At 33.3% G+C, this 61,077-nt stretch overlaps 4 protein-coding genes and 1 long non-coding RNA gene across 6 annotated transcripts; all 5 read right to left on the bottom strand.

The window, feature by feature from the left end:
* Window positions 1-1,975: 1,975 nt before the first annotated feature.
* On the bottom strand, window positions 1,976-5,375 carry LOC149958776 (uncharacterized). The gene is made up of 5 exons (XR_016478339.1): window positions 5,253-5,375; window positions 5,119-5,186; window positions 4,552-4,664; window positions 4,353-4,485; window positions 1,976-2,985 (listed from the first exon to the last, which is right to left on the bottom strand). It is a non-coding gene; the product is annotated as an uncharacterized LOC149958776 (long non-coding RNA).
* Window positions 5,376-9,644: 4,269 nt separating this feature from the next.
* On the bottom strand, window positions 9,645-26,964 carry LOC149958777 (retinol dehydrogenase 13-like). Its single transcript, XM_090165030.1, has 4 exons — window positions 26,747-26,964; window positions 21,045-21,287; window positions 15,132-15,461; window positions 9,645-10,099 (listed from the first exon to the last, which is right to left on the bottom strand). Exons 1-4 carry the CDS (start codon window positions 26,898-26,900, stop codon window positions 9,786-9,788), a joined length of 1,041 nt encoding a protein of 346 aa, XP_090021156.1. The 5' UTR covers window positions 26,901-26,964; the 3' UTR covers window positions 9,645-9,785.
* Window positions 26,965-40,992: 14,028 nt separating this feature from the next.
* On the bottom strand, window positions 40,993-44,107 carry LOC149958778 (protein NipSnap-like). The gene is made up of 8 exons (XM_090165031.1): window positions 43,980-44,107; window positions 43,640-43,782; window positions 43,530-43,575; window positions 43,376-43,467; window positions 43,103-43,314; window positions 43,013-43,044; window positions 42,771-42,943; window positions 40,993-41,758 (listed from the first exon to the last, which is right to left on the bottom strand). Exons 1-8 carry the CDS (start codon window positions 44,063-44,065, stop codon window positions 41,694-41,696), a joined length of 849 nt encoding a protein of 282 aa, XP_090021157.1. The 5' UTR covers window positions 44,066-44,107; the 3' UTR covers window positions 40,993-41,693.
* Window positions 44,108-44,253: 146 nt separating this feature from the next.
* Window positions 44,254-55,149, bottom strand: LOC149958779 (G patch domain-containing protein 3-like). 2 transcript variants are annotated; one of them, XM_090166166.1, is made up of 6 exons: window positions 54,774-55,149; window positions 46,210-46,622; window positions 45,422-45,665; window positions 45,200-45,342; window positions 44,551-44,678; window positions 44,254-44,490 (listed from the first exon to the last, which is right to left on the bottom strand). In XM_090166166.1, the coding sequence occupies exons 1-6, from the start codon at window positions 55,141-55,143 to the stop codon at window positions 44,298-44,300; spliced, it is 1,491 nt and encodes a 496-aa protein (XP_090022292.1). In that variant the 5' UTR covers window positions 55,144-55,149; the 3' UTR covers window positions 44,254-44,297. The 2 variants fall into 2 exon arrangements, with proteins under 2 accessions (XP_090022292.1, XP_090022294.1); XM_090166168.1 differs by lacking the exon at window positions 54,774-55,149 and adding an exon at window positions 47,290-47,430.
* Window positions 47,316-49,577, bottom strand: dgo (ankyrin repeat domain containing protein 6 diego). The gene has a single exon (XM_090166165.1). The coding sequence runs from the start codon at window positions 49,151-49,153 to the stop codon at window positions 47,438-47,440; it is 1,716 nt and encodes a 571-aa protein (XP_090022291.1). The 5' UTR covers window positions 49,154-49,577; the 3' UTR covers window positions 47,316-47,437.
* Window positions 55,150-61,077: the final 5,928 nt, after the last annotated feature.

The raw sequence follows: 61,077 nt of genomic DNA on the forward strand, positions 1-61,077 counted from the left end.
ATTGAGAGCTATTCACAGGGTGATGTAATAAGTGAAAGTGAATCGACCCCCAAAAATGATCAGTATAAAGTTTTGTACGTGTCATATTTATGGAACAATATTTATATGCTTTTGCTCGCATCAGTTGTCCTGGTAGCCCAATGGCTCCACAGCTTATAAAATTCAATTTAATAATGTTGATATTGGATAATCAAGAAATACACCACTCCAGCGCCATCTGATATCAAAAAAGAAAAATGCTTAAAGGAAAAGTCCAGGTTGGGTAAAACTTGGGTCTATTTGAAAAATCATGTTTAAATAAACTCAAAAATATCAGTCGTAAAATTGTATCTTTTTTTAATGACGAGAAATTAATTTTTAAACGAGCCAAATTTACCCGCCAAGCGATCTGCCATTTTGTTTCGCGGTGACGTTTTGGACTTAAATCACGCGCTGTTCGCGCTATAGCAGCGCTCTGTTCCCTGCGAGCGCTTGCTCCGCGTGCGGTCTGCGGAGGGAAGGCGAAAGAAAATGGCAGCTCACTTGGCGGGTAAATTTCGCTCGTTTAAAAATTAATTTCTCGTCACTAAAAAAAGATACAATTTTACGACTGATATTTTTCAGTATATTTAAACATGATCTTTCAAATAGACCCAAGTTTTACACAACCTGGACTTTTCCTTTAATATGTAATTTCATTTTCTCCCGTTTTTTTACAAATTATAAATAGCGTCCGCTTTCGAATAACCTTTCGTAGATGGCGCCATAATAAATACTGAAATGACGCCATCTATTACCGAAAACGATAAATGCTCACAATGTAATTTCCTTTTTCACCAATTTCGACAAAACATAAATAGCATCTGCTTTCGAATAAACTGTCGTAGATGGCGCCTAAATAAGTACTGAAGTAGCATATTTTTATTTTAAACCAGGGTTATTCAACTTTAGGAGGTTAGATTAAGGAAGCATTCGGATGTCGACCATAAGTCAGATTTGCTTTCCTCAAATTACCCCTCTTTTATCGTTATGGCGCAAAAGCGCCATCTAGGTTAATTACATTAAGCAAAGACACCCACAATTTTAAATAAATATTTACCGTAAACATTTATTTATTTATAGAAGTAAATGAATTTTATTAAATAATTTTCATGATTAATTGTTTACGTATTTGTGTATCTGTTGTTGACAAATCCTCCTCCTCCAACAACATTAGGCGGACAAATTTATTTTTCACGTGTTTCTATATTTGTGTAATAGAGGGCGCTGTTGACAAATCAATATAAAATAAACATACCAAAAGGCTGGTTTTCACTAGGACCAAAATGCCACAACGCAAAGAAATCCCGTTAGGCCTAATACAATATTTTTGCGTCTACGCTTGGCGTTTTGGCATTAGGAAAGGGGAAAGAAAGTTTAAATTATTGTTATTGTTTTGGCTTCGACCGAATAGTTATTGGGCTGGAAAAATTAAAGGTCCCATTCGATTGAAAAATAGCCTTCCCATTCGACCGAATATTTTCGAGCCCAAAGGGTTAGAAAATTCAAACGTCCGATTCAATTTAGGTTAGGTTAGGGTGGGTTAGGCCAAGTTAGGGTAGGTTAGGTCAGATTAGGTTAGGTTAAGTTAGGTTTGCTTGGGTTAGGTTAGGTTGGGTTGGGCTTGGTTGGGTTGGGTTGGTTTTGGTTGGATTGGGTTAGGTTAGTTTAGATTGGGTTGGTAACGTTGGTTTTGGTTGGATTGAGTTAGGTTAGTTTATGTTAGGTTAGGTTTGGTTGGGAAGGGTTAGGTTAGGTTAGATTGGGTTGGTTTTGCTTGGATGGGGTTAGGTTAGCTTAGGTTGGGTTGGGAGGGGTTAGGTTAGGTTGGGCTGTAAAGGGTTAGGTTAGGTTGGGCTGTAAAGGGTTAGGTTAGGTTGGGTTGTAAAAGGTTAGGTTAGGTTGGGTTTGGTTGGGTTGGGTTAGGTGTAGTTAGGTTAGGTTAGGTTAGGTTAGGTTAGGTTAGGTTAGGTTAGGTTGGGTTGGGTTGGGTTGGGAAGGGTTAGGTGTAGTTAGGTTAGGTTAGGTTAGGTTGGGTTGGGTTGGGAAGGGTTAGGTGTAGTTAGGTTAGGTTTAAAGCCTCCGTAGACGGTAGTAAAATGGAACTTAATTTCGGGCGAATGGGACCAAAAATATATTAAACTACAAATCTCACATTTGGGCTTTTTTTGGTCGAATGTGACACCAAAAACAACAAAGCATTCGTTCAAATGGGACCAAAGCATTCAACCTATTAAACGTTGGAGGACACTTGAGCCGAGCTTGACCGACGCTGACCCAGCAAGCTAGGGCTATTGTGGTCAAAAGGGTCAAGTACATCGGAGCGTCGCGTGCTGCCTCCCCTTTAGCGTCGACGTAAACACCAGCAATGATATTTTGTCCATAACCAACTTGGACCAGTTCTCTCTCAAGTCTTTATGAAACATGTTCCTGTGCATATCTCCGGACTTAATAACGTTATGGCCGTTGCCCGTAGTCTCCGTCGTCAACTTCGAATCTTCCAGCAATCCTTTCCGGTCGAGACGACCATCTTCCTCGCGTACCGTTACCATTTCGGTAGAACTACTTTCTATGCCGTTGTCCGTTTTATTCGTATCTATCCGCTGTACGATACACTCGCGCGTTGATCTTCCGTTCAAAATGGTATTACTTTTTAACGCGCACTGATATCTGGAACGCGTTAACAGGCGGGACATTTTTCTTCGTGCGCGGATGAATTTTCTCTTCGTTATCGACATGCTTTTATTCCTGTATGTTGTTTTAATGATTATTGTTTAATTTTTACGCAAAACTATATCCTTCTACGCCATCTAGGGTGTAAATATAGCGACGTAGCATAAGTTTAATTAGCGATAGTAATAAATAAATGATCATTAATTTAACTACGATTGTCGTAACTCGGGCTGATTTGGCCATATTCTATTTCACGATTTCAGTTGTTCCCATCTTCAATTTCTCAAGATTCTTCTGAAAGGAAATAAGAATTACAAATATTACCAAGATCGTACTTAAGGGGAGGTTGGTGAAATGGACCAAGGAGGAACTACTTTTTAACGCGCACTGATATATGAACCGCGTTAACAGGCGTAGATAAGGAAGGGTTAGGGAAAAAGATCAAGGGGGAACTACTTTTTAACGCGCACTGATATATGAACCGCGTTAACAGGCGTAGATAAGGAAGGTCTGGGGAAATAGATCAAGAGATAATTACTTTTTAACCCGCACTATTTTTCTTGTTTCTAAATAGATTTAGAATACCTTTAACAAACACGGGTAATTTTTCGAAAGGTATTTGTTTATAATACTTATAAGGCAGTTATATCCTTTAGAATTACTTGGGTATAATCACAAGAATATAACATATCTCTTAAGAGAGAAGTGAGCATCTCCTTATACTGTTAATGTTATTCGCTTGAAACAGGTTCAAGTTGATTTTCCCAAAAATTCATTTCCTATATCTATTAATTAAGTAGGACAAATATGGGTTTTAAAATGAGTAAATTTGACTAAACAGTGTAATTTCAACATTAAACATGTGACTATGAAAAGCAAAAAAGTTAAATTTTGAGCAGTGAGGAGGAAAATGGCTCGAGGTGCGTATTTCATAATAAAGACTTTAATGGTCTCTTCTTACTGCAACCGTAAGATGTTCATTAGCGACCGAAAACTACAAAATTTTCCGTATTTTTCCGAAAAAAATATAATAAGTTTTCATTCTATGATTAGTCTAATAAATTGTTTGCAAATTGAAATAAAGTGGCATTTTCGCCTCATTTTTTTTCGAATCTACAAGTAAAACTAAACCTCTAGACTAGTACTGTTTCAACTGATTAACAATGTAATACTACTAATGTTTTTTAGTATGTTTATTGATATTAGACATTTTATATCGGTAAAAAGTTAAAAACATTAAAAAAAAATTATTTTTCCGTTTTGCGGAAAATTTTCTGGAACTTTTGCCGCATTTTATTTTTCTGGAAAATTAACAACACTACCGAAAACTATCGCAACGCCCCCTTTGGTTCGCCATTGAAAGCTAGATAGGTAATGTCTAAAGCTATTAGTTTTTCCTCGTTGTTATTCGAAAATTTGTCTTTATAAATAATGATACTTGCATTTTAGTATAATTTTTGCTTATATTTTGATAAGTTTATTTAAGAAAAAACGTTCTTTGGACTTTTTAATTTGTCTGTAGCAGACGCTAGATCCTAGGCGCAACCTCGGAGAAACTAGCGCCGTTACGCCACCTAGACTCGTTTCAATCGCGAATTATAAACATATTTAAGGTTGATCAAGGAATTTCACATTCCGGCCAACAGGTTAAACCAAGTTACCTTAACAAGAATCCGTAGCGAATGTTAGCAGACGATGTTTCGATTCAGTTCACACACCCTTTAAGAACTACGGGCCATTCAAACTTTGCAAATTTCTCAAGTCCCGGGATTCGTGGATGATGCTTTAAATGATCTATATTCATAAATTAATTATTAATCAATTTTAAATAACACCAGAAGTTTATAATATATATCTTACGACAGAAGTATGCATCTAGGCCTTTAAAATGAAAGCAGTTCGCGAATTTCCCGCCAAATTGCGGATGCATACACTGCATCACGGCTTGCAATTTACCCAGCTTATTAATTATCCTAATCAAGTAAAATATTACCTATATATATATACTTCTGATAATAACTATAGTTGAACTTTTTTACTGAAATTAGGATTAGAATAAATACACGGGTCAAATTCGTAACAAAATGTTTATATGTTCAGTTATTTAAATATGAAATTAACATAAAAAACACACCCATAGCATTAAAAACAGTTATTTAAATATAAAATTAACATAAAAAACACACCCATAGCATTCAAAACAGTTATTTAAATATAAAATTAACATAAAAAAACACACCCATAGCATTAAAAACAGTTATTTAAATATAAAATTAACATAAAAAACACACCCATAGAATTAAAAACAGTTATTTAAATATAAAATTAACATAAAAAACACACCCATAGCATTAAAAGCAGTTATTTAAATATAAAATTAACATCAAAAACACACCCATAACATTTAATTAATTTGATTTAATTTACCTTTTATAATGAAAATAGACCAAGGCTTAATACATGTGGTAGTTCGTAAGCGAAAAACGGTTGACTATCTAAAAATATGTTTAAGAAAATATATTTTTATTACCAATAACATAATAAATATGATATTATCTTACCTGAAATACGGAATTATATAATTCAAAATGACATCAAAATTAGTCGCGAATAAACTCCGAGACTGGTTTAAAGCTAAGATTCGGTTTGTTCTGAGAGGCCAAAATATTGGCACATCTTGCCAAAAATTCCCCCCTGTTTCTTAAATTAGAAACAAAAAATGTTTACAGTTCCACCGAACCTTTTTCCAGGAAATGCAACAGCTGATTTAATTTTATACGTATACAGGGTGTTGCAAAATCCGATACCTCCAGGAAAGTGTTGCACAAATATGCTATATATTATCGCGATTAAATCGTGATATTATTAATTTCGTATAAAATCCCTTCAGCGATTCGTTAGAAAGTATTATTACATAGTCTTGACTTTATTTTCCGAAAGGACAAAATCACGCTTAATTTTAGTTCAATTCGTACAAACATGGCGTCGCTTAAGTCGATTTCAAAATTATATTTTTGCGCGTGACGTTGTGAGGTTTAACAGGCATAATTACCCGCTTTTATACCCTAACATGGCGGCGTATTTTCACGCGCAAAATGAATTTTAAGATCCACCAATTTTGACAAAATGGTGCCGTTGTTGTCGGTAAAATGATAAGGCCAAAATTGTCTTATAAAATTGTTTTAGATTTCGGAAAAATCAGTGTCTTTCAAGCGAATAACTTTACCTACGTACGAAGATGAATACTTATCTTTAAGCCTTTTATTATATACTTTTGGACGTAGATATTTCGCTTTCGTAAGTTCGTAACAACGATGCTTAAAAGTGAAATTTTTTTTACGTTTTCTGATTTAATCGTAACTTTTTAAGTAAACACGGTTAAGACGTCATATTTATATAGCTTAATTCCGGTTGGTGTGACGTGTGGAAAGGTCAAAGTGTTGGTCATTAACTCTGCCCGTGTGTAAGTGCGATATTTTGGAGTTTGAAACTAACCAGATTCGTACCTCGAAATATTTTCTCGATTCTATTCTGTTTGTTGATTGATATAAATCAGCTTTGCATCTCTTTCGCGACTGCTACACGACGTTAGTTGCAGTGTTGCCGCTAGGTATTTTCAGAATGTACCTTATAGAATACGGAAACGTACGTTTTGTACTTTTGCTTTAAAAAACAGGGCGCCACCTATTTCTGTATATTTTTAATGCCAACAAGTTTTAATAGATGACGCTTAACTTTATTTTTCCTCAGAAATGTTTCAATTTTAAATTGAAATGTGGTACAACCAAAGATAATTTAAACTCGTACCCTAGATTCGAAATCACTCTCTCGCGCGTTGCCGATAGCGTTTAACCACTTCTCGCCGGAACTCAGAAAAAATTAGCTCCATGGTTTGCGCCTTACCGCAACCACGGCCAACTTCGATCACGCGCTGCCGCACTATATAGCGCGGCAGCGCGTGATCGAAGTTGGCCGTGCCACAACCGATGGAGCCCGATTTTTCTGAGGTCACGTGCCGGAAAAGGGTAAACGCTTCGTAACAAAACCGTCAATGGGAAAGCTCTCAGTATTCGAATCTAGGGTACGAGTTTAAATTATCTTTGGTACAACCAAATTTGGGTAACTTTGAACATGTGAGTCTCAAAAGCCTAATTTTGTATATTATTGTAAATCTAACCTAGTCAGGAGCTTCTTAATGGTCGTTTTTATCATAATTTTACGGTTTTTTAAAGACCTCGAAGGAAAATTTCCCAAAATTCTAAAACGTACTAAAATTCTCCTTTTGTACTTGATTATTTCAAATCGTACCGAAAAAGTACAAATGTACGAGTTTCGGCAACACTGGCTAGTTGCCATGATAGGGTGGGACCTTTGCCAATAATTGACACATGGGCGCTTGCTTTAAAGGGGAACGGCCAAGCTTTTCCAAATATGGCCTTATTTCCGTATCAAAAGATTAACAAGACGTTCAATATACTAACACGTACCTTTTTTTGCCTTGAAAAATAGCTTTTGGCCCAAAAAGTTGAAACGAAAAATAACGCCAGGTGTTTGAGTTTCAATCTTCCCCGCCATCTTAGGGGCTGCCGCCAGCGCCCCTAACCCCGTATGAGCGATTTGCGAACTATCCTAGCTTTTAAAATCGCGCAATTTAGGCTTAGGTCTCTTATAAATGGAACGCGCCGCGCGTGCAAAACAAATTTTTTGCGTCTTCAGCAGCGTGCGCTTTTACGTTGTTTTTCCGTCTCACCGACTTCTCACCAGATGTCGCGGCGGACGCCCGCTTTTCGATTTCCCGAAATTTCTTTATTTTATTAAAAATTAACCACTCAATATTTTTTGATGCGGTTTTCGCCATAAATTTTAGTTTTTAATGGGCTATAGGGCTATCTAACTGGTTAAAGCTTGACCCAAGGATTCTATATTGTAAGACCGTTCCCCTTTAATAGGAAATACAGCAGAGGCTAAAAGATTTTACTTTTTATTTTTCTTTCATTTGGTTTTCACCATTGGGCACCATCTAGGGTTGTTTTCTGAAAGCAGATACCAATAATTTATTTATTTCTACGTGAGACGATTTTAAGCGTTGCTACCAAACCACCTGACACTCAAAGAGTATGTTAGTCAGATTCATAGCCCTGTTGCTCCTGGGATCAAGCCCTTATCTGCTGACAGTCACAAGTTCGACGCAAGGCACTCAACCCAGCAAAAAGTGCAACATTAGGTGGTTTCTTTTCGCTTGTTCCGGGATTTCGGAGTAGGGTAAGAAGAGTAATGCTATGACGTCATTTTACTCCGATTCTGTGCTGTCGGAGTAAAAACGTTTTTCCAAAATGGCTTCGAGCTAGGAGCAACAAACACAAGGAGAACGCAACTAGCCTTTAAACACGCTAACGCAGTGTTGTGTACAAATTTCATTGGACGAGCCTTTTTGCTGAACGTTTTACGGGCGGGAGGGAAAACAATTTCGGAATTTTCCCCTTCCGACGGCAGCAGGCCCTAAAGCGTCTAACCAATGAAAAATGTACGCAAGAAAATCCACGACTTTTGACGGGTTGCGGTCTCCTTGTGTGGGGTGCTGAGTTTGTTGCTCCTAGATGCCTGTGGCCTTTTTAGCAGATAAATTATGGCTAGCAGACGACAAAATCCGAATTACTCTCTTTACACCTCCTTTTCAGAAGGAGTAAAAAGAGTAGCCCTGATACTCCGGAACAAGCGAATAGTTTATGGGCCGGAGTAATTCTCATTGCCCTGGAACAGGTGAATAAAACGTTTTAGGGTCAAAAGAGTACACTTTTGGTCCGAGAACAGGCGAAAAGAAACCGCCTAATGGGTCGACCAACCCGTCACTTCGCGCACAGCTGTGGGAATAAGAGTAGATGCTCTAGCATCTCCAGTCTACTAAGATAAACAAGAATCGCCTCAACACAATATTCTTCCTAAGTAGAAATTAATACTATTTAAAGAAAGTATTTATCTTTTCTAATAGTAGATGGCGCGTTTGTTTCCATAGTTGCCTAGAACGTATTACTAAAGTGGTATATTTCACGACACTAACACTTTAAAGGGAGCAGGAACTAAATCGAAAAATCGTCTGCTAATCTGAAATTTGTTCTTAACCTAACTAGCGCCAAACACTTCAGCATTTATTACACCTGGTGTTAAAAAAATTGATCCACCATCAATATTATACTTCCTTTAAGTAGGTCAAATTCCATATTAATTTAGGCAAGTGTCGGCTTTACGTGAAATAACTCTTAAATTATAGTAATTTTTTGAATATATATTTTACATGGGATATATAATTTAACTTTAAGTCCACTAAATAGAGTATAAGTTGTCTAATTATAATACTCAACAATGATTCTCTTACGACATTATTGTTTCGCTATTTTGAAGTTTAGCTTCCTTGGCCATTAATAGATGGCACCACGCTCTCAGGTAAAGTCGTTTTTTCGAAGAATCGGATAGATTCATTGCCATCTCTAATAACAAGCGCCTTATCATTTTACAGGTGGAAATGATAGAGCCGACAGTTGCTTTAAACGTTATTTGTGGAACAAAGAAAAATAACAGATTAATTAGGATTAACTTTTATTTTATAAATACCAAACGATCGAGTAATTGATATAAGAAAGTTAAGTAGTATGAAATCTAATTAATGTAAATAATAAATAAGAATTATCTAGAAAACAATTAATAGTTTCAAAACAACCCTGACGCTAATGGAGAAAATTGGACATTGGAATTAAAGTAATTTATACGAAAAGAAACAAATGTTTAGTTAATTGATTTAAGAATTAATTTATAACGATGGACAAATTGAATTCAATATTGAAATTCTTCGGTTGTTTAATTAAATTCTGGTAAATCGGGTTGTTCGTACGACCCCCCAACGTGAGATGGCGCCACTTTAACGCGTAAAGCAAAACCAATAATGTATTTTTTATTTCCCCCATTAAAACATCGGCTTTAATTGCTGTTTGACATTCTAAGATAACCCAAATACATTCTTGGTAAAACGCCACATAGCCTGGCGCCATCTTACGGTGAAAGAACGCGACAAAACCCTGTTTTAAAATAGTTTAAAAAGTTTATTCTTCTCCGCTCCGTTCGTCTTCGTCGTCCATTTTGAGTGAGAAGCAGATTCCTTTGGACTTGATGAGTTCAGCGGTTTTGTCCCAGATGATGTTGCAAGCCTGGTCGTTCCAATCGGATTGGTCCATATCGTGCACTTGGCAATCCCTGAAGACTTTCCCGCAATAAGGGACGATGTCGGTCAACAGGGCGCAGTGCAGGATGGTCTGCATGGCCGAGTCGGGGGTCCGGTAGAGGGCTTTGGCCAACCAACGACTCACTTTCCCGGAACAGCCTTCGAGGCTTCGGTACAAACCGCTGTCAATTAAGCCTGCAACAGATTCATACACGAATGAGAAGGGTAATTGTTGTGGCGGAGTGCTGAGCTCAGGGGCGTAGGAACCGGGGGCAGGGGGGGAGCAATGCCCCACCCTAGAATTTTGCTGGGAGGGGCAACTAATATTATTGCCCCCTCCAACTTTTTGGTCAGTTGAAATCATTGAGTTGGGAATATTAATCTAGAGATCCAATCAAATCTGCTCCCCACGAAACAAGTTTTTGAAAATTACGAATGTGCCGTCTCCTCTAAAATGACGAGAAAACGTTATCATATGACCCGTGGCGCCATCCATTATTTTTGAAAAAAAAATCTTTTTGCCGGAAAACACGTCTTATTTGAACGAACCATTGAGAGATAGACGGCGCCACGGGTAGAATGATAAAGTTTTCTCGTCATTTGGGAGCAGACGGCTCGGCAGACGGCAGTATTCTTATTTTTTAAAAACTTGTTTCTCGAAATACTGAAATCCGACGTTTTGATTGAACCTCTAGATTAATATTAACAACTCAATGGTTGAAATCTACAAACAGTGATGGGCACCGCTCCTCTCATTGTGAGCGCTTTTGTTATTATGAGCGAAATTGAGCGGCAAAATGTTTTTTTAAAAGAGCGTGAAACGTAAATGAGAAGAGCGTCAATTTCACCGCTCAAAACAGAGTGGAAAGAGAGGAGCGCTTATTTTACCGCTCAAAACAGAGTGGAAAGAGAGGAGCGCTTATTTTACCGCTCAAAACAGAGTGGAAAGAGAGGACCGCTTATTTTACCGCTCAAAACAGAGTGGAAAGAGATGACCGCTTATTTTACCGCTCAGAACAGAGTGGAAAGAGAGGAGCGCTTATTTTACCGCTCAAAACAGAGTGGAAAGAGAGGAGCGCTTATTTTACCGCTCAAAACAGAGTGGAAAGAGAGGAGCGCTTATTTTACCGCTCAGAACAGAGCGGAAAGAGAGGAGCGCTTATTTTACCGCTCAAAACAGAGTGGAAAGAGAGGAGCGCTTATTTTACCGCTCAAAACAGAGTGGAAAGAGAGGAGCGCTTATTTTACCGCTCAAAACAGAGTGGAAAGAGAGGAGCGCTTATTTTACCGCTCAGAACAGAGCGGAAAGAGAGGAGCGCTTATTTTACCGCTCAAAACAGAGTGGAAAGAGAGGACCGCTTATTTTACCGCTCAGAGCAGAGTGGAAAGAGAGGACCGCTTATTTTACCGCTCAGAACAGAGTGGAAAGAGAGGACCGCTTATTTTACCGCTCAAAACAGAGTGGAAAGAGAGGACCGCTTATTTTACCGCCCAGAACAGAGCGGAAAGAGAGGAGCGCTTATTTTACCGCTCAAAACAGAGCGGAAAGAGAGGACAGCTTATTTTACCGCTCAGAACAGAGTGGAAAGAGAGGAGCACTTATTTTACCGCTCAGAACAGAGTGGAAAGAGAGGAGCGCTTATTTTACCGCTCAAAACAGAGTGGAAAGATAGGAGTGCTTTTTTACCACTCAAAACAGAGCGGAAAGAGAGGAGCGCTTTTTTTACCGCTCAGAACAGAGCGGAAAGAGAGGAGCGCTTATTTTACCGCTCAAAACAGAGTGGAAAGAGAGGACCGCTTATTTTACCGCTCAGAACAGAGTGGAAAGAGAGGAGCGCTTATTTTACCGCTCAAAACAGAGTGGAAAGAGAGGAGCGCTTATTTTACCGCTCAAAACAGAGTGGAAAGAGAGGAGCGCTTATTTTACCGCTCAGAGCAGAGTGGAAAGAGAGGACCGCTTATTTTACCGCTCAGAACAGAGTGGAAAGAGAGGAGCGCTTATTTTACCGCTCAAAACAGAATGGAAAGAGAGGACCGCTTATTTTACCGCCCAGAACAGAGCGGAAAGAGAGGAGCGCTTATTTTACCGCTCAAAACAGAGCGGAAAGAGAGGACCGCTTATTTTACCGCTCAGAACAGAGTGGAAAGAGAGGAGCACTTATTTTACCGCTCAGAACAGAGTGGAAAGAGAGGAGCGCTTATTTTACCGCTCAAAACAGAGTGGAAAGATAGGAGTGCTTTTTTACCGCTCAAAACAGAGCGGAAAGAGAGGAGCGCTTTTTTTAACGCTCAAAACAGAGCGGAAAAAGAGGAGCGCTTATTTTACCGCTCAAAAATGCGTGAGTGTGAGCGGTGAATGCGCTAAGCGGCTCTTTGACGAAAATGCCCAACAGTGTCTTCAAAAGGCTCAAATTATCATTTTAAAAGCATATACAGTTTATAGAACCTCAACTGTGTTTAAATTTCCGTCTTTTCCCGCCAATTGACATAGTAGTAAAATGCACGCATGCATTCGGAGAAGCTACACACCATTAAAAATTCAAAACCATTCTCTAGACCCCTTTTCGTTTCTCTTTGCCCCCTCCAACTTCTAGAACGTTCCTACGCCCCTGTGTGAGCTTGTGGTGAAAACCCGGAACCACTCCTTCCGCGTGGAGTTTGCAAGTTCCCTCTTCTTATTGGTTAAAGGGTTTTCGCCCAGTTCTTATGTTTCCCATTTCCATTAAAATTTGTAGAGGTGAGTGTCGGGAGACTTTGGGCACTTCCTTCGGCCATAAGTAACATAAAAAAAATAAGTTTGACAATTAACGAGATTTACAACCAAACTGATTTTCATAGTTATTGCGTAATCAAGATGTTTTCTCAGCACAGAGCCCTCTAGTGTCTAAAATACGCGAGACTCCCGCTAAGCCGAAACATCTGGTTTCCGATAGATAGGCGGAATATTAGGCTAAAATGAAAAAAATTAAAAACTTTTTCTCGGCGCCACGAGTTCATGTTTTTTTTTATCACGCGTGATTCGCACGCGGGCTTCGAAACAAAGCCAAAGCCCCTCGCGACTCCAGAACGTGCTCTCCGATACTAGGGGTACGTTCAGAAACAGTCAACGGAAAAAAACCGGTGGATTTATATTTTCCACCGATGAGCTTTTTCGTCATAATGATGTCGTAAGTTGCTGAACGCTTTTATTCAGTCATCGGTGTTTTTTAAAATGGCGTAGCTTTTATAGTAGTTTTACGTATCGGAAAAACCGACTATTATTTCGGTGACTTCGGTGTCTCACCGATGACTATCGTGACGTCAAAACCCGAAATTAAAATGCCGTTCAGTAAAACACCGGTGTCACCGGTGTTTTACTGAACGCAGCCTAGGCTTAAATTTTTATCAAAACGTAGTCATCCAAAACGGTAAGTCACGAGTCCAAGTCACAGATTGAAAAGAATATCAGTGCCGAAAAAAGGTTCGGTTAGAAAATTAGCATTAAAGCCATAGGAAGGGTCATTCATACTTATTGTTATTATGTTACTTATGCTTATACGCATTGTAACCCGGGAATTCGAGAGTTCACTATGGAAGCTAGGAGCAACAAACACAACACCCTAGATGGAAGGTTGGTTTCAAATGAAAAGCTTTTCTTCGAGTACGTCCCCGATACAGCGTTGCCAGTTCCTGAAACTTAAACTATCGTACCAAAGCCATAAAATTATCGATTTCAGAAATAAATTATCGTTCGCCTGGAAACTGGCGATAACTTGAATTTTGTGTACAATACTGACGTTAAACTTGTTAAATATTTATTTTTAATAACACATAAAGTTTTACCGATTGAAAACTTATGTTTTAAAGACGTTTATCGTACGTCTGGCAACGCTGCACCGAGGTCGTGTTCCACCAGTCACCTGATTTAAAGGCATTAAAAGTCGCTAGATGACTTGAACCTAAGGTATTAGCCTAGCTGAGTATTATATTAAGAGTAACGCTATTAAACTAATTAAGGTTAAATTTTTCAGTACGAAAAGTCTTACTAGATGGCGCCCTAATTTGTAAATTACATAAAAACACAAAAACCTTTTTTATTCTTTTTACCGTCGAATTTTTTATGAAATGCAATTTTTTATATAGATTAATTAGGAAAGTTGGTGGGGGAATTACTTTCCCCTATCTTGTGAAGATTCACTTCCCCTACGTCATAGCGTCGTCTATTCGTGCCACTATAGAGCCTACACTCATAAGGATACCATTGAGTTGGGAATATTAATCTAGAGATCCATTCAAATCTACTCCCCGCGAAACAAGTTTTTGAAAATTTCGAATGTGCCGCCTCCTCTAAAATGACGAGAAAACGTTATCATATGACCCGTGGCGCCATCCATTTAAAAAAAAATTCTTTTTGCCGGAAAACGCGTCTTATTTGATCGAATCATTGAGAGATAGACGGCGCCACGGGTAGAATGATAAGGTTTTCTCGTCATTTGGGAGCAGACGGCAGTATTCTTATTTGTTAAAAACATGTTTCGCGAAATACTGAAATCCGACGTTTTGATTGGACCTCTAGATTAATATTCCCAACTCAATGAAGGAGACTACCCGAGGTGTTTATCTCCGATTTGGTTCAAACTCCGGTGGTAAGTAGACCTTCATGTAACTTGAAAATCCCTAAAAGGGTGGACAAGAATGGGCTTTAGTTTTGCCATGGCAACCAAAAATGTTTTTCACAACTTAAAAACTGATTACTCGTATTTACCCAATATATGTATATTTACTCATATTAACCAAAATTGACGTATATTGGTCCAAATGTACCAGATTTAGCCATGATCTGAATTATGTATCTAATTGATGAACCTTTTTTAATTTTTGGAAAAATATTGTTAGGGGGGACCCATAAAATCTTCGATTTTCCCATGTTAATTTTCATAGAGAAAAAGTTGTGAAAAACATTTTTGGTTGCCATGGCAAAACGAAAGCCCATTCTTGTCCACCCTTTTAGGGATTTTCAAGTTACATGAAGGTCTACTTACCACCCGAGTTTGAACCAAATCGGAGATAACCACCTCGGGTAGTCTCCTTGTCAGTAATACCGTTAACCTTCACAAGTTTTTATAGGAAACCCCTTCAACCAGTTTGGAGAGAGCTTGCAAACTCAACGCGGAAGGAGTGATTCCATAAGCGGGGATCGAACCCGCTTCCTTCAAAGCGGTCAAAGCTGGTTCAACGTTTACCGTACCAGGGTCAACAGCGACGGACGTGACGTAGTCCTTGGGCATTCTTTTGGACATTTCCTTGCTGAAGAGGAGGAGGGCTAGTTTGGTGAGACGGTACTCCTGTTTCAAGTGGTACTTGCGTGTCCTGCATTCCAAGTCCTTCAGAAGGTCATCCGTCCTGGCGTGGCCGGCGCTGCTACAAATGACGTTGATAATTCTAGCCGGACCATCCTCTGGTTTCTTCGGACGCAATTTATCGGACAACAGGTTGACCAGTAGGAAGTGGCTTAAGTAGTTGACCACCATCATGCGGTCCAGAGCGTCCACCGTATCTTCTCGGTCGCACAGCACCCCTGCAATACGTTAAAGGGACCATTTTAAAGACACTCCAAAATGTATATCGAACGTCCAATAGAGCGATTCAGGTAAAAAAAACATCTAGAACGAAGCCCTTGAATGCTTTTATTTACACTAGATGGCGCTTTTCAAACTTCTTTGACTATTTTAAGTGTTGTTTTACATAAAAACAAATAAAGTTCACCTCAAAAGAAATTCATCATAAAAAAAACACGAAAAATATTAATATTTTTAGAAATTTGAATTTTTTAGTTTCCAGACTGCGGACGCCATCTGGTAAGACTTGGTGTATTTAAAGCAACTGTCTCTATCATTGCCACTTGTATTATGAAAAGGTCCCTGTTATTAGAGATGGCCATGAATCTACTAAAAACTTCGGAAAAAACCGACTTTACTCGAGAGCGTGGTGCCATCTATTAATGACAAAGGAAGGTTAAATTCAAAATAGCCAAATGATAACGTCGCCAGAGAGCCATTGTATGGTATTATAATTAGACAACTTATACTCTATTTAGTGGACTTAAAGTTAAATTATATATCCAATGTAAAAAATATTTAAAATTACTGTAATTTATGTTATTGACTAATTTACAAACGGTTCAATCAACGCGAGAGGTACCTATAATCTTGCTATAAGCATGGGCCAAATAATGATAAATCCAGGACATGACTCTGGTACCTTCATACGTACTAAATCGGTCGTCCACCAAAAGTAACGGGCGGCCATTTTAGTAGGCGGGGAAACGGTGCAAATAAAAAAAAATTGGGAGCAAAATCAAGCAGAAATTTCCGGTTTCCCGAACGCCATCTTGTTTTGACTAAGTCGAAATTCGGAAATAAGTGGCGGTTGAAATTCGAAAATCCTGCCATATTGGCCCCTCATTTTTAGATTATTGTTAACGATTCTAGGAAAGTATATGTTTAATATTATTTAATTATACGTATTATACTAATTATGAACCTAGTACGTAAAAAAGGTACTTACATTAATAACCACACGTAGATATGATAACCGTGAATATATATTCCAGGATATTTACTACGACGACCACGTGTATTATTTTTGAAAACTGCCCCTAAAAAATTTGCTCCCAAAATGACGTAGGTCCGCGATCGCGCGTTTTTCCCAATAGGGGGCAATAGTGATCGGGTGTTAGCGCTGTTGGACGGGTTTTTCGCATAGAGTCATGTCCTGGATTTATCATTATTTGGCCCATGCTATAAGTGGTCAAAATGTAGCTTAAGCTCGTTGCGAGAGTGGGATGTTTTTAAAGACCAATTAGCCACAAAAATAGACAGCTCCAACTAGGAGCAACAAACACAAGGAGAACGCAGCTAGCCTTTAAACACGCTAACGCAGTGTTGTGTACGAATTTCATTGGACGAGCCTTTATTTCCCCCTTCAGAAGGCAGCAGGCGCTAAAACGTCTAACCAATGAAAACTGTACGCAAGAAAATGCACGACTTTCGACGGGTTGCGTTCTCCTTGTGTGGAGTGCTGTGTTTATTGCTCCTAGGTTCCAACAACGCGTCAAAATGATGTCTATCAACGTTGCGGAGATTCGTAGACGTTCGCGTATCCGTCAACTTCATGCGTTGCTGAATCTCAGCAGTCTTAATGTAAAACATTTCGAGTTAGTAATAAATGCGAATCACCTACTGTAAAAACTGCAACCCGCAAAATAAATGCGTATAAATATACCAAAGTATTTAACATTGCTCTAACTAGAGAAATCTTCTTCTACCTAATCGTAGCCAAGGGTTGGACATAAGGCATTAGTCACGGCATTGGACTACTAAAATAAATGCTCTGAATACTAAAATTAATCGAAATCTGGGGGCTCACTAGGCAATTTGACTAGTGCCCGACTTCAAACCACCACTCCCCTCCGAGTTTGTATTCCTTTTACAGTCAAACAGTATCAAGGCTATCAACGTCGCCGAAATGGCGCAAGAAACTCTAAATGACGCAATACTAGCCACAGTCATGAAACTAGGGATGTTAATTTTCCGGAAAAATAAAATGCGGAAAATTTTCCAGAAAAGTTTCCGGAAAATTTTCCGAATTGCGGAAAATTTTACGCAAATCGGAAAAATAAAAATTTGAAACATAAATTACCTTTTAAAGGTTTTTAATTTTTTTAACTTTTTATCGATATAAAAAGTCTAATATCAGTAAACATACTACAAAACATTAATAGCGTTACATTGTTAATCAGTTTAAACTAGTCTATAGGTTTAGTTTTACTTCCAGATTCGAAAAAATGAGGCAAAAATACCGCTTTATTTCAATTTGCAAACAATATATTTGACAAATCATGGAATGAAAACTTTTTTTTATTTTTTTCGGAAAAATACGGAAAATTTTCCGGAAAAAAGGCCTCGGTCATTTTCCGGAAAATTTTCCGACTTACAACACTACAGGAAACTGACAAGATCGAACGGTTGGCCTCCAAACAGCAAGAAATTGAGTCAAGACCTTCGGATTTTCTTTCAGCGTCGACGAAACATTTCTATAGCCAGGAGATACTATTGATGGGAAAAAAAGTAATTGTCCCTTCCACGCTGAGAAGCAAGATTACACAGGATTTACATTCCACTCACCAAGGTCCTCGTTCTATGAAAGATTTGGCTAGAAGTAAAGTGTGGTGGCCCGGAATCGATGCCGACTTAGAAAAATTAACCCACGAATGCAAAATTTGTCAGCAAAATGCACGTATGCCGCCTCAAACGTTTTCATCTTGGCCAAAGGAGTGCGCCCCATGGCGTAGAATTCATATCGACTATGCGGGACCATTAGAAAACAAATATCTCCTAATCACAGTGGATTCATTTTCGAAGTGGATGGAGATTGATATTACATCAAACACATCAGCAACATTTCTCTCGTTTTGGGATTCCATTAAAGATGGTCAGCGACAATGGTACTTGTTTTACGGCCGAAGAATTTCAAACATTCCTATCCCGAAATGACATTGAACGCATCACCACGGCACCGTACCACCCAGCGTCCAACGGACAGGCGGAAAGGTCCGTCAGGACAGTGAAAACCACACATAAAAAAATCAATGGTGGCACGTCGCAAAGTACTGACATAGTCAATGAAGGGTTGGAATCTTACCCGGAAGGTTCGTTAGAACTACGCTTATCGCGAATATTATTGAACACCTGTAAATGGTGGTCCATCGCCAGCGGAGAAGATGTTACAGTGACCATTGTTAACACATCTAGACTTATTTCATCCAAAAATAAATGTTAGCGCAAAACCAAGCAACGGGGAAACGCGAACATTAAGGTTTGGGTTCGTGTGATAGGTAAGAAAGGACTTTGTAAACAAATCGAGGTAACCAGCGTAAAAAGGTAAACTTAACAGTATTTAAAGTCCCTGCTGCTTGGTTTTGGCGCTTGTTGCAGTCTACTTCCAGGGGCTAGTAGTAGGCCACACTTTGAAACTCTCTGGCGCTCTTTTTACTCATCGTAGGCAGATGGGAAAATAACAGGCATACTTCTAAATTCACCTCCTACAACCAAAAGCGACATAAGACCCAAAAGTGTGTCAGTACGGTATAATGTTTAATGAGAGCTTGTCGCGAAGTAAAAAGAGGGAGTGGGAGAGGGGGTTGAAAATACGTCATAAAATTTGAAATTTCCTCCACTTCAGCACCGCCGAGTGAGGCGTTTTAGGACGTATGTCTACGGGAGAATAAGAGATGAAATCGCGCCAGACCATAGACTAAATATACCGTTGCTAGTACTATTCCAACTAGTAGGTTATGTAGTCTGTTATGAGACTAGCTCTAAGTAAATATTCTAACGGGCGCAAAGGCAGAGTTGATACACTTTTGGTTCTTATGTCACTTTTGCTGCACACCCTTAACATTTTTGCAAAACCTTTTGAAACACCCTGTATATACCTTCTTATTGAAACACTGATCTTCACGAGGGGTCGGACATTTACCAAAATCCCGTACACTTTGTCTAAAATCGCAAAATCTTTTAACTCTCTCTATGGTAAATGAACATTGAAATCCCAAAATCACTTCAAAAAGTAACGATAAAATCGCCAAAATCTCTACGAAATCCCGAAATCCCGTACAAAATAATGGCAAGTGTCCGACCCCTCGGATCTTCACTTCGGCGCAAATTTCGAAACAAATCGCGGATGTATACAAAGCAACACGGCTTGAAGTTTTTGCATAATCATTTGAAACACCCTGTATACTTTTCTCGTAAGAGATATATTATGCTCTTCTGGTACCACTTCCATTACCATAAGAAGTAATTGCAACCCGGCCACCTGAATTAATTACTTTAAAAGTCGCTTGATGACTTAGGCCTAAGGTATTAGCCTAGCTGATTATTATTAATATTGTAATGTAAATCAAAACCAAAACAATAATAATCTAGAACCTAATAAAATGGCGCTTAAAAGGTTTTTTTAATGGCACAGGCAAATTGTCTATTTTAGCAAATTTGCAACCGTTCGATAGTTGGAAGTTAAAATTGGCACCAGTTTCCGCGGGCCCAAGGTTGGTGTAGCTACAGCGTGAGTCTCTTATTTCTGGTTCAACGTGCTACTGACGCTTCTAGATCTTCCAGATTCCGACACTTAAGCTGTCTGCGCATTTTTAAGCCCACAACTTACTTCCAAGGCCTAACTTTCGTACCTCTCGTTCTCCAAGGCCTAGCTTTCGTATTTCAAAGTATAGCTTTTCAGTTCCGCAAACTTCACCGTTTCACCCCGTTTCGGTTAGTACCGTCAACCCCTCGTAGTCGATTCTCTAAGACTTGTTATCCCGGGAAGGAATGATTTACAATGACGTCACTTTGTTTACCCTTATGATGAACTGAAGATTAAGCAAAAACACCTACGCCTATCGACCTGAGAAGGCATTGAAGTTGAAGCCGTTCCAGCCTCGTACACTGTTGTTACGTTATATTGGTTGGGTTCTATTTATAGAGCGCTCTGTGTCTTTGATCTAACTTGATAGTGCGTTTCCAAACGGCTGTTAACGGTATTTGAGGCTACCGCATTTTATCCCCTCTTGAAATTTCTAAAAATAGTTTGAAAACAAAATTTTGCCGTCGCTAACTTTTTGCGTTTAAAGAAATTTTCATGGCATTTTTTTTTCAAAATGTATATTCTAATATTTTAATATTTAATATATTATTTTTAATACAGGGTGTTTCGAAAGGTTATTCCAAAATTTGAAGGAGTTGTAGGGGTAAGTTGAGAAGTATACCTATTTTTTTCCCATTTTCCTATGATGAGTTAAAAGAGCGCCAGAGAGCTTCAAAGAGTGGACTAATTTTACTAATTTTACTTTTCGGCGCGCCGCCGACGTCGCCGCCGTTAAATTTTGATCCCGCCGCCGAATTTTTTTTTTAGATTTTCTATGTAACTTTTTTTTCCTTCAAAAGCATTTTGGAATTTTTTTTCCAAATTTCAAAAGGGGGGAGAAACTTTGGCCCCTTCGCGTCGCCGCCGCCGAAAAAAATCAACGCGCCGCCGCCGCCGCCGCCGCCGCCAACCTAAATGAAATCAGCCCCTCGATCGATCGTATCAGGGTCACTCTTACCAGCATTGTTGACGATCATGTCTACGCTGTCTTCGGACTCGGCCACTTCTCTGGCGAATTCCCAAATGGAGTCCAAACTCGAGAAGTCCACGTACATGACTCGCACGTTGAAGCTGCCCGTTTTGTTCCTCAGGAAGAAGCCCGTCGAGTCGCGCCTGGCCTTGGTCCGGCAGGCCACGATGACTCTGGCCCCTCTTCTGGCCATTTCCGTGGAGAGCGCTCGTCCTAAGCCGGAACTTCCACCTGCGAGACCCAAACCATATTACCTGTTATATCAGTCACCAAAACATGGCGCGCAGGTCACCGAAAAATTTACAAATTATTTCATTGGTATATTCCCATTCGACCGAATTCAATATGTTTCCGAAATATAGCCCAAAAGGCGGATTCGGTTCATTGGGACCTTTTGTTTTGTTCGAGGGGTCGGACACTTGCCATTATTTTGTACGGGATTTCGGGATTTCGTAGAGATTTCGGCGATTTTATCATTACTTTTTGAAGTGATTTTGGGATTTCAATGTTAATTTACCATAGCGAGAGTTAAAAGATTTTGAGATTTTAGACAAAGTGTACGGGATTTTGGTAAATGTCCGACCCCTCGGTTTTGTTTTTTACTTCTGCCCCGAGATAATATAGCAGGGTACGCAAAAAACGTTATACCTAAACAAAATTGCTACAGGTGTACTAACGGTAAGGTTAGGTTAGTCTCTCACTTCCCTAGGGTGGCGCGCTTTTATAAATATATTTATGCTTTGAACTTTTTATTTATATCAAGAATACAATAATTCGAACAATTTCATTTTTTAATGTGAATGGTTAAGTTTGTAGCAATTGCGTCGAGTAAGGCTAACGCGACTTTTCATTCGATTTTTTCGGATTTATTTGTTCTTCGTGATAGTTTTTAATTGCAAATCCGTATCTTTCGTTGAATTGCAAATATATATTTGCAAGTGGTTATGGGGGTTTACCAACATCACGATCTAATTTTTGGCCATGAAATTCCACTTGTAAATCACGAATTTCAGTGATAAATAAAAACAACGATGGTTTTACGTTGAATTTATTGTTTAATTTGTGGTGGAACCCTTCTAAATGATTATTGGTTCGTAGAGTGAATTCCAATAAGACTATCAACACTTATTTATGTAAGAAGTAAACCTATTTAAAAAAACGTCTCATAAAAACGAAATTTGATGTACTATAAAAAATAATATAAACGTGCAAAATTGGGCTGTAAACCGCACAATTGGGGTATTTTCGATCGATTGGGACTCAATGTTAAATCGTTTTCGAACGAATGGGATTTCGGTCGAATGGGACCAAAGCATTTCATTATTAATTTAATTAGTAATTTTAATTTTATTCTTAATGTAATTAGTAATTTTATTTTAATTCTTAATGTAATTAGTAATTTTCATTTAAGTCTTAATGTAATTAGTAATTTTAATTTAATTCTAAATGTAATTAGTTATTTTAATTAAATCCTAATGTAATTAGTAATTTTAATTTAATTCTTAATGTAATTAGTAATTTTAATTTAATTCCTAATGTAATTAGTAATTTTAATTTAATTAGTAATTTTAAATTTATTCTTATTTTAATTGTTAATTTTATTCTTATTTTAATTGTTAATTTTATTCTTATTTTAATTGTTAATTTTAATTTATTATTATTTTAATTGTTAATTTTAATTTAATATTATTTTAATTGTTAATTTTAATTTAATATTATTTTCATTGTTAATTTTAAATTTAATATTATTTTAATTGTTAATTTTAATTTAATATTATTTTAATTGTTAATTTTAATTTAATATTATTTTAATTGTTAATTTTAATTTAATATTATTTTAATTGTTAATTTTAATTTAATATTATTTTAATTGTTAATTTTAATTTAATATTATTTTAATTGTTAATTTTAATTTAATATTATTTTAATTGTTAATTTTAATTTAATATTATTTTAATTGTAAATTTTAATTTTATTCTTATTTTAATTGTAAATTTTAAATTTAATATTATTTTAATTGTTAATTTTAATTTAATATTATTTTAATTGTTAATTTTAATTTAATATTATTTTAATTGTTAATTTTAATTGAATATTATTTTTGCTGTTATTTCAATTAAATATTATTTTAATCGTTAATTTTAATTTAATATTATTTTAATCGTTAATTTTAATTTAATATTATTTTTGTTGTTAATTTTAATTTAATATTATTTTTGCTGTTATTTCAATTAAATATTATTTTTGCTGTTATTTCAATTAAATATTATTTTAATCGTTAATTTTAATTTAATATTATTTTTGTTGTAATTTTAATTTAATATTATTTTTGTTGTAATTTTAATTTAAAATTATTTTTGTAGTAATTTCAATTTAATGTTATTTTAATCGTTAATTTTAATTTATTCTTATAAGAGCCAGCGAAGAAACTCAATCCCTTTATATCCGGGCATGGAGCGAGAATCTTAGGGGACTCACTGTTCAGGCTTTAAAAAGGACGACTAAATATTGGGATTAGGAAAGTCACGGCTAATTTTAGTTCAATGTGGAAAAACTTGTCGTCGCTGTAGTCGATTTCCGGCGTAGTTTCGTAGAGAAGATGGGCGTTCACGTTCAATTTTGACAAAATGGCGCCGTTGTTGTCGGTTAAATGATTAGGCTTAGTAAGCTTTAGACCTTTTATTTTTGAAATTGGTTCTTTAAAAGTTTAATTAATGGTAATTAACTATTGTGTTAAGTAAAAATAACCAGTAAACCGCGTATGGCTGAGGTTTTTTTAATAATTTCACTGGAATCCGTGTAATTTATAAACTTAAAAATTTTAATGAACTAAGCCTAACCTAACTTTATCGCACGTACTGTCGCCTAAGCCCCGACTAAACCTCTCGTAGTGAAAATAGTTTAACAGAATTGTTGTACCTCAGTAAGCCTTCCGCTTTAAGCCACGCCTACCGTGTCACAATATTGGGAACACTGAAAAGGAGACTACCCGAGGTGGTTATCACCGATTTTGTTGAAACTCGGGGGTTAGGTAGACCTTATGGTAGTATGAAAATTGCCAAAGGGAAAAGTTGCAATGGGCTTTAGTTTTCCCATGGCAACCGAAAATGTTTTTGATCTCTCAAAACAAAAAAATCTCCATTTAAAAAAGCATGGGATTTTACGGTTTCACTTAAAAAAATTAAAAAAATTATATTTTCAAAACTTACCCAAAAAGATAAATTTGACCTATTTTGGGTAAAATTGATCAATGATTTTGGGTAAAATTGATCAATTTTGATTAAAATTTAACAAAATTTGGGTAACCGAGAAAATCCCATGCTTTTTTAAATGGAGAGGTCAAAAACATTTTTGGTTGTAATAGGAAAACTAAAGCCCATTGCAACTTTTCCCTTTGGAAATTTTCATACTACCATAAAGTCTACTTAAAGGGAATATAACCTCTGGTATTTCTGTCACCCTCCGAGGGTTCCAATATTTTCCGCTGCCTCCCATGGCTTTTCACACCTGCGGCGCTGATAATCGCTGATTGTGAAGGGAATAAACGAAATTTATGGGGTCTTCCATAAAGAACGCGTTGGAAGTTCTATTCCCTTTAACCCCCGAGTTTCAACAAAATCGGTGATAACCACCTCCGGTAGTATCCTTGTGAGTCCCCTATTAGATTCTTGGTCCGTGATCCGAGGAGCCAGTTTGCAGATATCCGTGGACGGCTATACCTCGGATTACCTGCTGCGCCAAATGGTGGGGCTACAATCAGCTAGCGGATAATTATAAGATCAACTAGTACCATGAACTTAAGTCAATAAGTTATATCAGAAGTATATGATACATCTTATAAGATAAGTTTCCATCTATAGACCATGAAAGTTCTACCCAGCGTACAATGGACGCCATTTTTACCATTTTTCCTAGAAACTGCGGACGAATACGCCTATATTTTTATAAAATTATAAAAATTATATTATAAAAAAAATTAATATTATTATAATTATTAAAATTTTGCTGGGTAGGTCGGCATTTTTACCCACCTTGGGGGAAGACTACAGTGGCCATTGTCTAGTTTCGCGCTATTTCAAGCTGAACTCCTTTAATTTTGTATTTTAAATTATATAATTAATAATTATGTGTAGAACAGCCTCTTGTTTAGTGATTACATTAATTTTACAATTTTAAATTTAAAAGTAATTAAGTTATTACGTTTTAATTCGGACCCCGGAGCTAAAAAAGTTGGGCAAGCGCCCAAACTACCCTTTAGTTAGGACCTTATATCCCGTTAACTATTAATATTACATTTATCAAAATTATTTTAAGCATTATAGGAAGGTTCAGCCTAATAAGAAAAATATAATTAAATTATGTAATTGTTAAAACAGAAACGTTCAGCTTGAACGAAAAAGAGGCTTTTACTGTATTCTTCCCCCTTAACATCGCGACGGAAAATTTCAAAATTACTCTGCTTAGGGATATTAACCTAATAATAAACCGTTTTCTTGATTTAGAAAGTCAGTGTATTTGGCCGCGTACAATTTTTATTTTTATAAACCAAGCGAAGATATTTATTTCAAGCAAATAATATTAGTAAAATTGGGAGATAGATACATCTGCCCATGAGTATGTATCATTCACTTCTGGTTATATTCAATATTCTGCAACATAATTTCGGTAAATCTAAATTAATTTTCAATGGAAACTATGAAATTTGGATTGAATTGAGATTAAGTATTATCTTTATAATTTAGATTATTTAAATATTAAATATCTTTATAATTTAGATTATTTAAATATTAAATATCTTTATAATTTAGATTATTTAAATATTAAATATCTTTATAATTTAGATTATTTAAATATTAAATATCTTTATAATTTAGATTATTTAAATATTAAATATCTTTATAATTTAGATTATTTAAATATTAATTATCTTTATAATTTAGATTATTTAAATATTAATTATCTTTATAATTTAGATTATTTAAAGATTAACTATATAATTTAGATTATTTAAAGATTAACTATATAATTTAGATTATTTAAAGATTAACTATATAATTTAGATTATTTAAATATTGCCTAAATAATTTAGATTATTTCAAGATTATCTATATAATTTAGATTATTTTCAAGATTATCTATATAATTTAGATTATTTAAAGATTATCTATATAATTTAGATTATTTTTAAGATTAACTATATAATTTAGATTATTTAAAGATTATCTAATTTAGATGATTTAAAGAGATTATCTATTTAATTTAGATGATTTAAAGATTATCTATATAATTTAGATGATTTAAAGATTATCTATATAATTTAGATGATTTAAAGATATTATCTATTTAATTTAGATTATTTAAAGATTATCTAAATAATTTAGATTATTTAAAGATTATCTAATTTAGATGATTTTAGAGAGATTATCTATTTAATTTAGATGATTTAAAGATTATCTATATAATTTAGATTATTTAGAGAATACATTCTTCAAAAACTTAAATTAATATCGTTTAAAACATGGATTTTTAAAGATAAATTTTGTTACAAACTCAGTTTATTTAGAAATAAAAATTAAACTTTTTTCAGTAGTCAAAATTTAGTTACTCTAAGTTAGTTTATTACTTTTCCACTGATATAAACTGTCATTCTTTCAATGTGGCCACGATTAAGTTCAAATAAAAGCACTTACCAGTGACTATGATGGTTTTGCCATCCAACTTAGCCTCAGAATCGCAATGACCAGTTTTTCTGATGAAATATCTGATAATTAATAATAAAAATAGCGAAGCCGCAATCGGGAAAAGTATCGTAAAAGCGTAAACCGCTAAATTCCCTTCCAACATTATGCAAATTTAAAAAAATTATTCTGTAATATTTTAAAAACCCCGATATTAATACAGTTTGTTAGAATTTCTGCGCATTTTGCGGGTCGAAAGATGTATCTCGGCAGTATGGGGAAGAAAAATTTATGATTTTTGTGGCAAAAATGCAGGGGGGGGATGGTGGGGGAGTACCAAACGATAAACCGGAAGGGGGCGTGACGTTGTGTGTCCGTGACGTCATTCTAACGTCAACAAAGTTTGCACCCCGTCCTAATATAGCTGATACTTCAATATCCCAAATATATTCTCCAGAAATGTTTCGCTGATGAAGATGCGTAGTCAGCCTTCGTTGACGGCGTCTTTGAAGCTGACAGAGCCGAGCTTAATTTAGCGCGGCGTTATGGACAAGCTAAGTTGACTATTTTAATGAAACTGACGCCTTTCACCCACTTCAAAAAATATATATTAAAAATATAATTTGGCAACCTGGACTACCCAAAAATATCGAAGTTTGTAACATGCCAATTTTTAAATGATTTGTAAAGTGTCAGCCCCCTGGAAACCAATTTAACTTAATTTTTTTTCCAAATTTGAAGTGGTTTGATTGATTAAGTTAGACTGTGTAAGCTTATATTATTAACCCTAGGTGTTAGTATTCATAATGAAACAAGATGGTTAACACCGCTATAAGCTTAACTTCACCATACTTTCGTAATGTTCGTAAATCAAAATATAATATTTAAAATTATTTTTTTGAATCCAAAAATAACGGAATTTGAAACAAACCAATTTTGAAATGATTTGTCAAACTCCTAGAAACCAATTTAACTTAATTTTTTTTCCAAATTTGAAGTGGTTTGATTGATTAAGTTAGACTGTGTAAGCTTATATTATTAACCCTAGGTGTTAGTATTCATAATGAAACAAGATGGTTAACACCGCTATAAGCTTAACTTCACCATACTTTCGTAATGTTCGTAAATCAAAATATAATATTTAAAATTATTTTTTTGAATCCAAAAATAACGGAATTTGAAACAAACCAATTTTGAAATGATTTGTCAAACTCCTAGAAACCAATTTAACTTAATTTTTTTTCCAAATTTAAAGTGGTTTGATTGATGAAGTTAGACTGTGTAAGCTTATATTATTAACCCTAGGTGTTAGTATTCATAATGAAACAAGATGGTTAACACCGCTATAAGTTTAGCTTCACCATACTTTCGTAATTTTCGTAAATCAAAATATAATATTTAAAATTATTTTTTTGAATCCAAAAATAACGGAATTTGAGACAAACCAATTTTGAAATGATTTGTCAAACTCCTAGAAACCAATTTAACTTAATTTTTTTTCCAAATTTAAAGTGGTTTGATTGATTAAGTTAGACTGTGTAAGCTTATATTATTAACCCTAGGTGTTAGTATTCATAATGAAACAAGATGGTTAACACCGCTATAAGTTTAGCTTCACCATACTTTCGTAATGTTCGTAAATCAAAATATAATATTTAAAATTATTTTTTTGAATCCAAAAATAACGGAATTTGAGACAAACCAATTTTTAAATGATTTGTCAAACTCCTAGAAACCAATTTAACTTAATTTTTTTTCCAAATTTAAAGTGGTTTGATTGATGAAGTTAGACTGTGTAAGCTTATATTATTAACCCTAGGTGTTAGTATTCATAATGAAACAAGATGGTTAACACCGCTATAAGTTTAGCTTCACCATACTTTCGTAATTTTCGTAAATCAAAATATAATATTTAAAATTATTTTTTTGAATCCAAAAATAACGGAATTTGAGACAAACCAATTTTGAAATGATTTGTCAAACTCCTAGAAACCAATTTAACTTAATTTTTTTTCCAAATTTAAAGTGGTTTGATTGATGAAGTTAGACTGTGTAAGCTTATATTATTAACCCTAGGTGTTAGTATTCATAATGAAACAAGATGGTTAACACCGCTATAAGTTTAGCTTCACCATACTTTCGTAATTTTCGTAAATCAAAATATAATATTTAAAATTATTTTTTTGAATCCAAAAATAACGGAATTTGAGACAAACCAATTTTGCAATGATTTGTCAAACTCCTAGAAACCAATTTAACTTAATTTTTTTTCCAAATTTAAAGTGGTTTGATTGATTAAGTTAGACTGTGTAAGCTTATATTATTAACCCTAGGTGTTAGTATTCATAATGAAACAAGATGGTTAACACCGCTATAAGCTTAACTTCACCATACTTTCGTAATGTTCGTAAATCAAAATATAATATTTAAAATTATTTTTTTGAATCCAAAAATAACGGAATTTGAAACAAACCAATTTTGAAATGATTTGTCAAACTCCTAGAAACCAATTTAACTTAATTTTTTTTCCAAATTTAAAGTGGTTTGATTGATGAAGTTAGACTGTGTAAGCTTATATTATTAACCCTAGGTGTTAGTATTCATAATGAAACAAGATGGTTAACACCGCTATAAGTTTAGCTTCACCATACTTTCGTAATTTTCGTAAATCAAAATATAATATTTAAAATTATTTTTTTGAATCCAAAAATAACGGAATTTGAGACAAACCAATTTTGAAATGATTTGTCAAACTCCTAGAAACCAATTTAACTTAATTTTTTTTCCAAATTTAAAGTGGTTTGATTGATGAAGTTAGACTGTGTAAGCTTATATTATTAACCCTAGGTGTTAGTATTCATAATGAAACAAGATGGTTAACACCGCTATAAGTTTAGCTTCACCATACTTTCGTAATGTTCGTAAATCAAAATATAATATTTAAAATTATTTTTTTGAATCCAAAAATAACGGAATTTGAGACAAACCAATTTTTAAATGATTTGTCAAACTCCTAGAAACCAATTTAACTTAATTTTTTTTCCAAATTTAAAGTGGTTTGATTGATGAAGTTAGACTGTGTAAGCTTATATTATTAACCCTAGGTGTTAGTATTCATAATGAAACAATATGGTTAACACCTCTATAAGCTTAACTTCACCATACTTTCGTAATGTTCGTAAATCAAAATATAATATTTAAAATTAATTTTTTGAATCCAAAAATAACGGAATTTGAGACAAACCAATTTTGAAATGATTTGTCAAACTCCTAGAAACCAATTTAACTTAATTTTTTTTCCAAATTTAAAGTGGTTTGATTGATGAAGTTAGACTGTGTAAGCTTATATTATTAACCCTAGGTGTTAGTATTCATAATGAAACAAGATGGTTAACACCGCTATAAGTTTAGCTTCACCATACTTTCGTAATTTTCGTAAATCAAAATATAATATTTAAAATTATTTTTTTGAATCCAAAAATAACGGAATTTGAGACAAACCAATTTTGAAATGATTTGTCAAACTCCTAGAAACCAATTTAACTTAATTTTTTTTCCAAATTTAAAGTGGTTTGATTGATTAAGTTAGACTGTGTAAGCTTATATTATTAACCCTAGGTGTTAGTATTCATAATGAAACAAGATGGTTAACACCGCTATAAGCTTAACTTCACCATACTTTCGTAATGTTCGTAAATCAAAATATAATATTTAAAATTATTTTTTTGAATCCAAAAATAACGGAATTTGAAACAAACCAATTTTGAAATGATTTGTCAAACTCCTAGAAACCAATTTAACTTAATTTTTTTTCCAAATTTAAAGTGGTTTGATTGATGAAGTTAGACTGTGTAAGCTTATATTATTAACCCTAGGTGTTAGTATTCATAATGAAACAAGATGGTTAACACCGCTATAAGTTTAGCTTCACCATACTTTCGTAATTTTCGTAAATCAAAATATAATATTTAAAATTATTTTTTTGAATCCAAAAATAACGGAATTTGAGACAAACCAATTTTGAAATGATTTGTCAAACTCCTAGAAACCAATTTAACTTAATTTTTTTTCCAAATTTAAAGTGGTTTGATTGATGAAGTTAGACTGTGTAAGCTTATATTATTAACCCTAGGTGTTAGTATTCATAATGAAACAAGATGGTTAACACCGCTATAAGTTTAGCTTCACCATACTTTCGTAATGTTCGTAAATCAAAATATAATATTTAAAATTATTTTTTTGAATCCAAAAATAACGGAATTTGAGACAAACCAATTTTTAAATGATTTGTCAAACTCCTAGAAACCAATTTAACTTAATTTTTTTTCCAAATTTAAAGTGGTTTGATTGATGAAGTTAGACTGTGTAAGCTTATATTATTAACCCTAGGTGTTAGTATTCATAATGAAACAATATGGTTAACACCTCTATAAGCTTAACTTCACCATACTTTCGTAATGTTCGTAAATCAAAATATAATATTTAAAATTAATTTTTTGAATCCAAAAATAACGGAATTTGAGACAAACCAATTTTGAAATGATTTGTCAAACTCCTAGAAACCAATTTAACTTAATTTTTTTTCCAAATTTAAAGTGGTTTGATTGATGAAGTTAGACTGTGTAAGCTTATATTATTAACCCTAGGTGTTAGTATTCATAATGAAACAAGATGGTTAACACCGCTATAAGTTTAGCTTCACCATACTTTCGTAATTTTCGTAAATCAAAATATAATATTTAAAATTATTTTTTTGAATCCAAAAATAACGGAATTTGAGACAAACCAATTTTGAAATGATTTGTCAAACTCCTAGAAACCAATTTAACTTAATTTTTTTTCCAAATTTAAAGTGGTTTGATTGATTAAGTTAGACTGTGTAAGCTTATATTATTAACCCTAGGTGTTAGTATTCATAATGAAACAAGATGGTTAACACCGCTATAAGCTTAACTTCACCATACTTTCGTAATGTTCGTAAATCAAAATATAATATTTAAAATTAATTTTTTGAATCCAAAAATAACGGAATTTGAGACAAACCAATTTTGAATGATTTGTCAAGCTCCTAGAAACCAATTTAACTTAATTTTTTTTCCAAATTTAAAGTGGTTTGATTGATTAAGTTAGACTGTGTAAGCTTATATTATTAACCCTAGGTGTTAGTATTCATAATGAAACAAGATGGTTAACACCGCTATAAGCTTAACTTCACCATACTTTCGTAATTTTCGTAAATCAAAATATAATGTTTAAAATTATTTTTTTGAATCCAAAAATAACGGAATTTGAGGCAAACCATTTTTGAAATGATTTGTCAAACTCCTAGACACCAATTTAACTTAATTTTTTTCCAAATTGAAAGTGGTTTGATTGATTAAGTTAGACTGTGTAAGCTTATATTATTAACCCTAGGTGTTAGTATTCATAATGAAACAAGATGGTTAACACCGCTATAAGCTTAGCTTCACCATAATTTCGTAATTTTCGTAAATCAAAATATAATATTTAAAATTATTTTTTTGAATCCAAAAATAACGGAATTTGAGACAAACCAATTTTGAAATGATTTGTCAAACTCCTAGACACCAATTTAACTTAATTTTTTTCCAAATTGAAAGTGGTTTGATTGATTAAGTTAGACTGTGTAAGCTTATATTATTAACCCTAGGTGTTAGTATTCATAATGAAACAAGATGGTTAACACCGCTATAAGCTTAGCTTCACCATAATTTCGTAATTTTCGTAAATCAAAATATAATATTTAAAATTATTTTTTTGAATCCAAAAATAACGGAATTTGAGACAAACCAATTTTGAAATGATTTGTCAAACTCCTAGAAACCAATTTAACTTAATTTTTTTTCCAAATTTAAAGTGGTTTGATTGATTAAGTTAGACTGTGTAAGCTTATATTATTAACCCTAGGTGTTAGTATTCATAATGAAACAAGATGGTTAACACCGCTATAAGCTTAACTTCACCATACTTTCGTAATGTTCGTAAATCAAAATATAATATTTAAAATTATTTTTTTGAATCCAAAAATAACGGAATTTGAGACAAACCAATTTTGAAATGATTTGTCAAACTCCTAGAAACCAATTTAACTTAATTTTTTTTCCAAATTTAAAGTGGTTTGATTGATGAAGTTAGACTGTGTAAGCTTATATTATTAACCCTAGGTGTTAGTATTCATAATGAAACAAGATGGTTAACACCGCTATAAGCTTAACTTCACCATACTTTCGTAATGTTCGTAAATCAAAATATAATATTTAAAATTATTTTTTTGAATCCAAAAATAACGGAATTTGAAACAAACCAATTTTGAAATGATTTGTCAAACTCGTAGAAACCAATTTAACTTAATTTTTTTTCCAAATTTAAAGTGGTTTGATTGATGAAGTTAGACTGTGTAAGCTTATATTATTAACCCTAGGTGTTAGTATTCATAATGAAACAAGATGGTTAACACCGCTATAAGTTTAGCTTCACCATACTTTCGTAATTTTCGTAAATCAAAATATAATATTTAAAATTATTTTTTTGAATCCAAAAATAACGGAATTTGAGACAAACCAATTTTGAAATGATTTGTCAAACTCCTAGAAACCAATTTAACTTAATTTTTTTTCCAAATTTAAAGTGGTTTGATTGATTAAGTTAGACTGTGTAAGCTTATATTATTAACCCTAGGTGTTAGTATTCATAATGAAACAAGATGGTTAACACCGCTATAAGCTTAACTTCACCATACTTTCGTAATGTTCGTAAATCAAAATATAATATTTAAAATTATTTTTTTGAATCCAAAAATAACGGAATTTGAGACAAACCAATTTTGAAATGATTTGTCAAACTCCTAGAAACCAATTTAACTTAATTTTTTTTCCAAATTTAAAGTGGTTTGATTGATGAAGTTAGACTGTGTAAGCTTATATTATTAACCCTAGGTGTTAGTATTCATAATGAAACAAGATGGTTAACACCGCTATAAGTTTAGCTTCACCATACTTTCGTAATTTTCGTAAATCAAAATATAATATTTAAAATTATTTTTTTGAATCCAAAAATAACGGAATTTGAGACAAACCAATTTTGAAATGATTTGTCAAACTCCTAGAAACCAATTTAACTTAATTTTTTTTCCAAATTTAAAGTGGTTTGATTGATTAAGTTAGACTGTGTAAGCTTATATTATTAACCCTAGGTGTTAGTATTCATAATGAAACAAGATGGTTAACACCGCTATAAGTTTAGCTTCACCATACTTTCGTAATTTTCGTAAATCAAAATATAATATTTAAAATTATTTTTTTGAATCCAAAAATAACGGAATTTGAGACAAACCAATTTTGAAATGATTTGTCAAACTCCTAGAAACCAATTTAACTTAATTTTTTTTCCAAATTTAAAGTGGTTTGATTGATTAAGTTAGACTGTGTAAGCTTATATTATTAACCCTAGGTGTTAGTATTCATAATGAAACAAGATGGTTAACACCGCTATAAGCTTAACTTCACCATACTTTCGTAATGTTCGTAAATCAAAATATAATATTTAAAATTAATTTTTTGAATCCAAAAATAACGGAATTTGAGACAAACCAATTTTGAATGATTTGTCAAGCTCCTAGAAACCAATTTAACTTAATTTTTTTTCCAAATTTAAAGTGGTTTGATTGATTAAGTTAGACTGTGTAAGCTTATATTATTAACCCTAGGTGTTAGTATTCATAATGAAACAAGATGGTTAACACCGCTATAAGCTTAACTTCACCATACTTTCGTAATTTTCGTAAATCAAAATATAATATTTAAAATTATTTTTTTGAATCCAAAAATAACGGAATTTGAGACAAACCAATTTTGAAATGATTTGTCAAACTCCTAGAAACCAATTTAACTTAATTTTTTTTCCAAATTTAAAGTGGTTTGATTGATTAAGTTAGACTGTGTAAGCTTATATTATTAACCCTAGGTGTTAGTATTCATAATGAAACAAGATGGTTAACACCGCTATAAGCTTAACTTCACCATACTTTCGTAATGTTCGTAAATCAAAATATAATATTTAAAATTAATTTTTTGAATCCAAAAATAACGGAATTTGAGACAAACCAATTTTGAATGATTTGTCAAGCTCCTAGAAACCAATTTAACTTAATTTTTTTTCCAAATTTAAAGTGGTTTGATTGATTAAGTTAGACTGTGTAAGCTTATATTATTAACCCTAGGTGTTAGTATTCATAATGAAACAAGATGGTTAACACCGCTATAAGCTTAACTTCACCATACTTTCGTAATTTTCGTAAATCAAAATATAATGTTTAAAATTATTTTTTTGAATCCAAAAATAACGGAATTTGAGGCAAACCATTTTTGAAATGATTTGTCAAACTCCTAGACACCAATTTAACTTAATTTTTTTCCAAATTGAAAGTGGTTTGATTGATTAAGTTAGACTGTGTAAGCTTATATTATTAACCCTAGGTGTTAGTATTCATAATGAAACAAGATGGTTAACACCGCTATAAGCTTAGCTTCACCATAATTTCGTAATTTTCGTAAATCAAAATATAATATTTAAAATTATTTTTTTGAATCCAAAAATAACGGAATTTGAGACAAACCAATTTTGAAATGATTTGTCAAACTCCTAGAAACCAATTTAACTTAATTTTTTTTCCAAATTTAAAGTGGTTTGATTGATTAAGTTAGACTGTGTAAGCTTATATTATTAACCCTAGGTGTTAGTATTCATAATGAAACAAGATGGTTAACACCGCTATAAGCTTAACTTCACCATACTTTCGTAATTTTCGTAAATCAAAATATAATGTTTAAAATTATTTTTTTGAATCCAAAAATAACGGAATTTGAGGCAAACCAATTTTGAAATGATTTGTCAAACTCCTAGAAACCAATTTAACTTAATTTTTTTTCCAAATTTAAAGTGGTTTGATTGATTAAGTTAGTATGTGTTAGTATTCATAATGAAACAAGATGGTTAACACCGCTATAAGCTTGACTTCACCATACTTTCGTAATGTTCATAAAACAAAATATAATATTTAAAATTATTTTTGAAAGCCAATTTTGAAATGATTTGTCAAACTCCTGGAAACAATGAAACTTAATTTTTTTTCTAATTTAAGGTAGTTTTATTGATTAAGTTAGACTATGTTAGTATTCATAATGAAACAAGATGATTAAGACTGCTATAAATCAAGCTTCACGTTGTTTTATTAATTTTTTAAACCAAATTCAGTATTTGAAATTTTTTTTTGAATCCAAAAATAACGAAATTTGGATTTGTCAAACTCCTGGATATAACTTTTATTTATTTAGAGGGCTTTTATGTAAGATTTTATAATGAAAAAGTAGGTTAAAACCGCTATAAACGATACGTTGATAACATTTTTAATTAAAATGTAATATATTTTTTATATACGAGTATGTTATGAAAATGGTACAGAGTAGTTAACATCAGAAGTTAATAATATAGATCATATTTCGTACGAGATATGTATCTATGCTGTTAATTTCAATGAAATGTTTCTAAATGCTATCAAATTTATGATCAATTATTGCACTTTGATCACTATGTTAAAGGGGAACGGCCAAGCTTTTCCAAATGTGGCCTTATTTCCGTATCAAAAGATTAACAAGACGTTCTATATACCAACACGTACCTTTTTTTGTCTTGAAAAAATAACTTTTAGCCCAAAAAGTTGAAACGAAAAATAACGCCAGGTGTTTGGGTTTGAATTTTCGCCGCCAGCGCCCCTAACCCCGTACCGTATGAGCGATTGGCGAACTATAATAACTTTTAAAATCGCGCAATTTAGGCTTCAGCAGCGCGCGCTTTTACATTGTTTCCTTTCTCACCAGGTGTCGCGGCGGACGCGCGCTTTTCGATTTCCCGAAATTTCTTTATTGTATTAAAAATTAACCACTCAATATTTTTTGATGCGGTTTTCGCCATAAATTTTAGTTTTTAATGGGCTATAGGGCTATCTCACTGGTTGAAGCTTGACCGTTCCCCTTTAATTAAAATCTTAAATATTAAGGCTATAGAAATATTTATGGAATTAATTTTTTAAACGATTGAGTTTAGTTTTGCCTGTTTACAGCCTCAACAAGAAGCGAAATACGTTATACCGCGGCAGACAGTGGCGGCGCTAGGGGGTAGGCCAGGTAGGCCACTGCCTACCTTAAAATTTTGAGGGGCCCCAAAATCACCGTATAAGGGGCCCCAAATTGATCTAGAAAAGGTGTCAAAATTGTCCCAAGAGATAAAAGTATTTATAAATAACAATGAAACAAATGTCGATAATGTATTTAGAAATTTTTTAGGTATATCCTAGTAAATAAAAATAGTTCTGTTATATTTGGACTCGTTTTACTGTTGTTAGAACTTTTTTGTTCGTCATGTACATCACCAGGCCCGTACACAGCCGCCAAAACTCGGGGGCGCTCAAATTCTTTTGGGGGGTGCCAATACCTTGAGTAATTTTTATCTCCCCACCTATGAAATTAGTAAATATACTAATCCGGTTGTAGCCCTAAAATATCCGTCAAAACATTTTTGATAAGCTGGTTCAATATTTCTACAATTGAAAAGTTTTTCTGGTTCAGTGAGACGCGCGAAAGCAATTTTCAAAAACTTTAGTAAAATGGTTTCAAATATTTACTGATACTAGCTCTCTAATAAAAGTAATTTTCCTTTTTGATTAATATACAAATATTTTAGATCATATCTTTCGGTAATTGAGCAATCGATTTTTTTTGGGTTAGTCGGATTGGGGATGCTCAAGTACTCATTTGGGGGCGCTGAGCATCCCCTGGCGCCCCCCGTGTACGGGCCTGTACATCACTACTTTATTTTATTGAAGCATTTCGTTGAGAAAAGGGGGGTCCCGGGTCGGGGGCCCATTTATTTGGTTTGCCTACCCTCGCTAAAATTCCTGGCGCCGCCAGTGAATTGAGAGCGTTTGATTTTAGCGAATCGGACTGAAACAATCCACTAAACTATCGTTTGATCGAATTGGTGAAATTACTAGTAAAACAGAGTCTATTTAAAACCAAGAATTATAGTTTTATTTTTCAGGACCTTTATTTTTTACAAGGTGAACGCTTTGGCGTCCGAAAAGTCAATGCTTTAGTTTTATCCGGTTTACAGTGGTTCTTTTTCATTGAATGCCAGAAGATACCGTTTAAAGCCCGCTCGTTCGCTTTCCACTCCCCCCAAAAGATAACACTTAACACTTGTCTTTCGCCTTCTAGAAAAGCATCGTCCGCGAACAATGCGGGGGTCCCCGGTCTCGACTGGCAGCCATTACAAGGGCTTGTCGAACTCGAAAACGTGTACGAATACATCATTAACGACAGAAAAACAAGTTTAAAAATACAAAATACTTTTTAAGAAAACCTTTAATTTTTATCTTTTAGACATTTAGTTTTGAAAATTTTAATTCTTATTTTTAACATTCCACATAGTTTTAACAGTTTCTTAACAGTGGTAGCAAATACGACAAATCTTATTCTGGAAACTAGCACGCGAAACAGGTCAAATTCAAACGCTGGTGTGGCCCTTGCACCTAGAGCCTAGCGCCGCCGATCCAACTCCGCCGTCGCCGATATTTTCTCTGGCGCCGAACCATTTACTTTTCAGTGCGCCGCCGACGATAAATTTTGAATATTTTTTGAGATTTTCTACGTCACTTTATTTTTTTTCCTTAAACAAATTTTTGAATTTTTTTTCAAACTTTTCAAAAAGGGGGAGGGGAGACTTGCCCCTTCACGCCAACGCCGCCGAAAATAAATCAACGCCGTACGCCGCCGCCGATTGATTTTCGCGAAATGCTGCCGCCGACCCAAATCAATTTGCACTACACTCAGGGCCAGATTAACCAATAGGCCGAACAGGCCTGGGCCTAGGGCACCAAGCCTACAAGGGGCACCAAGAGGGTTCGAAAAAAATAAAAGTACAAAACTTTAATCATTTGCTCTTCACAAAATATTTTCCGGAGTAAATTTAGTAAATGCGTCCACCCCTATGAACCAAATATAATTTACCGAAAATATGTATTTATATAAAAGTAAATAAATGTTATTAAATTATTTTCGTAATTTAATAATTATAGAACGTACATAAATCGCTTTTCTTCGATGTAGCTGTCGTAGTCTCGTAGAGGCTGGACTAACGTAAGTTAATCGATTTTTATGACGTGCTAAATGCTACTCTTGAATTGGCCCAAGAATAGCCAATAATGAATCATCGACCGGAGTGGTCATTGGCTGTTCTGCTGCCAATTGGATAGTTTCTCTTCTTTAACTATTTTGATTGCCAAGGCTAAGAGCAAAATTTATTTTGTAATCTCTTTCGGTTGGATGAAAATAGGTTAAGGCAAATACCTTTATTTATTTAATTATTAAATATTATTTATTTGTTTATAATTATCGACTGGTTTTGTAGTAGGGTCTTAATGTCGGTGGCGAGGGGCAAGTCACTATCATGATTATTAGGGCACCCTCAAAAGGTTAAATCATGATTAACTGAATTAAATAATGATTGAAATGATTAAATCGTTAGTGAAATGATTAAATCATTATTGAAATGATTAAATCGTTAGTGAAATGATTAAATCATTATTGAAATGATTAAATCGTTAGTGAAATGATTAAATCGTTATTGAAATGATTAAATCGTTAGTGAAATGATTAAATCGTTATTGAAATGATTAAATCGTTATTGAAATGATTAAATCGTTATTGAAATGATTAGATCGTTATTGAAATGATTAAATCGTTATTGAAATGATTAAATCGTTATGGAAATGATTAAATCGTTAGTGAAATGATTAAATCGTTATTGAAATGATTAAATCGTTAGTGAAATGATTAAATCGTTATTGAAATGATTAAATCGTTAGTGAAATGATTAAATCGTTATTGAAATGATTAAATCGTTAGTGAAACGATTAAATCGTTATTGAAACGATTAAATCGTTATTGAAACGATTAAAGATTAACTCATTATTGAAATTATTAAATCGTTTTTAAAGATTAACTCATTATTGAAATAATTAAATCAAGATTTGAAAGATTAAATCTTTATTGAAATGATTAGATCGTTATTGAAATGATTAAATCGTTATGGAAATGATTAAATCGTTAGTGAAATGATTAAATCGTTATTGAAATGATTAAATCGTTAGTGAAATGATTAAATCGTTATTGAAATGATTAAATCGTTAGTGAAACGATTAAATCGTTATTGAAACGATTAAAGATTAACTCATTATTGAAATTATTAAATCGTTTTTAAAGATTAACTCATTATTGAAATAATTAAATCAAGATTTGAAAGATTAAATCGTGTTTAATTTAGGTTAGGCTAATTTAAGGTTAGCTTAGGCTAGACTTAGTTTAATTTTAGGTAAAATTAGGTAACTATCATAAGTCCGATAACTTTTCAGTTTACGTAGCGGCCAACGCTAGCCAGTCCGGATGACCGCGTAGTATTAACCCGCGAGTTCGCCAGTCAGTTTTAACAATGTTGAGCAATGAAATTAATGGTAATTGGCAGGGCCGTGCAGAGGGGGGGGGCAAAATCCCCGGGGCCCGTAGCTGTAGGGCCCATCGAAAAAGCTCAATGGGGGGGGGGTGCAAATCAAGGTAACTTGGGAAAAAGTTTCAGGGCTCAAGGGGGGGGGGTACAACTCGAAGGGGCCCGCGGGTAAGTTTGACCCCGGGCCCCAAGATACCTCTGCACGGCCCTGGTAATTGGTAATAATAACTTACGTGATAAACGAAAAGAAAATCAATCACTAAGACAATTAGTTGAACAAGAACAAATTTACATATTAATTCTAATTAAATTCCAATAAAAGCAAACTAGGCCCAGATGACCAAAACTCCGTCCGTTGCAACCGATATCGAAATCCGAATTTTCGCGAAATGACCACGTGTGTTGTAAAGTTTCGTATTATCAAAAATTTGTCTCCTTCCGCGTTCAAAAATAGTACTATTCCACCCCCTTACGAGGCTGATGGAACCGTTTAACAGAAGAAAATCCAGCCGTGATGAGTTTCTTGCGTTGGCCGCTACGTGTTTTTACGTACACTGAAAAGGCTAATTTGTATAGACTTAATAGTCTTATTAAAATAAAGCAAGCATATTTGGTTATCTGATTTCGCAGAAACTTGGACGCAATATTTTAGATTCTAAACATTTTTTATTTATCCCCCAACAGATGTCCCCATTTGTAAAACAACTCTTTTTATATTACATACTATAACAAAACGAAACTGTACAAAATCAAAATTTTTCTGACATGATAAGAATGTATATATAACGAGCATATTAATCCGGTTTAAGACCGACTAAAGTTAAAAATTACCAATTTCCCTAAATTTTATGGGATTAGCCAAGAAATTAAAGCTCTAAGCTTCAAAATTATGTCTAATTTTTCAAATCAAAGTAAATAATTTTGCAATTATTTTTGGCACTGCGTTCAACTTTATCTTGTAAATTGTATTTGTGAGATTTTATTTTTTTAAATTATCTGTATTCAAGCAAATTAGACCGGATTACAAAATTCACTTATGCTAAGCATGTATAGAAAGGAAGATTTGTTTTAATTGAAACAAAATTTTCGACTAGAAGTTTTGTTATAGTCAAGAATTGGCTAAACCTTGGCTTTAACAACTTAAGCCTTGGTTCCCAAGGTAGAGTAACTAAGCCTAGACCAAATACATTTTGGAATATTTTAATTCATGACCAAATTAAACTAACGTGTTTAGAAGTAACTTTCGCAAATAACTATTTTATTTTATATATATTTCCCCGTAAATATATGATAATTTAATCCAATAGGGCAGGACTATTTTCTGTGTAAGGCCACTGAGTTCAAATTTCGCCTCCGATATCAGTATTTTTGATTTGAACATTTATTTGATTGGTGAAAATGAATTGGGTGACATCCAACGTGACCTCATTTCGCGGATTAAAGGAACTTCAAAGAAAAATTAAAAAAAAAATTCATTTAGTTTAAGATCGTGTAACCATAAATGTGAAATATGATTAATTAGTTTGCTGAAGGATGTTTCACTGTTAAAAAACACAAAAATATTTGGTATCTTCAGCCACCTAGCGCAAAGACTGCTAAATTATGGTTTTGCTACTCCTGATAATTTGTCAATAGTGTAAAATTTTGTTATTAAGAAAATACGAATGAACCCAGATACATGTCTGTGCATATGGGGGCTAAATTCCAAGGGCCCGGATAAAAAGAACCCAGAAGCATGCTTTTAGGGGGCCAGTACGACAGTGGCCTATCGCCTTGCCCTTCACCCCATTGAGAATTTCAGGGAGTCTGAAATGTCTTTGCACGGTCCTGGTTATACTGAAATTTTTATGTTATTTATGTTGTTTTTATAAGGAGACACAATGGTGTGGAAATGTCGTGTTGTCTGCAAACAATATAGTTATTGCACAACAGAAGTCATAGCAGATAACCCAAGGTTTTCTGTGGATCTTTTCCAGGGTTGGACATAAGGCACGACATTTGACTACTAAAATTAATTGAAATCTAGGGGCTCACTAGTCAATTTGACTAATGAAAAATTTAACTAAATATTAAAACATAATAGCAAATATGGCCTATCAATCCCATTTTATTTTAAAAAATCACATCATTCTGATTCAGAATGTCTATCTCAAATTAATTTTAATACGTCATTTGATGATAATATCAATGAAAAGAGTCTTGACTAGTTAAAAATATTTAGTTGGCTGTCTTTGTTGTTTTTATACCGCCATTTTTACCCCCACTAGTCAGTGACTACTAAAATAAATTAAGGTATGAAGCTCACTAGTCAGGCTGACTACTAAAAAAAATATCCTGTCCAACCCTAATCTCCCCTATTTTAGCTCACTAAGCCTTTCCCAATGCATAATGTAGATTGACTAGTTGAAATCAAAAATATATAGATATGTCTATTTATTTTCGTTGAAATGAAACATACCAGTGTAAGCTACACATTCATCCCAACCAGGTTTTCTCCAAGCTTCTTCACGAACATCTTTCCTTTTTAGAAGATCAGAATATCCCCATATATGATGTACCATATAAAGCTGCCCAATTTGTGAAAAGAATCCACCAATAGCATTACTTTTACGATACGTAATACCCCTGGCCCTAAAATATGAAAAAAAAAAAAATTTAAATAAAACTGGACTTTTTATCACCTTTCTTTGTTATAGTTACCAATTATTTCCCCATTCTATCATGGTTCCAGGCTAGAATTTAAAAGAAAATGGTAAAAATTATTTAAAAATAATCTTTCCAAATACATACTTTAAGAACGTAAGAACGCATCTCAAATTTGAGATTTTGATCTCGTGGCTCAGGATGCCCCCAAAAACTGAATGCCAACATAAATTGATTTTCTCTGGATCTTAGGAGTTTTAATCGCTCTTCGTCGAGTTTAATAAGACTAGGGTCTTTTCGGTATAATTCCAAAGTAGCTGAGGCGTTGGGGTAACCTTGAGTATGCTTTATAATATGACCTGAAAAGTTAAATTTTTTTTAATTATCACAATTTTGAGGGTGAATTACTTAGCTACATACAAACTTGATCTTGATCACCAATTTCTACAGTCCAGCTACCAACTAATTTTGTGGTTGAACATAACCCTTCTACTTGTTTAGTCCATTGCTCGCTTAATTATTTAAATTTTGTTAGTATTTACCTATTATACCTTTTCTAATAATAGACACTTACTATGATTTTAAATATGGTTCTAGCCTTCCCGGTTTTACATTGTGAACTTAAAAATTAAATTTAAATCAAAACTGAGTTTACCAATTGAGCTAATTTTATAGTTTGCATACTTTGAAGTTCATAAACAGTTTCAGTATCTGATAGTAATCGAGAATGAGAGTCTTTGCCTGGTTCGATTTTGCGAACCATCAGTAATTTACTTAACCATCCTTCGCCCCCATTTGATTGCGTTACTGGACTTACGCTTAAAGCTCTAAAATTTAAATTTGGAAATGAAAAGCACATTTATTATAGACTTTTAAAGGACAGAAGTTTTTATTTTTGTTGACCTTATGACCAAGACTATATAAAAACGTAATATTTTACACTATTTAGGGTAGATACTAAATTATAAACAATTAATTATGTAAGTATAAACAAAAATACAAAATAATAAGGTATAATAGTTACCTGGCAAGGACGGGTAATACTCTAGAAGTATTATTTTTAGCTAAGCTCAAAAAATTTCCTTTCCACAGAGCCGCCATTGTAATCATCCGATTAATGAAATGAAACAAATTTTCACTAGATGTCGATAGCTTCGCCACCAAGCTTCACGTAATCTATAAAAAACTACGGCCAACTAAAATCCATTCATATAGAGCTACCGAGATCTAACTTGGCTGTATAGTAAGTGGCGCTACCTTTAAATGACCACTTGCATTTCGCGTAAAAATGGATTAGATTTAATCAAAAGTATATAATTTAATCATTTATTCTGTACAAAAGTTAATCAGTATGGACGGTTTCTTTTAAAAATTCCTTTCTATATTTTAATCTAGATGGATAAGTGGATCGCAGTAGTGGTACGCTTGGATCATTCTCTGTAGGATCATCATACTTGGTTGATATTCTGACTGTATCTTCATCTCTTCTTCTCTTGTGACTAGCGAAAGTACGTACCAGTTTTTCACCATGAAACCTGAAAGAACATACTTTGTTAGTGTCAGTAAAATATAAAATGAAGTTAGAGTGAGCTTACCCAAAACCTTTTTTATCCCATGGTTTTTGGCCAACATCCAGAATTGGTTCTGCAGGACCAATGATGGTCTTTCCCAATCCTTGGCCTTCCTTCCAACCTTGCTGTTTCATCACTCGTTTACCAAAGCCCTGTGAGTAAATTTTTCATTGTTAGCATATTCATCTGCTTGTCCAAAAGGTACCAATGTTTTTGGGGCAGGGTTAGGATTACTAACATAACATTATACGCTTTTTTATTGCAAACATAACATTATCCACTTTTTTCTTGTAAATTGCGAGGTTAAGACTACTGACTAGGTGTGGATTTAAGATTACCGACATGATGACGGGTGAGGTTTAAATTATTGAGTGCTTTTATTTGCCCAACAAGGGGTTCAAGATCTATAATGTCAAGACAGAAAATAGCAAATCACAGAATGATACCAAATAATTACAACAATTAATTATACAGAGGTATCTAGAAAAACAAAGTTCCTTACGGAACTGGGAACTGACATAATGAGGGTTGGAGTTTAGATTATTGGTATGCCAAAAGTGATGCTTAGAATACTGACATGACGAGGGACTGATTTTGGAATACTAACAACATGAAGGCTGGAATTTAAAGTACTAACTTTTGTGTAGGGATCAAATCTGAGAACATGACAAACCTTAGTATATCGTTCAAAATCTCCAATTTTCCCTGACTCATTCTCAAACGTGTTTTCCAACAACGATGTAGAACTGTTTCCATTACGAAGACGTTCTTCTCGCCGCATAGCATGCAAATCTCTGGCATCTTTGTCACCCCCGCCTGTAATGTAACAAAACCAGTTATATAAATATATATGACCTTTATTATAACGATCAATGAAAGTCAGCTCCATAAATACCTGGCTCGTAATATATGCTCATGTCAACATCTAAATCATCAGCAGTTTTCTCATCAAAATCACCATCTTGTTGGTCCCAGTATTGGGCATCAGTGTAGAAAACGAGTCCCGAGCCTCCCTTTTCCCATTTGAGCTCAATCTCTTCCTCAAAGAGACGCTCTTTGGACCTTTCTTGAGTCGTAACATCGTTGTGCAGACTTTCATGGCGTTCCCATTCCTCACACGTGTCATTGTCATCGTCTGTCTGGCCAAAGGATAGATTCGAAATATAAGTATCTACCTCAAAAGGGCCAGCATTAACATTTGTCAATTTTTAACCCAGGGTCACTCTACTTCATGAGGTGTATTATTTAATTTTACCAGAGAGAAATGACACCCATTCTAAAACATTCCTATTAAATATCACTATACCAATTTGAAGCCCATAATAAAAAGCTACATTAATTTTTCCATACGAAAGAGCTGAATTCAAATTTAACAGTTCAAACTTCATTAAAAAAAGAGCTAAATTAAAAAAAACAAGAGAAATTCCGTATAATTGCCTACTTTCTATGAAAAAGAGCTAAATTCCACTCACTCTAAAAATTCAAATTCCATAAAATAAAGCTACATTTCCACAAAAAAAAGAACTGAATTCCCCTCTAACAGTACAATTCCATAAAGCAAGGGCAAAATTAATTCATATAATATAAGGTTAATTCCATAATATCATAAGTAACATAATAAACATAATTAAGAGATGAAAATCAGTAATTCCGACCAGCAACTTGTATAGTTAGTTTAGTTACCCCTGATTCTGATAAATCCTCTTCTTTCTCATTCTCCTCGGAATCATTCGGGGTCACTCTTTCAGTGTGTTTATCCGTAATGACATGTCCCCGAGATGTCCTGACTACCTCCTCCTCTTGGTGCTGTCTCCTCCTCTCTGTTCTATTAGGTCCGTAATCGAATGGGACGCTGCTGTACATGCGTTTGGCTCTCGATCTGGGAAACTCCAAGCCTAATTTTCCAATAACGGAGGATGGTAGACGACATTGTCGGATCAGCTCCAAGAACACTTTGGTTGGGGTCCCCACATTTCCATTAGGCATGCCAATAGGCGGGTGCATCTCAATCAGCTTGTCCAAATCGGTTTGCGTAAATACTTCTCGGTCAGCTGGTATTACTTTACGTTGTCCTCTAGTCATGAATTGTTTTGTACCTGCCAAAATTAACATTAGAATTAGCATGAATGCAATTTATGTAGCATTTCTACACCAAGGTTAGCCAAGAACAGAACTGAAAGTAGTCTTATTTTCGATAGGTTCTTAAAATTAAAATTTCTAATGAATAATTTTTCCTATGACCAGTGGCCAAATTTTCATATTTGATTAAACTGGGTGACCAGTGACCAAATTTTCGTGAATATTAATAATGAATAAATTTATCATTTAAAGGGAATATTAACCTCAGGTATATGGTGTGGAACACCAACGTTTGCAGCTCTGGCCGTTCTTGCCTTTGGCTTTAAAAAACTTTGGCGCCACTGTACAGGGAAATTTAAAAAAATCGAAGGGGTCTTCCATAAAGATTGCTTTGCAGGTTATATTCCCTTTAACCAGTGATTACTTTTTATGAATATTTCAAATGAACGAACTGGTCCTTTGGTCCAGGATCAAATTTCGACCAAGATGTGCCTAGGGCCCACCAAGAGAAGAGGCCTATGCACCACAAGGGGGAGGGGAATGTTGAGGGGCCCAAAGAAGCCTAGGGACCCAGCCACGGCACTGGTATTACTGAACAGTTTTGATCAAATAAACTTATTTTTGTTCAGTAGACTAGTCATTTGCAAGTCTGTTCTTTTAGGCTTTGGTAAGATCTAAACTAACCCTTTTTTTAGCGTTGACGGTCTGCATCGAAAAAAAAACCGTTTACTTGTATAAAACATTTTTGTACTTCAATAAATATATCACGACTATATTATAATATATAAATCTATATATAAATTTAAAACGTGGTTTTAAACGAGAGAAAAACTTATAAAAATTCTTCTAAAGTATGGCTTCGATAACTACTAAGTTGGTCCCCCGAGAGGGATAATTTTGGCATCAACATTAATTGGCGATTTTCCGGATTAGCGGGGACTAGAGGCCAACTGTTATACAAGGCGGCGTTGCTGTCCGTGTCCGTCAAGAGGATCTCGGAGCGGGCTTTCATGATGTACATCGACGCCTCGGACATTTTCTCTTTTCTGGAACGTCGGGCGAAGTCGTTAGGGTGGCTGTCCTTAATCCGACGATCGACGTAAGTTTTCATGTCCGTTCTGAAGACCTCGGCTTGGGCCACCTGTTGTTTCTCGAACTCTTGCCTTTCGCGAACCGCCCGGCGTTCCACCCGACCGATACATTCAGACCGTTCCTCGGCTAATTTTTCCTTCACAGTTTGATTAAGCAAAGAAAGTCGGTGTTTGGTGCGTCTCTCCAGATGGTTAATCCTAGTTTTCAAGTTCTGACACTGATTGTCGATTTCGTCCATTAATTCCTCCTTATTGACTTTCATAGTTTTTTCGATTTGTTGCAAGCGTGGTCCGCAGTAACAAGTGGTACCGACACCGATGGCTCCTTTACGTATATTCCCGGCTAGGTCCACGAAATATTGTTCCCCTTTACTCAAAGGTTCCGGCGGTAGGGTGTCCAGTTTCGGTTGAGGGAAATGGGCCATGTTGGGTTGAGTCGGACAACCGTAAGGACTGTTCTTACCGGGACAAGTGAATTTCTTATCGTCCCCGGAAAAGCGAACTCTATTTCCGGACTTGTTCTTCTTCTTGATGAAACTCTTTTGCAAGTCGCTGTCCAGTCCACCCAAGGATGTCCCGCTGTCTTTATCCGGAGGTTTCTTGGGTTCTTTTTTGACTACTTTAGGAGGTTTGGTATCCTTAGGAGGTGCTTTGGGTAAGGGGAGCAATGGCGGTGGATTGTTTAGGATGTCAACGACTTCCGTAAATTCCTTCCGACTGGCGATGTCCTTGGCCGTTTCGCCTTGCCTGTTCTTAATGCTCTGATCACAGTGAGATTCCAATAATATTTTGGTCAATTTCCGCCAGTTCATGGCCGCGGCTATGTGCAGGGAAGTGTCCCCATTACGGTTAATTTCGTTAACATTCGCGAAGGCACTCAGTAATATCCTTAACACACCGGCGTGTCCGTACCTAGAAGCCGTATGCATAGGGGTGTCTCCGTAATTGTTCTTAATATCTGGCTTGCAACCGGCCCACAGCAAAATACGGGAACTTTGGTTATGTCCGTTTTGGCACGCTAAATGTAAAGGCGAAAAGCCGGTTTTGTTCTTAACGTAAATATTGGCTTTACCAACGTGACATAGCGTCTCCAAGGTTTGACTGTAACCTTGCCAAGCGGCCTGATGTAAAGGGGTATTACCCCTCGTCTCTTCTTGACCGTCCGGATGGGCTCCGTGTTTCAAGAGTATTTTGACGACCTCCAAATGACCTTCGGTAGCCGCTTGGTATAACGGCGTGCGTCCCACCAGATCAGACGCGTTAACTTTGGCGCCATTGTCAATTAATTTAGTGGCTAGCTCGCAATCGCCGAGGGTCGCGGCTTGATGCAACGCCGTCTGATGGTAATCCTCACTTTTACGGTCGTCCGAGACGCTGTGACTTCGCGGACGTCGAAAACTGGGAGCTTTGTCGAATTTCTGCAGTATGCTGTTAGGGTTGATCCTGAACGCGTGCATATCTTCGCGATAACACCTCAGTACCTCCTATCAAATTTCACATTGTGCACCGATGCCCGACTAGTCCGTTTTGGTAGAATGTCATCCAACGCCGGCTCTTGGTAATATCCGTATCAAAACTGGTTTTATATTCCTCGGCGTCCTTGCCAAAATGTCTTCCTTTTTTCGCGTTAAGGTTTATCCAAAATCCGTTTATATATTTAATTATGGCTTTAAAAGATTCTTCGTTAATCGTTACGTTAATCTAATACAACGTTTAAACATAGTCACTGTTAGTTAAAACCCCGCGCGTGCCTCGAAATAGCTAGGCATAAAATTGTTCATAAAACTCGGCACAGCTAACGCGGAGTACTACACACCTGAACGAACACGGCAAAACCACCTTTGGAATGCCAAACTTGTCTCTACGCCGTCTGCGCGTGTAACCTGGTAGTGATTCTAGAAGACAATGGTCTACCTAAGCTCCCGTTCTTAAAGTTTCCACTTTACCGGCTTTGGGAGTCGAGTCAGGGGGGTAGTAAATATTTCAAGCGGAAACTATCTTGCCCCTCGGCCCCCGTCGATACCCGCCCCCTTCAAAGCCAGCCCCCCTGTTTTCAGAAAATGGTAAAAACTAAAGATATTCATACCGCCTCTCTCTTAGCCAGATCCCCAAAAATACCTGTTGCTTAAGATACACATGGTTACAGCTACCACAACTATCCTCGTGGTGCGTGAACTTGAATGAACCTTCTTTTTAGCTTTTATGAAATTAAGTTTATAACTATGTGTAAGTCAACGGTATTTGTAAGTAAAGCATGGACCACTTGTAGGAGTGGTTTAACTGAAGCAAAACATTTTGTTGGGGGCTTGGAATATGTTGACGAGGTTTTACACTACTTGTTTTAAGCGGTTGGGCTCATCACCAATTCGTGGGAAATGGAGTGAAACTTTTTTCATTGTTTGTTTATTTATTTATTGTGTTTTTTCTTTAGAAGAAACGGGTTTCTCCCCTTATTCAAAAGAAAATTGAAGTGTTATTTTTTTTAAACTGATGGGATTCCGTTTATGATTTTGAATAGGCTGTTATAAATGTTTATTAAGTGTGGATTTTAAAGTTTTTGTCTGTTCTTAGTATTTTGTTATTTTAATTTATTTTAAAATTGTCCTCATTTAATTTTGTTTCTATTCTTTTTTATTAAGATTTAACATTAATAATAAAAATAATTTAAATTATTGAAAAACAATTATATTAATACTAATTTTATTTTTTTAAATAAAGTACTAATTTTATTTTTTAAATAATTAAAGAAATTCTATTTTTAAATAATTAAAGAAATTCTATTTTTAAATAATTAAAGAAATGCTATTTTTAAATAATTAAAGAAATACTATTTTTAAATAATTAAAGAAATGCTATTTTTAAATAATTAAAGAAAAGCTATTTTTAAATAATTAAAGAAAAGCTATTTTTAAATAATTAAAGAAATTCTATTTTTAAATAATTAAATAAATACTAATTTTACTTTTTAAATAATTAAAGAAATACTAATTTTATTTTTAAATAATTATAATAATAATTTTATTTTAAATAATTAAAATTTATTTTTTAAATAATTAAAATTATTTTAATTATTTAAAATAAAATTATTTTAATTATTTAAAAAATAAAATTATTTTAATTATTTAAAAAATAAAATTATTTTAATTATTTAAAATAAAATTATTATTATAATTATTTAAAAATAGAATTTCTTTAATTATTTAAAAATATAATTTCTTTAATTATTTAAAATAAAATTATTTTAATTATTTAAAAAATAAAATTATTTTAATTATTTAAAAAATAAAATTATTTTAATTATTTAAAAAATAAAATTATTTTAATTATTTAAAATAAAATTATTATTATAATTATTTAAAAATAGAATTTCTTTAATTATTTAAAATAAAATTATTTTAATTATTTAAAAAATAAAATTATTATTATAATTATTTAAAAATAGAATTTCTTTAATTATTTAAAATAAAATTATTTTAATTATTTAAAAAATAAAATTATTTTAATTATTTAAAAAATAAAATTATTTAAATTATTTAAAATAAAATTATTATTATAATTATTTAAAATAGAATTTCTTTAATTATTTAAAATAAAATTATTTTAATTATTTAAAATAAAATTATTTTAATTATTTAAAAAATAAAATTATTTTAATTATTTAAAAAATAAAATTAATTATTTAAAATAAAATTATTTTAATTATTTAAAATAAAATTATTTTATTTAAATAATTAAAATAATTTTATTTTAAATAATTAAAATAATTTTATTTTAAATAATTAAAATAATTTTATTTTTTAAATAATTAAAATAATTTCATTTTAAATAATTAAAATAATTTCATTTTAAATAATTAAAATAATTTCATTTTAAATAATTAAAATAATTTTATTTTTTAAATTATTAAAATAATTTTATTTTTTTTAAATAATTATTTTTTTTTAAATAATTAATTTTTTAAATAATAATTTTTTTTTAAATAATTACATTTTTTTAAATAATTACATTTTTTTAAATAATTAAAATAATTTTATTTAAAAACCATTTTATTTTAAAAATAATTTCGATTAATTTATAGCACGATACCTTATATAACGAGATAGGTTTATTCAAATTAAGTTCAGTAATTACTAAGACTAATTTAAACGTTACAATAGTAAACTAGTTTTATTTTAAAAATAATCTATATTAATTTTTAGAACGATAATACTCGGATAATACCCAATAAAAAGATTTAAATTTAATAAAATTAATACTGAACTTAATTAAGACTAATTAAATTATTATTATTATTTTTAAATTAGATTTAAATAGTTTTAAAATAAACTACAACTAATTTTATCTTAAAATTTAAATTTGTGTTTAAGGAAAAAGTACAGTTTCTAGGAAATATATTTTTTAAATTAGCTTTAATTATTTAAAAATAATAAATATTAATTTCAAAACCAGTACGACTCTTAACTATTAATACTAAACTTAATCAAGGCTAATTAAATAGTAAAATAGAAACTACTGGCAATTCAAAATTACATCACTTTTAAAATTAATCCGGGATTACCCCGAAGTTGAATACGTCAGTAAAAACCAGTCTCTAATAAGCTCAACCCACCAATTATCCAAAAATTAACTTTCATTAAAACAATAGACGATAGGGATATTACTAAACCACGAAAACGGAATTACCTCGTAGTCTAAACGGTGTGTATTTTATAATTCATACTATAGTAAGCGGTATTCCTCTAAGACGTACCCAAAATCGCCTAAAGGGTTTTTATAAACCGAAGTACTTTTGGCAAAACACGCTTTATATACGAAGTTTATATATTCTTGGTACTTATACGAACATAATGTATAAAAACAAGTTTCCGCAAAGGAAAAAATATAGTATGGCGTTTAAGTCAACATTCGCGAAACCGAATACGGAACGAAAAAAAAAACAGTAACAAAATCTTAATATTAATTTAATTGTTAATTAAATATTAAGTTTATTCTAAAACTACGCTTTTAAATTTACCGTCTAGCACCACTAGATAGAGCGTTCCATATTCCGAGAACAGAGAAAAGCCCTTTATACCTTGGACACTTTCCCGCTTCTATTTAGTAACGGCGCGCGACGCACACTCGGTTGCAGTCTCGAATTAACACGTGACACAGAGCGTACGTCACGCGTCGTTATATTATCGGGAAAGCACCCTAGTGTTGGGTAGCGCCATCTATGGCGTACACGAACAGGGTTGCCACTGTTTCAGATTCAAATTTCCTGATTTTCCAGGTTTCCACTGAATATCTCCGGATATTTTCCCTGACTTATTTGGTGTCAAAATGTAGTAATTTTTAACCTTATTTTGTTAAAGGTTTCCTACTTTCAACCGAAATTAAATTCCTTGACATTTCCTTGATTTTACACCCATATTTAAATTCCCTAATATTTCCAGTAATTCCGGTTTTCCAGGTACTGTGGCAACCCTGTCGAGTGTCGAGGTAGAAATCTTCCTAATTTCTTCCTTTATCAGAGTATAATTCCGGTGCCATCTACGACGCGCCGTACTAAAAAGCGGACAATTTTAAGGTAGACTAGATAATTATCGCTTAACAGATATATCTTTGGGACACTCTCCAGAAGAAGAATTTGAAGAGGGATTGGATTTCGGCTATTAAATCGACGCCAACTTGAGGTGGGGGGGGATATGCTTAATACCCCCTCCCCTCAAAAATGATTTTACATCTGCTTCTTTTGCTTCTGTATTTACCATTTTTACCGCGGGCGTTTTGTAAGCGGGAAAAGAAGAAACCTAAGGCTTAATTGATACTTTATTAAAAGATATATTTAAGGGTAAAGTTTGTATTTAAATCTATCGGTTTTCAAGTTTCAGCTGAAGAACCGTATCGTCGTTTTCCAAAGATAAGCCCACCTATTTACACCCCCCCCCCCCCTTTTTTAGGTAGACAATTGAAATGTGCGTTTTTTTACGACTTTTTGTGGTCTAGTTTTCGGAGGTTTTAATACCGAGGGGTCCGGTTTTACGTTGGCATTATGTAGCGTGCCAAAAGCTGGTAAATGGGTTACAACTCTGACACTTTGGTGTTAGGATTATCTTCCCGAAAATGTGGCTTTGTTCAATTTTGTTGTAAAAAGTTTTAGAGGCAGATTTGCAACCCAGATTGGTTTGTTAAAAGGATACTATACTCTAGGAAGTGGAAAGTACTAAATTTAGACTGACATTTACTCAAATTGCTTTTTTTAGTTCAATAGACAATATGCTATGAAAATAATTTAAATTTAAAACATAGTTATTTAATTATTGTATAACAAATTTAATTTCTAAAGGCTCGTATTTTAATTTACGAAATATTTAAAAATCAAATATATTCTAATGATATGTATAAAATCTGTCCTTTTTAAAAATTTACCTATTTTCTCCTGTACAAGTATTCGACCAGAGTTACACAGGTGTACAGGGGGAAGATGACTTACAGGCTTTGGTCTACTATCTATATTAGGCTTCATATAAAAGTGATTTACTTTCAATTTATTAATAACACTTTTTTAGTGTGCATGGGTCTTTTATATATTTTACATACATACTATATTGTATAGTATAATTATTATTCCATTTTTATCAGTGTATCGGGGAATTACACTTCTCCCAATTATTAAAAGGATGAATGTATTTGTCAATAATATAACTAGTCATTCATACGTACACAACTTCTTATTTTGATAACCCAGGCAGTGAACAGTTAGCTGTAAAATTTCGATTTACCTTTAACCCTTTTTTTTTCAGGCTTTACATTAAAAACCACATATTAAACATAATAGAGTGCTTTCGTCTGATACTATTTTGAAAACTAGTAATGTCACAGCTGTAGTGTTAATAGTGGCCGCCATGACAGTTACCGTTTTTTTATCAATATGCAAAATACATTGGTGACGTATTGAGTTTCGAATGAAAAGCACTCTATTGTCATTCAAGACAACTTTCAAACTGGGTAGATTTACTGTACAAGAAATGAAATGCATATTGGTGGCAATAAGACCTTCATACCTTGACATTATATAAATAAACATTAACTTACCTTCAGTAATAGTTTCATTTTGTACTTTAATCCTTTTTATAAAGCACTTTAAAGGCAACGTGAAACCTTCTTTATCAAGCCAATGTTGTTTATTGTAACTTCTCAGGAAGTCCTCGAAACGCGAACTAACAACTCGTATAACACAACATGTAGACTTCGTAAGCCTCGGCTTACTGACGTCTTTGGCATTAAGTTCGTTATTTTTTACTTCCCTCACCTCCGGTCTGTGACGAAAATGGAAACACTTAAAACTATCCGTTTCGATAAATTCGGAGAAAAAATTTCTTAAATCGGAACTATGATATGAAGGTGGTATGTTGTTTATTATTGCTAAAATACCTTCGTTCGTGGGAGCGGCCATTTTTGTCATATTTTATCCCCTGTTACCGCGAGATGGCGATACCTCTCGGGCGCTGTTTGTTTTTAATAGTTGTCAGTTTCATTTATAGATGGCGGTAGTAATCCTGGGCTGAATCTTTATTATTGCGTTTTCCCTTTGACTGCTTTTTGCTTTCTTGGATCCGATCCGATAATTTTAAGACTGTTCATGGATCCTACCAACTGGAATAAAGGGAAAACCGGGAATTATAAATATCAGAGATACTCCTAGATACTATAATAGAGGAAAACTTAGAGGGAGTATAAGTAAATAATTTTCTGCTCCATGCCAGGAAGAGCTGTACCTATCGCAGATCTTTTCAAAGAAATTGTTCGGTAGAGTTATTGATTTTAATTTTTATTAACACTAGTCATTTATATTAAAAGTCGGAACGGCTTGTTTATCCACTTTTAAATGAATCGTTTAGTAAAGTCTAAAACTATTTTTCTCTCGTCAGGAGTTCCACCTTACGGTCAGGGCCGGATTAACCAATAGGCCGAATAGGCCTGGGCCTAGGGCACCAAGCCTACAAGGGGCACCAAGAGGGTTCGAAAAAAATTAAAGTACAAAACTTTAATCATTTGCTTTTCACAAAATATTTTCCGGAGTAATTTAAGTAAATGCGTCCACCCCTATGAACCAAAAACATTTGATTGTCACATTCTCTGACGGACTGCCGTCTAGCCCATGGCGATATACTAAATCTGGCAGCAAAATGAATTTTCCTTCCATTTCTCAATTATAAATTGAGGAAGCGCCTAGCTCGCTTCGCTCGCTATTAAAAGGGGGCACCAAAATTAACTTGGGCCTAGGGCCCCATAAAGTCTTAATCCGGCCCTGCTTACGGTCCTTACCAAAATCTCTATAATCCTTCTAAACATTTGCTTCAGCGCCATTTGATGCTCTTCCGTTTGGAAATATCAGGAAAAATTGGTTTTTCGCTGTTCCATTTACTGTCCTAGGGCGCTCCGAGATTGCTCGAATGTCGTGCAATCAATGACGTAGAGACTGATTCCGAGCGATTCTCGAGCAAACGCTAAATATGTTCAAAATGATAAGAAAATCTTTTTTTTTTAAGTTTATGGTATTACGAATAATTTAAACTTATCTTTTAATCGAAACATAGTTTAATTTAAGTCCAGATATGTTTTATGAAATAAAAAAACACAAATTAAAAACAATAACCCTCATTTGAAAATTAAAGAAAAAATGAAACGAATTTTTAATAGCCCAAATAGACCAAAATAATCACAAATCAAGCGTATTTCCAATAAAAATACGGAATCAAATGTTTCGCTTTCATAACAGAAAATAAAGTGTGAAATTAAATGTAAAACTACGATACGCGTGAGCGGACAAACTTGAGGAATAAAATATACAATAACCCATACGGGCATGGTCGCTACACCGGGAGTAGACGCAATGCAAACCCCCTCTTGTAAAAGACTTACGTCACCTTCTTTATACATGTATGGTAAGAGTCACGATTTGTGCGCCCCCCCTTTTTAACTTCCCGCTCCCCTGAGGATAAAACTTGCTCCTTTGGTTGGAAAACTAGGAAAGCTTTATATTGGATGAAAGTGTTCGAATTTTTTATCATAAGCGATGCGGCTACCGGCCACAACGCACCTATGACATTTAAATTTAAACTTTATTTAAATTAAATCTTAGTCGATTTAAAAAAAAATTGATATTACTTTAATCGAAATTACTATGAAAATACCCCTGTTCGTAAGTACTTTTTTCTTCATTTTCTGGCTTTTTAATACTTTTGAAGTAACTAAGGCTTAGGCTAGTTTAGTTTGTACCCTACCTGATGCTATGAGGAAAGGTAGGGTTGCGCTAAAGGTTACGGTTTTCAATATTTTTTATTTTAATATACGGTTAGATTTGACGGTCTTTTTCGACGATATTTTCTTAATTTAGATCTTTTGGGTCTAATTTGGATAATTTTAATTTAGACCTTTGTATCTATTTTAGATAATTTTAATTTAGACCTTTGTATCTATTTTAGATATTTTAAATTTAGACTATTTGGGTCAATTTTAGATTATTTTAACATAGACCTTTTGGGTCTAATTTAGATAATTTTAATTTACACCTTTTGGGTCTAATTTAGATAATTTTAATTTAGACTTTTCGGGTTTTTTTAGATCCGCTCAATTAAGACTTTTTAGGTTTATTTTAGATCATTTAAATTAAGACTTTATGGTCTATTTTTTGATTATTTCAATTTAGACCTTTTAGGTTTATTTTAGATCATTTATATTAAGATTTTTCGGGTCTATTTTAGATCATTTTAATTTAGACTTTTCGGGTCTATTTTAGATAATTTTAATTTGGATTTTTTGGGATTATTTTAGGTAATTTTAATTTAGACTTTTCGGATCTATTTTAGATAATTTTAATTTAGACTTCGGATTTATTTTAGATAATTTTAATTTAGATTTTTTCCTATCTATTTTAGATAATTTTAATTTAGACTTTCCGGGTTTATTTTAGATAATTTTAATTTAGATTTTTTTGGGTTTATTTTAGATAATTTTAATTTAGACTTTTTGGGTTTATTTTAGATAATTTTAATTTAGATTTTTTTGGGTTTATTTTAGATAATTTTAATTTAGACTTTTCGGGTCTATTTTAGATAATTTTAATTTAGACTTTTCGGGTCTATATTAGATAATTTTAATTTAGACTTTTCGGGTTTATTTTAGATAATTTTAATTTAGATTTTTTTGGGTTTATTTTAGATAATTTTAATTTAGACTTTTCGGGTCTATTTTAGATAATTTTAATTTAGACTTTTCGGGTCTATATTAGATAATTTTAATTTAGACTTTTTGGGTTTATTTTAGATAATTTTAATTTCGACTTTTTGGGTTTATTTTAAATAATTTTAATTAATCTCAACGTTAGACCCGAATGTTATGAGGAATTTTTCGGATTAATCGAAAATTTTAAACTAATTTTTAAGCGGTTAACTGGTGCGTTCAGTACTTTCCCCCGTGGATGCTTTTTATAACATTTTTGGACACCCAACACTATAAACTCCGGAATTTGCGCAATGATCCGTTACCCGAATTTTCTTTAATCTGTATTTTTCTTGTAAAAAAATACCGTAATTTACGATAATAGAAGTTAGTTGAATTACTTTTTAATTATAGTTGTTTTTTTAAATATCGGGTTAAACTGTCGTTTATTTATAATTAAAAGTATGTAGGTAAATGGGCTTTTACTGGTATCACGGTCTATTTTTAAAATTAAGCACTTTTAAAAATACCGAATTATTTTAACACTTTTGAAAATATTTTTTCTAGTTAGCTTTAGTTTGTAAAAATAATTGTAAATATATAAATTACGTAACTTAAATTAATGATCACAAAAGTAAATTTAAACACCTTTAATAAATACCTTATTAATTTAACTTTGAAAATATTTATTCTATTTATTCGTTTACGTCAAAATAAATAAAATAATTATAAATATATAAATTATCTAACTTATATTAATGGACAAAAAATTTCAAATTAAGCACGTTTAAAAAATAGTTAATTTATCTTTAAAAATATTTATTATGTTTCTTTAGTTTTCGTGAAAATCTTTAAAAATATTTATTATGTTTCTTTAGTTTTCGTGAAAATAAATAAAATAATTATAAATATATAAAATATTTAACTGAAATTATTGGGCACAAACAATTAAACGGGGTATAGCGAAGAAAATTACCAATTCACGACTTTTGGGATTTTTTCTTAAGATGCACGTTACCTTATTGGGTCATGACTTTGGAACTCTTTGTATGATTTCAACAATGATATAAAAATTAAGTGTGTTGTTAAAGAAATGATTAATTTAACTTAAATGTATTTTTATGAAGGAATTATAAAATTGCAAAAAATAGGTTCTTTAGCGATTCCAATTCAAAGCAAAGCTGAGCGAACCAAATTGTTAAATCATAAAGTTGGATATCTGCAAACTGACCGCTAGGGTATACAGGTAAGAGTACATAGACGGCTTCGTCGCTGTCTGTTCTAGGAATGTAGAGCCCTCTATCTAGTGGGGCTGAAGGTTAAACGTAAAAGCGTATTTCAAGAATTAAATTAATTTAACATTAAAGTTAAGAATTAAGTTAATATTACGTTAAAGATAAGCATCAAATTAATAATAAAGATTCAATTCAATTCAATTCAAATGTTAAAGTTAAGAATTGAATTAATATGTTAAAATTAAGAATTAAATTGATATTACGTTAAAATTCAGAGTAAAATTAATATTACGTTAAAGATTATAATGTTATAAATTTTACGTTAAAATTCTGAATAAATTTGATATTACCTTAAAATTAATATTACGTTAAAATTCTGAATAAATTTGATATTACTTTAAAATTAATATTACGTTAAAATTCTGAATAAATTTGATATTACTTTAAAATTAATATTACGTTAAAATTCTGAATAAATTTGATATTACGTTAAAATTCTGAATAAATTTGATATTACGTTAAAATTCTGAATAAATTTTATATTACTTTAAAAGTAATATTACGTTAAAATTCTGAATAAATTTGATATTACTTTAAAATTAAATACCTGTATTAAAAAAATCCTATGGATTTCATTTTTATTCAATTAAAATATAAGTCCATAGTTTTGTTAATTTTCCGGAAAAATAAAATGCGGAACAATTTCCAGAAAATTTCCCGCAAATCGGAAAAATGAAAAATTGAAACATAAATTATTTTTAAAGGTTTTTAATGCTTTTAATTTTTTATCGACATAAAATGTCGAATAACAGTAAACATACTACAAAACATTAATAGTGTTACATTGTTAATCAGTTTAAACTAGTCTAGAGGTTTAGTTTTACTTTCAGATTCGAAAAAATGAGGCGAAAATGCCGCTTTATTTAAATTTGGAATGATAACTTTTTTTATATATAAATAGGGAAAATTTTCCCGAAAAAAGGCCTCGGTCATTATCCGACTTACACAGGGTTGCCACAAAATTTTCAGATTCAAATTCCCTGACTATTCCGTGTTTTCCCTGACCATTTTAACAGATTTTCCCTGACTTATTAAGACCAAAATTTTCTTTGATATTTTATTTTTATCAGAAGTTAATAAAAAGGTTATTTCGATGTTGAAAAAATTAGCCAAACATTCAAGGAAATAAATGATAATCGTGGAATTTGTCATAGATCTAGAGTTGAATTACCTTCAAAAAGTGCCAAGATAAAATTGAATTCCCTGACTTTTCCCTGAATTTTTACCAATTCTTAAAATTCCCTGACTTTTTAGGCCCATTTTTAAATTCCCTGATTTCCCTGTTTTCCCTGACGTGTGGCAACCCTGTTACAACGCTACTCATTTTTGATACAATTAACCTTAAAAAATACAGTTATAAATGTATGTAAGAAGAAATATCCTCTAAAATTGATCATGATTAAGAAATGAGAATTGGGCTATTAATAGAGTAGTAGCACTCCGTAGCTTTGGCCATGGCCGCCATTGTGGGCGCGAATTTTTTATAAATAGGAAAAAGCATGGGCGACTTTGTGTGACGTAGCACTGCCATTACTCTATAGGAAGAAAAGCGTAATCTGAAATCACGGATGTAATTCGTCTTATTTTAGACTAAGCCATTGCATTGTCTAGGGCCGTCTATTAAGGTTAATGAATTTGTAATTGAAGTCGGCTTCTTGTTCTCCCATTTCGAAACGATGCTATTGTTTCCCCAGTCTTATGCCTTTATAGGTACACTAGAATAGGCTCATATTACATCTGATATATCATTTAAAACGAGGAAATTAGCAGCGCCATTCTTACGACTAGCGGACGTATTCCGAAATAATTTAAAGGGCTCTACGTCACGTTTTATATTATTTTCGTACAATGCACATTTTATTATTTATTACAAAAAAGAA

Source organism: Leiobunum rupestre, chromosome 2 (assembly GCF_980474605.1).
Source record: "Leiobunum rupestre chromosome 2, qqLeiRupe1.1.hap1, whole genome shotgun sequence".
NCBI lineage: Eukaryota > Metazoa > Arthropoda > Arachnida > Opiliones > Sclerosomatidae > Leiobunum > Leiobunum rupestre.

Coding starts and splice junctions, on each gene's coding strand:
- LOC149958777 (XM_090165030.1), bottom strand. CDS start 26,900: ATGTTGGAAGGGAATTTAGCGGTTTACGCTTTTACGATACTTTTCCCG. Junction 21,288..26,746: donor CAAAACCATCATAGTCACTG/GTAAGTGCTTTT, acceptor TGGGTCTCGCAG/GTGGAAGTTCCGGCTTAGGA. Junction 15,462..21,044: donor CATGATCGTCAACAATGCTG/GTAAGAGTGACC, acceptor AACGTATTGCAG/GGGTGCTGTGCGACCGAGAA.
- LOC149958778 (XM_090165031.1), bottom strand. CDS start 44,065: ATGATTACAATGGCGGCTCTGTGGAAAGGAAATTTTTTGAGCTTAGCT. Junction 43,045..43,102: donor TGCGTTCTTACGTTCTTAAA/GTATGTATTTGG, acceptor TTTAAATTCTAG/CCTGGAACCATGATAGAATG. Junction 42,944..43,012: donor ATAGAATGGGGAAATAATTG/GTAACTATAACA, acceptor TTCATATTTTAG/GGCCAGGGGTATTACGTATC.
- dgo (XM_090166165.1), bottom strand. CDS start 49,153: ATGCACGCGTTCAGGATCAACCCTAACAGCATACTGCAGAAATTCGAC.
- LOC149958779 (XM_090166166.1), bottom strand. CDS start 55,143: ATGACAAAAATGGCCGCTCCCACGAACGAAGGTATTTTAGCAATAATA. Junction 46,623..54,773: donor AAATGAAACTATTACTGAAG/GTAAGTTAATGT, acceptor TAATTTTGGCAG/GTACAAAACAATTCATGACT. Junction 44,679..45,199: donor ATTTTGAACGATATACTAAG/GTTTGTCATGTT, acceptor ATTTACTCACAG/GGCTTTGGTAAACGAGTGAT.